Source organism: Ciconia boyciana, chromosome 9 (genome assembly GCF_034638445.1).
Source record: "Ciconia boyciana chromosome 9, ASM3463844v1, whole genome shotgun sequence".
In the NCBI taxonomy this organism is placed as follows: domain Eukaryota; kingdom Metazoa; phylum Chordata; class Aves; order Ciconiiformes; family Ciconiidae; genus Ciconia; species Ciconia boyciana.
Genome location: NC_132942.1, coordinates 3,754,827 through 3,817,884, shown reverse-complemented (window position 1 = coordinate 3,817,884; position 63,058 = coordinate 3,754,827). Strand labels below are relative to the sequence as shown.

Genomic DNA, 63,058 nt, shown 5'->3' with positions numbered 1-63,058 from the left:
GATAAGTTAAAAACGGACTAACAGGGATTCATTTCAAGCCCCTCCGGGCGCCATGCCCGCTCACCCAACGGCAGGGAGGCTTCCTCCAGCCCACCTTGAAGTCCTCGGACAAAACCAAGCATTTATAGGCTGAAAAGTTGCAGGTTGGGTCTCGCAGCAAGATTTCTTTCACCACTCGAGAGGAAAACCCGTTTCATCTTTCCTTGCGTGTAAGGACGGTGCAAGGGGTTGAGTGAACATGCAGCAGGTGGGTCAGCTCTTCTCTTAGTATTTAGCTGATTAGCATTAAAGTTTTTATGCCGAGGATTAAAAATGCATTGCTTTTTGCAGATGTCAGTACACGGTATTTTTGCAATTTATTTGTATTACATTTGGGCATATAAATAGTCAGAACAAGTGTAACTTTTGAGCAAACTCATTATTTACATCTCAACCTTAATGTAAATGACAGCTATTTCAATTTGCTGAAATTCCTAATATAAACAAATTTAAAGCTTCTGAATAAATATTTGTGCTAACGGACCTAAGTCAGAATCTTTTGCAGCCCAGCCCTGGACACCTGTAACATGATACTCACTGTAAAATAATGAGTAAAAACACAAAAATTGTCAAATCACAACATAAACTTCTCATTTTCATGCCAAAACCAAACATGTATCTAACTTAGGGTCAGAAATGCAGTGCTAAAATTATAGCAGGAAGCTTTAACAGAAGAGATTAAGCAGAAAGCAGGGCTATTTACTTTAGAGAGGCATAATCATACACTTTTTCTCCCTAAAAAAGTTTCAGCAGACAAATACCAAGATAATAGGTGTTTCTCTACGCTAAAAAAAGGCATTGGCCTAGATTACCTGAAAGTCCAGATTCTAAAGAGAAAACTACAAGTTGAAAATAATACCAAATTTAGCTTCAATAGAAATTTTCACAGATTATCAGCACTTAAGCTGACTATTTGGAATGACACTTCCTCTCACTGCGCAAAATTCACGTGAGATTGAAAAGAAGAGCATTCGCTAGCTTGCTACTTTATCCAGTGACAGGATTCATCTGTATTTGTCTTCTTTTCACCTATGTGGTGTGGCATCCACACCAAAAAAGTTAACATAAATAGCTCTGCTGAATCAAAGACTGTATGCTGTTGGGTTGTAGTATTACGCAGCAGGAGCAGAACTCCTCCGCAATTAAGATCCTGTTTACATGCAAATGTCTGGTAATAAACAGAGACAAACTGCAGAAATTAATGTCGTATTAAAAGTGGTCTTATGCAATCCTGCAAGGAGCTAGAAAAAAAAAAATACAGTTCCCTTGTAAGTTTTACATATACTAGAGCAAACATTTGATACCTCAGGTTGGTTGCCAAGATGTACAACTTTCCCCTCATGAGGTGAACTGTTAAAGTAAAAAAAAAAAGAAGGCATCAGAACGAAAGCACATGAATGAGCTATGCTAGGATTAGGTTGCTGGAAACTCACAAACAGGCGAGATTACCAATTTTATTTCTTTCTACTTTTTGATTAATGACATTTGTAAGCAACAGGACTTTTTTGTTCTTGGTTTTGCTTAGCTGTTTTGCACTATAATCATCAAATGAAATTAATCACAATCACAACAAATAACGTATAGCAAGGCAAGGATTAGGACAACGAAGTGGCATGTTTCACCAACATTGTCCAGAAGCAGTTACTTGGTTCAGCATTCTGAATTTGAACAACAGAATACAAGGATTTATTTTATTTAGAGCTTTCTTAAAAAAATGGGAACACCACAAAATGAGCAGTTCTTGTTAGCTATAGTCATACGGGAGAGAGAGAGAGAGATATGGTTCTGCTGAAAGGAATTCTCTTCTCTTTGTTCTCACTGAAAACAAAGACAGCTTTGTAAATGTTTATGAAGGAGGCTGAGAAGGGCCTCATAATAATATACCAAACCAAATAAATCATCCACTGACACTTGCATCCTATTCTTCACATTTGTAATAGGCAGACACGGTATTTAAATAAACTGCACCAATACAACTGGCAGTCTGGGACCCCGCTCTTCCTTTCCCAAAATGACTGGATTTAAGGCTCCTTTCAAGCATTCGAACAGGTAAGAATTTTAATGAAGGTTTAAACCTCTCTGCACAGTCAGACGTTAAAGGAATACAGTCCAGAAAGCTTTAGTGTAACTACTGTGTTGAATTCTACAGCCATCATGGTACTTCAGAACCAAAAAACAGAGTAAGTTCATGGCAAAAGATAAAAGTAAAGAAATAGACACAAAGGTCTGTGAAAACGTCTCCCATTTTGCTGTAGGTGTCCATGGAGCGACTAATCACTTCTGCAGGGATTCCAGACAGTAAAAGAGCAGCAGTTAATACTGTCGTTTTCACCTTCTTCTCACACTAAAAGAAAAAAAAAACAACACAGTATTATGTTAGTTCTTCCGTTATAACCCAATTCTGCTTTACACGTCACAAATGTTGTGCCAATTTCACACGCAGCCAGGCACGTTCCAAATTCACCGGTAAGAGCAGTAGGTTTGGACTGATTATCTCCAGACATGCTCCAGGATTCACAACACTTATCCTAGCTACAGATTGATGCTGTGCTGGAGCTGAGTGAGAGGCTTGTTAACAGCAGATAAAATTCATCACAGATATTATGCCTACTTCACGCTGGCACTCCAAGCAGGCTGTGAAGTGGGGCTGTGCAGCAGCTTCTGCATGAGTGGGAAGAGTCCCAGACAAGGGGAACCTGGGTGTAAGAAGCCAAGCCAGGCATCTCCGCTGGCAGAACAGGATTAATCTCATCACACTACTCAGTGAAAGATACTGTTACTTTTCTAACACAGAAAAATTATTTAGAATTGAAAACCAACTGTTCCTTTCTATGTTAGTATGACTCCATTTGACAGTTTTATCCTCTGAACTCAGAAATGCCCCAAAACCCTTTTTAAAGCTGTTCTTCTGTCCTTAAGATGACGAATCCTGAGGATGCAAAGTCTGACAGGCAGGAAAAGGTGACAGTGGCTAAAAATTTTGGTAATTTGATGATACTTGCTGGATATCTTAATTTAATCTAATCTAAATTAAGCTTTCAAGAATCTTTCTAGGTTTCATGAGAGAAAAATGAAGGATAACAAGCTGATTGAGCTTGTCTGGGTATAAGTGCAGTAAAAGCAAGTTCTGGAAATGAACCACATCTTTAAATTCTGAAACTGAAGAGCTGATTTTAAAAACAGCAGAAACAAGATCAAAAAGATCTAGCAGATGAGCTAGTGCAAGTCTAAGGCTAATTCTACTGTTTTGTGTTTTGACACATCAGCTTAGAATGACTACTATGAAGTTTAGTTTTCAATGATACACTTAACTACAAAAGAACCGCTGATTTATTCTGATTTTCTACAGCTAATCTATTATTCCTTTTAAAATGCAAATGTTCCCTTTCAACTACGGATTGAGCATCATTCAATCCCGCTTTGCACTGTAGACCTGACAAAATCATCAACCAAACAACTACTTCAGCACAATTAACTGGTGTAAATATATAAAGCAAGTGATATAGCAAATCTTGCTAATAAGCAGCAAGTTTCACACACAAATAAATGTCTCATTTCAAGCTGCCATTCAAACTGATACTAGCAGTGGAATGCAGAGCCCTTAAAAACCCAAGGACTGTGTCATTTTGTAACAAACATCCTCCCAAATTTTGTCCAGGTTATCACATGCAAAACTGCTACTAACAGAGCAAACAGTAACCAAAGAAGAGCACAGTCTAAGAGAAAAGCAAAAGTTTCCTAAATACATGAAAGAACTACCTGGCTTTCCTGGCCAGATGCTTTTAATTAGCCTACAGCTAAACAAGTTGCTAGTCCACATTTTCATAGCAACTCTAAAAAAGAGTTGGACTAAATCTGGGAAGATTAAAAACTAGTATAAACCATCAGCATTTGGTAACTCCCAATTCTACAGTTTAAAGCAAGGGAAGAATGCTTCACATGCACTGGTCCTAAAACAATACAATCTAAGAACAAGTTTAAATTTAAAACATTTCAAATTAATTTAATTCTGAAAAAAAAAATTTACCTTTGGAAAGTACTTGGACAGTCCCATGTAAGCAAGTTGTAGAGTAAGAAATGGTGCAAATATTGACTGAAGGAACAGAAAAGAAGATATGAAAATTAACTTTGTCACAAGTCATAGCTAAGAAAACACAGAAATTTAATGCTTCCCAAGTCATAAGAGAAAATTAGGTAGGTAAAAAAATAATTTGTGGACAATAGCAACAGTATTCTTGAACACTACAAACCTAAGTAGACAAGTTACATGTCAAAAATAAGGTTCTGCCTTATTTTCTTTGAGCCTAAAAACCTGAAATTGCAGAAGCACGCAGCAGTGTGTAAAATGAGCCCAGTGATCCAGGAGGTGGCAGGCCGTACCAGCCACACACCTCGGTACCATGTACTGGCAGACACCTGGAATATTGAGGGACTACTTTTCTCAGAAGACTGATAAATGAGTAAGATCTGCTTATCTCAGGATGACTATTCTTGTTCTTACTCTATTATTCTTTTGTAGACTCCAAACTAGAAGAGCAGGTGAGTCATGCTCACAAAGATGGGAATAAACTTGCAGGGGGACTTAAGCTGCAACAACTATACCAGTGCTTCTGCTCCTCACACACTGTTTTATACAGTTGTTGGAAATGTAAAGAGTGCCTGACGTTCCCAACTCAGTCACTACTGATAAGATTTCGGCCCTAGATAAAGAGTATTTCACAGTAAGTTTGCAGTAAACTAGCAAAACAGAATAGGATTGTTTGTTTCCCTGAACTCACCAAGTACTTGCACACAAAAGCCCTGACCGCGATGGCAAGCAGAGCACATCCCACCAATCTAAAAATGCGGAAAGAGTCAAACTCCTCCACTGCATTCCCATTCTCTTGGCTTGGCTTCTCATTCATCAGCTGGTTCCTCAGCTTCAGAGCTTCATCAAATCTGGATAAGTACTGTTCTAATCCGTGTCTAGGTGGCCGTGGTGCAGCTTCAGATGGCAGTTCCCCTCTAGTACGGTGACGGAGCTCACTTGTACCCTCATTGACAAGCTCTGGAGTTTTACTGAACAAGTCCTTATCGCCTTTGAGGTCTACCATGCTGCCTGCATGGTCAGCCGTGCCTGCCATATTACAGACAGAATCACCAAGCACAATTCGCTTGGAAACTGAAGGAATGGGAAGGGAGTTTGATTTATCTTGTTCGTGCTGAAGTTTTGATTCTGTGTGACTGTCATCATCTAAAGAAGAGAAACAAAAATAGAGTTATGCACACCGGGTATGTGGACAACACTTTAGTCATACTGGACTGGGGTCCTGGGTTGATGTCTCCGCTTCCAAAGTGAAAACACAGATTTATGATTAATAAATGTGCTAATTATTAATCACAAAGCCATTTGACATACCTGAATACAAGCAATCCCATTTTAAAAAGAAATGGGCTCAGCTGATACACAACCTGCTTGTGTATCAAAGGAAAGGTTTACACTCAGACTTAGGTTACAGATGATGATAACAAAAAGGGAAAAGCACAGCATGGACCAGACTGGAAACGCTCATCAGCTTCACCAAAATTATGTTTTTACACAACTGGACTTGGCACACTCCTGTTTCCCTTCCACCAGCCTACAAAGAACCCTACCTGTACCACATGCTTTGCATTGCAGGGCACTCTTTGGAAATGGCGCAGACACGAGACAGAAAGCCGTGCAACGCAGGTTGGAAGTTGAAGCTGTCAGCCAGCAATGGAAAAATGAAAACATTGGATTTCCTTAAGCAACAAAACTGCATGCACAAGAGGAAAGATGTTGTTCCAAATGCACGGAGCAACATAAAAAAAAGACAAAGATTTACAGAAAGTGAATCACACAGAAGGAGCATTAAAGACTGACAAATGAGCAGGCAATAGGAGAAGTGTACTTTGGCTAGTTCTTCTGCATTGCCAGAAGCAAAGCAGTGTTAACCTGCTCTGTATTAAACTGAAGACCCCATCTTAGAGCGAAAGAGGTGATGCCAGAGAACAAAAACCAAACCGAGAGGCATGCAGAACAGGTCTGGTCCTACCAGAGAGGAAGAACCAACACTTAAAGAGTAGTTTTCAGTATTAAAGCAGACTGATTCATGGCTTATGGGCATCCTTGTAAACTGAAATCTGAGAACTCTTTCCTGACAAGACAGTCAGCCTCCTCGAAGTATGTACAGAAATATAAATGACCTACCTATGAACCTGCAAGAAAATTCTGCGTGCCAACCACAAACATCCAATGACTGGTTATTATCCAAATGCGAGAAAACTTTGATATAAAAACACAGCTATGAAAGCAAGCAGTTACTGAATGAAAACGTGGGGGAGGCTCATGGTTTCTTCAACTAAGAAAAACTACTTGAAGTGAAATGACAGCTTGTCTGCTCGCTATGTAAGAACAGCAACAGGCCCAAGACCCGATCTCGGCACATTTCTGATGACACACGTATTTTATCCGCGCGTCTCTCGAGGACCAGAGAAGGTCGTGCTTCACTTAAGGCATCACTGAAACGAAAGATCGCACTGAGGGGCCAAACAACAGCCGCTGGAAGCCTGCCACTCTTGTCCCACGAGGAGACTGCGGGGAGCGGTTACGGCAGGAGGAGGCCGCAGCCGGACCTCACCGCCAGCCCCGCGGCCGGGAGCCCTCACACCGCCGCCGCAGCCCCCGCCGCCGCCCGCCACAGGGCTCACCCTTGCCCGCCGCAGGCCGGTGGAAGCCCATGATGCGGTTGATCCTCTCCTCCGAGTTCATCAGCAGCTTCCTCCGCCGCAGCTCGGCTCGGCGCTGGGAGGCCGAGAGGCCGGCGGGGGCCCCCAGGGGCGCGGGCGCCGCTCCCACCCCGCCGCCGTCCTCCATCCCCGGCAGAAAAGGCCGCGGCGTTACCTCAGCGCCGCACAATGGGGCCGCCCCGCCTCAGCACGCAGGCGCCAGCGCCGCCCGCCCCAGCCGCTGAAGCAAGCGCCGCCATCTCGCGTAAGGGCAGGAGAACGGGGGGGGGGGGGGGGGCGAGCGGAGAGAGCGTTTCCGGCGCTATGCTCTCTGACGGTATGGCGCCCGCACTAAAGATGGCCGCTCCGGCCTCGGAAGTGACATCACAGCGCGGAAGGCGGGAAGGAGAAGAGGGGCGATGCCGGCGGGGCGGCGCCGGGCCCGCGGGGCTGAGGTGGCGGCGGGGGAAGACGCTACGGACAGAAACCTTCAGCCAGGGTAAGGGTTTTTACACGCCCGTAGGAAAAGCAAACCAGCAGTAACGTGACTTCATGCTCTGAGCGCTAGCGCTGGCCAGGTCCTTCCTTAGTTTGCTTAAAATGCTGGTTTCAGTAAACATGGCAAATGCACCTTGCGTTTGGTAGGGAAAATCCTCTTAACAATGCAATATAAAAACTAGTAGAGGATGGTAACATTTTCTTATCATACAGAGAAGTGAAAGCAGTGTATTTGAAGTATTGAATAATACTCAAAATTATTCTAATACTCAAACTTGAAGTATTAGAATAAGCGAACGTTGATGTTTCTAACCAAAGTAGTATTTACCTAACACTGTAACTAGAAAAACAACAGTTCAAACTGTGACCATACAAAAGCAGCAGAACATCAGAGGTATTCACAAGGCTAAGTTCACAGAGCTATTTGATTTCCAGCACGCAGTGTTTAAACTACAAAGTGTAAGCCCCCCTTTATGCTCCTCACACAGAACAGATCAGCACACAGAGGGGGAGCACAGTGCCGGGTTTTGAGATTTTCTGTCAGAAAAAGCTTTGAGTGCTGCTGTATAGCTGAATTTAGGAAGTTAATTTGTCATCTCTGGGCACGCTCCAACTGAGGGAAGAGAATATGCTGTTTACTGGAGTGCCAGCAAACAGACATTTTTACATGTACATGAAAAGGATACACAACATAGGGAAATGCCTTCTAGGGACTGTTAGGCAGCACAGGTCAGCTTCCCAAATCGTATTCCCAGTGTAGTGTCACTGCTCTGCTGTTAATACAGTAAGCAGCCGAAGGGATTGACTATGCATACTGAGGAAAAAAGCAAGGGAAGAAGGACCTCTCAAGGCTTCCAGGATTACCGCAACAGAGCACATCTGCAGTTATTTCTAGCAAGATACAGTTGGCATAATATTCATATTTATGTACAATAAAAAGTCCATCACACCTCTACTTGTGTGACAAAAAGTGGTAAAACTGGGCCATAGTATTGTTCCTTAGCTGAACATTCACACAGCTAACACACATAGCAAAAGTACCTGAAAGCCAAACCAAATGAAGACAGTGACGTGGATACTTTCCATCAATACTTCAAATAAATTACCTTCAACATCCTTGACACTGAACGACTTGCACACTGTGCCACGGGCAATTCAATTAGAAGCGGGACTCGACTTCAAGATCCTGTACTTGGACTTCCGAAGACCAGTGCTAGGATGGCCGCCTGTTGAATGCCGAGCCACGGCCAGAGTGGTAAAATTCAGCAGCAGCAGGACAGAGATTGTTACACACATTGGGGAAAAACTTTGTGCTGACAAGTCCAATTAATATTTCTACAATACTGATTTAGAGAATGATAGAATTCTGTATTCAAAACCTGTTAAATAGAGAGGTCAAAGTACCAAGCTCATGCATTAACTTATACGTGATGAACCAGAAGCAGCAGTGATGACAGCTCATAAAAAAATTGGCAAGCATAAGATGGAATGACTTTTACAAAAAGGTGTTGAAAAAATAGGATGCTAAATGAAGATACAGGATTACCTACAATAAAATTGATCACCATCTTGGGAACACTGCTGAAGGCTAAATTCCAACCATCAATGTCAGCTGGCTCTTGAGACCAGCTTCCAGCCAGATGGCAGGGTACCACGCGGTGGGGTGCAGCACCCCTGTGGGCTTACTGGAAGGACAAACCCCAAGGTAGGACTGAATAACAATGCTGACTGACAGAGATGCTCTGGAGGGACAGAAAATACCAGTGACAGAGGAAGAGTTTGAGTCAGGTGGAACTAATTTTCTCAAATTCCCTCTCAGTTGTAGCACCTAAATGTTACATTTTAGCTAAAAGTAGAATTTATCACTTGTTGGTACATGGTATTTACCTCGATTGATCAAATACATTATTTTTATTTTTAAGAAAGGACTGATGGACTTGCATGAGTTCTTTCAATTAATTTTATTGAGTAGCCAAATCTGATAAATTAGCACAGATAAAATAAGCATTTGCATGTGTTACAAATGACTTTTTACAGGAATAAAACAGTGAAAATTACAAACTGTAAAAAGGAGGACAAGTAAATCCTGTCTCAAATTCAGAAGGGGCAAGATTTATAACTTCATACTGAAGATCAAATGTTTGAGTTCAGAAAACAAAGATTTAATATTACAATATTATACACGACTTTACAAAATTAAATTTACTATAAGGATTACATCCATAATAGTAAACAGAACCTTAAAATCACATTTAATGGTCCCTTATTTAACAGCCATTCTGCATCTTTGATTAAATTCTGTTAAGAAATTAATTCTAAATAAAAGTGAATCATTCTAGTTATTGCAACACAGTCTATGTGGACTTAGACTCAAATATATTAAATTAAAAACGATAATGAAAGCAAAGTAAAATGGATGGTAATGTTGGCTGAACACTAATGTGTCAAATACAGAAATAGTTTTAAAAAAAAGGTCTTCAACTAGAAAAATAGAGTACATTTGCAGTGGTAGAGTTGTCGTGCTGAGATCTATCTATCAGAGCCACTCTTGCCTATTTTTGTAGTTCATCTTCAGTGTCCTCATTTTTCAATTGTAGGTAAAAATGACACATCATAGGTAGTTTGTGTGTTCATCTGCCCTGTATTGCCCTTACAGCAAAACAAGGTGAACCAGCAGGCTTTTCCCACTGTGAGGGAATAAACTAATGAAGTTCAATACAGAATTTCTTCCAAAGTGAAGAGAACTCCAAGAGGGTTCATCTGATTCTTGTTTATAATGTTTTGCTCTGTAAAACTTAGGGACTCTAATTCAAAGTTGTTAATTGCCACAACAACTGACATCTTTAGCCATTAGTTTGGTGTACATAAAGCAATGAAGCCATCTCCAACATTTATGTTTTTTAAAAAAAATAAGGGCTATAGTAGCAAAATACAGCCATAGTAAGAAACAGACTTTGGGTGGGCTGTTAGATGCAAGGATGATTTTCAACATCTCAGTGATAATATACCCAAAACACAAGTTTTAAGTCATAACCTATGCAAGTGCATAGCTTCAATTGAGGATTTAAATGAAGAGACCCCTTTCCCCTGGAAAAAAAAAAAATCAGACTGTCAAAACTTAAAAAAACCTCTTCACTATGACTAGAAACTGTGCAATTCTCTGAAAAGCTGTTCAAGTAAATATACTCCTGTTTGCTATGGAGACAGCAGACAGGGGAGCTTAAATTGGTTCTATAATAGTCTTTTCATGCTATTTTAGACATTGTTCTGAACTTTAGCTTCTTGTGCTCAAGCGACAAGAACAATTTCCCCAAAGAAACTCCTCCCCTGAAGTAAGGCAACTCCTGACAATCACGTGCAGCTACAGCCTGAAATGGTAGCAAATGGTTACCCTATGATGTCCTTTGACATCTGTATCACAAAATGTAAGTTAACTAGCCTAATCACAGTACATGTTTGACCACTTAGAAGTGTTTTACCTGTTCAAGTTACTTGCCCCAGGATGTCAGTTTTGCAAGACCTTTAAGTTTACCACTATTAAACAAAAAAGCGAACCAAGATTTTTCCATATGAAACACTTTCACGGGCATAGAGATACAGTAACTTAAATACTCTTTATGTTGGTAGCTATCAATGATAGCTTAATCTCCAAAACAGAACAATTATCAATACACTTTTATAAAATGATTTAAATATTTTTGTATATAAATTTTCACTTCAAGTCCAATGTCAATGTAGCTCTGGCAGGGATCCGAGAGTATATTTAAAGCTTTTATTTGATGCACCCTGGCTTTGGATCTAGGCTCATTACACAGCTGCAGTAAAAAAAAAATATTTTGAAAACTTCAAGCATGTCTCAAACCATGAACAACTCTTCAAATGCAATATAATATTTTTGTCTTTGGAAAAATAATTTATTTTCCAATTTTAACGTCAGAATATTCAATGTTGTCTCAAAACATTAGGTTTGAAGTGCCATCATACAAACTCACTTCAGAAACACACTAGATTTTAGGGGCCTCACATTCAGTTAATGTAAACAAGAGCCAAAAGTCTACTAAACTTAAACCAAAAAATCTGAGATAACCTTCCTTGCCCTTCCCCTCCCACACCATTCACAAACAAATTAAAACTATTCCTTTTACTGAAGAAAAACAAAGCTTGCCATCTACCTAAGTCTACTTTTGCTGCTGACTCAGCCACTGACTTTTTAAAATGTGTCTCTGATAGGGCCTGCTCCTCCCCACTCTATTTTTTAATTAGAATACTGACTTATTAAAAGCTTTAACAAATTCAGCCATGTTGTCTGGGTTAAGCTCACCTTTAGTCCTATTAGCCATAATCCAATCCAAGCACTGGATTCTACGCTTCATAAAGTATTTGTTCGTTTCACAATGAACAGTTGTTTCATTGCTACTTTAAGCATTAAGTTGAACACTGAGATGCTCTGTCTGTAATCACTGGATGCACTTAGAAAGAATTTCCCTGCAAATCATGATCAGTATTGTGAGGTTTTATATCTAGCAGCAAAAAAAAAAAAAGCAAAGAGTTACAGAAATATACATTTTGAACAACAAAGAACTCTTTATTTTACAAAATGTATTTCACCTTTTCAGTATTGTCTTTGTAAATGTAATTCATGCCGCAACTACTTACAGTAAAAACATGATTTGCAGCAAATTAAAGGTGCTCAACCAGTTCCAATAGTTTGATTTTTCTTTTAAGGTACAATATTATGTAGTTGCACATTTGATTCTCAGATGTGGTCCTTTATTTGCTTTAGTTTGTTGAAATCACAGTGAGAACTTCTCATCAACTGCCTCAGGCCACAGATTTAATGAAGATATTACAAGCACAATCGTTCTTTACTGCAAAATCTTTCCTTAAAGAAGTGAGCCAAAGGCTAGTGTTTCATTTATTCACTTGCTGCTGTATATGAAGGAGGAATTCATAGTACGATAAGGCTGATTCTGTTCTGTCTTCAATCATATTTTGCAGAAAACTTGATTTCAATGGACTGTCGTCCCTTAAAAATGGAAATATAAGTGTTTGAGTGAAATAAATATTCGCCAACATCTACAGTGCAATGCATTAATGAAGTTACAGGTCAAGTGGCAAGATATTTCAAGAGCTTAAGGACATATGAAAAGACGATCTCAAATAGCCCTTGTGATTAATCCCAACAAGTGCACTTATCAGCATTTATTTCATTTATCTGCCATTTACTAAAGATTGTTCTGTGACATTTAGTCTTTTTTAGTCTGTGGAAATTCTAATTGGAGACAACTCATAACAAGTCATATCTGTTAGGCACAGCATGCACCATTGTTAAAACTTCCATTAAGAAAGTTTGGTATATGATATCCAAATATATATTGTTAAGAGGTTCCTAAAGAAGCACAAAGACTGTTAAAAACCACTTACTTTATTATATATAGTATAGGAAAGAAAGGTCTCTGTTCTCTCAGCCAGGAAATGAAAGCTGTTGTTCTGATGGATTCTGCAGTTTCAAGTTCTGGGAGATGTGTCTAAGAGGCAAAGGGTATCATTAATACATACATGATATTTTTCAGAATAAAACAGAACACTTAAAATAGCCCAACTCTATCCTAATTGGGTATAAAGGAAACCCAGACAGATACATTTTGTGATGTATAGTTTTAGTCTAGTCTCCTTTGAAAGGGCTTGAAACAGTCAAATGCACTAAACTGGTATAAGCAATTGGCTACCAGAATGGTGATGACCAAGCTGTGATCGATAACCTGTTTTGTTGCAGAAACCAAAGGATTTCCCACTAACCCACTGTCCTTACTATTCCCAAGTATTCTCAGTCTGCTCCCACAGTTCTGAGAAACTTAATCATTGCCAGCCTCTTCCTACTGTGCTTTCATGGGAATATCCATAAAGTTTTAGCCTGGAGAAACTCCCAGAGAGGTAACAGAAATTCTTTCTTTCCCTGAGTCTGGATTTATAGTGAATAACAACTAGAGGGCTAATATTTGAATAGTGGTATTTTAGTTCTCGTGAAAATAATATTCTGGTGGCACTGTACAGCTGATGTACAGCAAAGCAAGCACGTACCATGTTCTGTGGTATTGAGCCATAATTTGGAACTCCAAGGACTTGGCTGATAAAGCTCTGCCCACAGTTCTTCCCAATCCACAGAAACAGTACCTGAAAGATACCCAGCAATAACAACATTAATCCAATGCAAAACCAAACCTCAGCAGTCTCCTATGCATTTTGAGTTCTCGGAAAGAACCTGTCGAGTAAATGTGGATACTTCTTAAAATCACCACCACCACACAACTTACAGAGCCAGCGTCCATAAGGTAAGCACCATCCCTACTCAACTTCTCCACTGACAGCTGGAGAATGGGTGGCTGAGGTATTGTTCTATCATTTATGTTAAGAGCTCCCTAAAGGAAAAAGCAGAAAGAAAAACAGTGGTTCACATCTTGATGCATTGAAACAGGCACAACAGAATGTTAAAGAAGAACAGGATGTATTACACCAAATACTGAAGCTGGACCCTTTTCCTCAGTTCAAGTCATACTTCAAGTGCATAATTTACTAATAAAATCTCTTAATGTTTTATTTAGAGAGGGAGTACTTAATCAACTTAATCTCAGTTAATTAGTTCTAGAACTGGAATATCAGATTTGTTATGTACAAAAGATGTGATTTCTAAAATTATTCAGGCTCTTACATAAACATTCTCTCACTGTTCACAGAACTACTTTGACATTTTAAAATAAAGGAAGCTACAGAGGGACAAAAAGTTAAAACATATGTTATACTGTCTTTACGTACATGTGATTTATAGTGCAAGATGACACAAGGCAAAAAGTGAAATAAGTTAGAAAAAAACTTTCCCCATCCATCTATAGCCAGAGCACAGCTTCTCTCCAGAATTCATCAATCCAATCCCAAATAACACATGCATAAATGCAACAAATGGGAAAATATGAAACAGTAAATTTTAGCTACGCAGCTTTAATGTGGAAAACTTGCAAGATTTTTAACACAAATTTATTTTGACATCATAAAAATCTTTGGGACCAAACAGACCATGTAGCAATGCAAATACTCACCTCATCTGTGAGATTATCAACTCTGTACAGACTGGGATGTGTCATAAGCATGAGGTAAACAAGGGGCTGGTTTTTCACTTGACACATGGTAAAAATGCGTTCATCTAAACGTGCGTTCGTCCCAGTTTGAAATGCTTTCTGCAAACAATCAGCATTTAATTTGACCATGAAAGCAAAGTGAGATAAGCTGAATTTAGCACGCCATCTATTGTTTATTTCTAACTTACTTAAAAGTCTTAGAGCTGAGCCATAAGTATTTTCTCAAAATATGGTACTTTACCACTGTTATTTTACTTCTCCATAGTTCTCTTCAGTGTTTCACATACAAATCATACGATTCTCCTTATTCCTATTTCTGGGTTCTAGAACCTACCATGACCGTGCACCATCAATCCTTTCTAGTGAGCACTACAGCCAAGATGAAAACATCTTGAAATATATCTCTTCTAACATACACCTCAAAAATGCTACTTGATGGAATTTAAAAGAGTAAATATTGTAGCAGTTTACAATTGGCTTCAATGTGAATCTTAGGTAATTCTGGATTTACAATAAAGATGGAGTCCTGGCTTGCTGGGACAAAAAACCCAGCTATAACTGAAACAAGGGCTCGCTCCTCCCACTTGATTGGGTCAAATGCTTATACAGTCTTGTACATGAAAAAGCTCAAAGGTCATTATGAACATGCTACTAGCAAAATGCTGGTTAATCCTTATCAAGAGGTACAAATCAGAAAATTCTCTCTAGAACAGAAAGACAGCTTGTCCAACACTTAAAATGACTTCTAGTATAAGTTCAGGGAAATCCAATCAAAAAATACTTACGTTGAGCAAATATTGTGAAATGCTTTAAACCTTTTGCAAGAGCAGCCAGCTCTCTTAATCCACACTGAACTGCTGTGTGGCTCTACATTTCCAGAAATGCACAAAAATTAGATTCTTGAAAAAACACTCTACCAGTACCCTTCCACATTCTCTAGACTAGTCAGTCTTTAATATTTTCCTATTCCCTCGCTTATACCGCTTATACTTTTTGTTTTTATACGCACTTCTAGACTCCTACTTCTCAACTAGATCATTCTCCTTAGTGATATTCTTTAAGCATCTTCTCTATCCCCTGCTCTCCTCTGCAGGCAAGAGCAGAAGGCCCGTCCAATTATTACCGCGATACATTTGCTCCATAAAATTCTCCAAATCCCTCCATTTTTTGTAGCATAACAGACTCCAAGATAAAACACACATGCAGCACATGTAAAATCATGTGTTATCTACCCAGGCCTGAGAAACTATTAAATAGGCTTTGTTCTACATCAACCTTTCAAGTCATCAAGTTCTGGGGTGCAGAGAAATGGAATTGTTATCTTGAGAACTTTATCTTTGCAAGAGGGACCGTTCTCAAATCTGTAAAATATCTCAGTACTCTAATAACAAATTGCAGGAAGGCTGGTTTTATTAAACAATCTAAATCAAGAAACTTCTCAATTTTGAGTCCTACAAAAATACTGAAAGAGAAGATAGATGCTATTTTGTACATCAAAGAAATGTTCTTTTACTTCAGGTTGACATGCCAAACAGACAATCATCCTCTTGCAGGGCTTCCTTTTAACTCTTACCTGTTTTAAGAGTGCCAGTACATAAAGTGGAAAGAGCCGTAGTGAGTAGGGGGCCATGAGACCAGGTTGTTGAATGCTTAGGACTGATGAACGGTAAGCAGATAAAGAATCTATCACTGCATTAACCAAGGCATCCCGAGCATCACTCAAGGTAGCAGAAACGGATCGGTCCACAGCTAAAAAGAGAGTACGAAGCTCAAATAAGAGGCTTTTCCTCCCTTGGTAGAAATACAGTCACATATGTTAACTTTTCTCATTTTAACATATACCTCCATGCACCTTAATAAGCTTTTACTACACTATCGAGGAAGTCAAGCCAAGTGATTCGGAAAAAAAGCCAGGGGCCCATGATGATGCACCAGACTAAGACTAAGTCCAGGTGACTACATACAACTATACTGATACTTTACCTAAGCCAAGCATTAAAAAAAAAAAACCACCTCTTTGGTTTGCAACTTAGAAAGCACTCTTAGAAAGAGAGAATCTTTTCTCCTAATGTTACTTCCCAGAGGATTACTGCTCAGAGCTTTAGGGATATCATCCATACATATCCAAACAAGCTCTTATCACGCTTACCCATATTGGCTAACAGCCCAGTGATGGCTTGTACGTCTGCCCCTAGGTAGACATCACTCAGTGTTGTTACAACAGGTAAGCACATAGTGTGGACACGAATTCGTCTTTCACCTGTAAGAAAAGAAAACTGTAGTCTCCAAACATAACTTTTGTTTTATGAAACAATGCAAGAAATGCCACTGTTTACTCAATAGCAAAAAAATTTTAAGATTTAATCTAATTTATCATACAAGTGGTGAATCAGGCCCTTTCCAGTAGCTTTTAAAAATGGTTAGTTCTCAGTTTCTGGGTTAAGTCTACCTATTTTCAGACCAGAACTAAGTTTCCCAAGAAACTTCTGGATCTGGAAGAAGCAATAACATCAACAACATGCAGTAACACTTCACAGCTGTGACCTTGATATTAGATAAAATAGTTTGTGTAAGTTACTGCAACTGAATTGCAGCTGATAAATGGATACAAAAAGACTCATCTGAATACTGTACTGTTAATGCAGCTAACACTACCTGTGTATCTTACCTTTGCTGGATGTGTACAGGAGAGCTGACTGAAAAGAAACAACTTGCATATCAGTAAGACTCTCTTCTACTGACATTTGCACAGCATATCCCGCATCTGGGTTTACGTTGGGTAATGACAACAAGTCCGTGGATCGTACGAAGAAGTTCCCATGGAAAGTATGAATGGAAAGACCTACAAGATAAGAATTGTATTGAATCAATTTTATTTTTTATAGTCATGAAGTACAGACACCATTTCCACATCTGCCACCACTGTTGGATGGCTCTATATCAGAATGTTAAGATCCTTCTCAATGAAATAAAGTATCTTCAGGAAAGGTAAATATCTGAAACAGACAACTAATCCATTGAATCCACAAAGCGGGAATTTGGAAGTCAAATCAATGCAGAATAGCAGTAAGTCTCCAGACTATAAAAACAGTCCCTTGTTGAAATGGCAGTTGAACAAAATTTCCAGTTTTAACCGTTGTAAAATGGAACTGGGATGCCAGTAAAGATACTGCAAACACAGTCTTTAATAAATGGTCTGATTCCTGGTACTGAATTTTACTTTTCTAATCTTTGTCTTTTAACCATTTAAGCTTACACAACAGCCAAAATGCCAATCAAAATATTCCCAAATAATAGCAAACACCCGCTTCCCCTCCACCCCCAAAAAAATCCAAAAGACTGTGTTCAAACCTTTGGTGCATCTTATCCTCATGACAGCCTCAAACCCAATCTTTCTAGTTAAATACCGTTTCAGTTCCTTTTGCAATTTCTCCACCTGGACAGGGTTGTGTTTATGATGGTAAGACTGGTAGTAATAGACACTACCTGCAGAGTACCTTGATATACAACCTGAAGCAAAAAGAACATACAGTGGCAGAGTGCAGACAGTTGCTGCTATGGTCATTGAATATACCAGTTGAATGCAATATTCCCTTTAATTATGAAACTGTTTACACTTGCAAATAGCTCTGTTACACAGTTACAGACCTGCATACAGAGACATAGATGTAACACAACTATACGTTCAAGTATGTATGTAGTTTCAGGCGTGAAATAATTTTCCATTGGCCTGAAATTACAGGTACTTTGTCACTTGAAAGTTTGGTTAAATGGAGAAAAAAAAAAAATGCTAGTGAAGCTTAGTCTAAAGATGTTTACACTGATGGTTAACAGGCATAAAAGAAGGAAAGTATTTCAGCCACTTATACCAGGATCACAAGAATCCTGACTCACTAAGGGACAATATGAAAACAGCTAGGTTAAGTCAGGAAAGACTGAAAGATTAGATTCTGTTCACTATCACTGCTCATCAAGGATGAATTTGCATCTTGACACACTAGGTTCATTCAAATCAGGTTCGTATACTAAATGTTAATGTAGATTCTATGTATTTGCCAAAAGTACCAGTTACACACCCCCAAACAGCTTAATATGACTTACCTAGAGAAGCCAAGTCAGAATATTGTCCACTAAGAAGAAATAAATCCACTGCAACCTGTTGCCCTGAGCAGTCCAAGGCTAACTTCTTGTAAAAATCAGTCGATGGTGTCAGATGTATGTCCTGTTAATACAATGGAGTATTACAAAATACAAAGGAAATTCAAACAGATTAACACATTTATTGCCTGTTTTCAGGAACACTAATAATTGATACTCCATCACTGATTACAGTGATATCTTAAAAAAAAAATCAGATCATTAATCTGTGTTTATAGTGCTTGGGTTTGTTTTTTTTTTTTATCCTTTCTACTACTTAAACAAAGGAAGGTTAGCTCAACAAGAGAACCACAAAATTAACCCAGAACAGGCAATTCCAGAACCACCTACACATACAGAACAGGGTAGTCAGTTCTCTCAACCTTTTTGCTTTTCTAACCTTTGCGGTTGCTCTTTGGTTTGGCTCTTCTCGTGACTTCAGTGCTCCCATTCCCACAGATGGAAGCTGTGTCTGGAAGACAGAGATTCTACCTCCAGTGGGGGACATCAGTTTAAAGGCAGCCTGTAATGCAGGCCCCAGAGCACTCTGAGTTTCCAGGGACTTGGTAAACATCTGTGGCAAGGTCCTCAACAGATCTTGAATTAGCTACAATTAAGAAAACAAAAGTATTAAGACCAGGTAGTCTTCGGAGTTTTCTTCTTTATAGAGCTGATTGCTGAACATACATAAACACATATTAACACTTCTAATATTAAGGTAGTAAAGAAAAAGCCCTAGCAAAAGTCAAGTACTGTCTTGTTTCAGGTTGGCAGAAGTTTACAATCACACAGATAAATGAAAAGACCTCTTTTTTCTACTTCAAACTTGCCATTTAAACTGTAGGTGTTAAAGAGCATTAAGTAATCCAGAAATTATCAAGCATATCCCAAACTATGTGAATGTCACTAGTTATTTAAGGTAGTTCTTACCTCTTTATTTTCATTTAAATTTACTAATAAGTTTTCTGGCATTGGTATAAATACATCTGGAAGAAAACAAAAAGTATTTATGTTACTTTTTTTAAAAACACATCAGGCTTCCCCCAATTTTATTTGCCAACCATTATATCTATTGAAAAATTTAAACATAATTATGTGGATTTCTTTTTTTTTTCTCATAAGCAGATCTGTGGCTAGAATGCCATGTTAGACTAGCAATTGACAGGGCTGAAGCATAATCAAGACCATTAAGTAAAAACACATAGCGAAGATCTTCTAGAGTTCATTCTGCCCTGCCCTGTAACACACAGGGAAAGGTGACTTGAAATGAAAAGTAGAACAAGCACTGAGCATCAGTCACCACAGAATCTATAGCAAGCTACCAAGCGTCAGTATTTGGGATCATAAGAGAAATCTACATAATTGTACAAATTAAACTAGAAGTTAGGAAGGCTGTCTTCATGTTTTAAGTCATGAACAGCCACAGCATTGCTCAGACATCAGGGGCTTCATAAACAAACAAACATATGCTACTTCTAAAGCCATTACTAGAGAGACTAATGATCTGATCTAGAAACTCCCACCAGATATATCTTATAAAAAGGCTGTCAAAACCAGCAGTCATTAGTAGATCCTAATCATTTATTTCTGCATACCTTCAATATCTGAAACTATAAGCATCTGAGGTTGAGAGAGACCTTCCTGAAGACTGTAGAAATGGATTGTGCTGTCAAATGTTATGAAGCCTATTTTTGTTCTAGTGTTCCCAGGAAGCCTAAAAATGAGACATATGGTGTTCAGCAAGATGAAATTTCTGCAGGTTTTTTTTTTTTAAAAAACATCCACTGCACCTGTCCAAGGTTGTCACCAAGTAGTTAGCTTAGCAGCTACACTGCAACAGATTGACTAAGTCATTTTGGAGGAAAAAACCAAAACAAAACAAAAAAGGAGCTCATAGTAGAGTCACATAGCAGACAAATTTTTTAAGAGGGTAATAAAAAAATGGAAGAAAAGGAGGAAACAAGCTGCAAAATACCAAGCAGCATTTATATAAGTTCAAACAGCATGTATTTTTATACATGTAAAACATGTATAAAACATGTATTTTTTTTATACATGTTAAACAGCATGTAATAAAAATTTATTAGATGTACGCATTCCTTTCAGCAAATACTTATCTAAATTTCAGCTTTTAAAAAATACAGTCTAAAAGACATCATAAACATGATGTTTATTCCTTTTTGGGATTGGTGAAGCAGATAGGAAAGAGCCAGACTGAGAAACAAGCCTTCAAAATTACCTTTTATACCAGTGCAGCTGTGACGGGAAAAAGACTACAGCTTTACACTACATTTTAATACAACATTGGCCATTGCTAGCCACGCTAGGAAATTTCTCTTCTAGACAGGAAGTACTGGCATGTTGATGTCTATCACAAGTTTCATAAGAGGAAAGAAAATAGGAGATTCTAAGAAAAAGGTACTTACAAGTCAAGATTGTCTAACAAGGTCTGGCAGACTGTATTCAAGTATCCTGTCTCTATTGCATTATGAGAGACATCAAACACAAAGAGGTACACAGGTGGTTGAGGTGGACGTAGCTGAGCAAAGAAAAGATTACCTTTAATTTTCACAGTGACATTTATTAGATCGGGTTTATTAATTCCACTGCAAGTTTAAACTCTATTAAAACAGCACAGAGGTGATAGCTAAAACTTCTGAATGGATCTATCTCTTATTGGGTAATTCTAGAATTATAGTTTTCTTCCAGAAGACAAATACCTACATATTCTAAATACAGAAGAACTTCAACATTGTAAATATTTAGAAATGAAGAACTATCTGAAGTTCTTCCCAAGAGTACTCAGATACACCCCTTGAGGCAGCAACTGTTCTACTGAGCCAGAAAGCATCCTCTATATCAAGGTTTTTTCCGACTCCCCCTCTGGAAATAAAACAAAGGAAGAGAACAGCTAAAAGTAAATAAAACCTTACCATGTATTCGGATGGAGCCATAAACTCAATAGTAGCATTCTGGACTTCAGGTCTTTTATGAGGTTCTCCATAAACTCTTGTCACAGGATTATACATGAATTCTTCAGGAACTATGCAGATAAGTTTATATAGTATTACTTCATGCTAGTATTAGCTGTGCTGCATTTTAAAACAAATGCATCAACTCTTTTGTGCCTGTTGGGCAGTGCTTCTTGGAGAACTTACTAGGCAGGGCAGCTACTTTGTCATCTGCTAGGGTACCTTGGGAGACCATGTCAGACTCACTGTGACTTTTTACAAGGGCATGTAGTGATAGGACAAGGGGTAATAGCTTTAAACTGAAAGAGGGTAGATTTAGATTAGATATAAGGAAGAAATTCTTCACTATGAGGGTGGTGAGGCACTGGGACAGGTTGCCCAGACAAGTTGTGGATGCCCCGTCCATGGAAGTGTTCAAGGCCAGGTTGGACAGGACTTTGAGCAACCTAGTCTAGTGGAAGGTGTCCCTGCCCATGGCAGGGGGGTTGGAACTAGATGATCTTTAAGGTCCCTTCCAACCCAAACCATTCTATGATTCTATGATGAGTGACATCACTGTCTTTGCCCACGGGAAACATTTCTCATGTCTCATAGCCCCAGCATGACTGATGACGAACCCTAGTACTGATATGGCCAACAATATTACAGTCTCAAAGGCCAAGGTGGGAAAGGTTAACCTTAACAGTTTAAAGCAATAAGCACATTTTAAACCTACCATCATTCACTCTATAGCACAAATTGCATTTCCATCTCTTTTGGTCTAGAAAGCTGACAAAAGGGTTAATGTATGTCCGGCAGGAACGGCATCTCACAATAGTACTGGAAGTGACCACTGGCAATTGCTGGAAAAGAAAAGCTTCCTGTTTTAAAGTATCACCATGCTACAGCTATCCATCTACAATAACAGCATTATCTACACTGTGCTTCCTGGTTAGGTAGTCAAAGCATACTTGTTGAAGGAAGAAGTATTTCTGCATCCTCACAGCACCCCTACAATTCCTTAATAAGACGACGGGTCAGAACTAAGCTCTAACCTATTTGACTGTGTAGGTTCCCGTTTCAAGCCTCTAAAGTCTTGGATTTTACATTGATGGTTTAAGACCAAGTGCTACACCCAATACAGATCAAAAATCAGAAAAAAACCCCACATCTTTGAAAATTTACTTAAATTGTGAAAAATAACAGTGTTTAAAAGAGGCACTGCTAAATTCACAAAGTCTCCTGGCTATCTGAGGACATCCCAACCCCTTTAACTTTGTAAACTCTTAATTAAGTTTAGAATTAGTACTAGGTTTGGTACAGGAAATCAGTAACTACAACTGATATGTGACAAGATAAAGCTATCTAAGCAATACTGGAATTTAGATGTGTTGCCTTCTGTCACAGTCCGAGTGCTGTGCTGCCTCTAAGCTTCTGGTTTTTTGAGGTTTGGGAGGTTTTTTTGATTAAGAAGTGAGGCTTGAAAGTTTAAAAATGGTAGGGAGAAAAAATTCAGAAAAATTACAATGACCTGTATGGAACAGGGAAATGTCAGTTACCAGGGTAATTCTTCTGGGCCAAGATTAGCCAAAATACTTGACCTTCTTTTATAATTCATTGTCCAGCTCTGGACTTTAATAAAGGCACTGTTGATATTTCAGCATTTAAAGTTTTGAATATTTGTCATACCGATAAGTCTTTGAAAGGATGAAGCAGGAGCCCCAAAGGAAGTTTGGCTTTATTCAATAAGGCCTGAGTTTGAGGAATGTTAGTCAGGGTACAGCGGAACAACCTACATGGAGGACAAAGGGTTATTTTCAGAGGCTTTCAGATAATAAAATGATGATTTCAGTAGTACAGAGCATCCTTTGTATTTTTCTAGAGCTGGTGATGGTGAATTTCCGTTTCCAGATAAAGGATCTTTTCCAACTCTGTCAAATGGTTCTGTTTTAGTCTGAGCTTGACCCACAGTACATACTTGGGAGTTCTTATGTTATTTTATACACATTCTTTATGCAGAACTGAGTGTCACTTTAGCCACTCCAGTAAAAGTTAAGCCTAACAATGTTCAAAGTTGCACCAAATCTTTATATGCTAAGTGTTATTTTGGAATACCATTTTGAGGTGGCCTTATATACAAATCTGAACCAGCGAAGTTCAAGAAGTGGTCTTAAAACTACACAAAAATAGAAAAAACCCCACAGTCATTTCTAGAGACTTCAGAACTCGGTGGTTTCCAAAGTGCAGATGTGCACAGTACTTCTTGCAAATCCAGCCCGGCTTGTTTGTATGAACAACTTCACAAAGACGCTGTTATTTCCTTTGCCTATCATAAAAGGCTCGCAAAGCAGGAGTACCTGGTTATACACAGTTTGGTTGGTCTCCTCAGAGAGATTACTTGAATAACCAACTGCCAGCCTCTTGTTTGACACTCCATTTACTCCATTGTTTTAAATGGTTACTTTCAATACAGAGGTCACTCATGTTTCTGCATTTACAATCTTTTTGGGGTACCTCACTCAAATGAGTTAACTCCTATTTTATATTTTCTCACTCATACTCATTGCCAACTATATTGTAAAGTTTTTGTATTATACCTGTCTATAGCTGCCTTGCAAGCAACGTATTTTTCCTTGTGCTTTCTACACAGATAATTTTCCTCACTTCAAAGCTTAAACCACTTACCGCCTTCATCATAACACAGTGAAGCCTGTTTTCAACGTTTTCTACTCACAAAATTAAGGAAGTATTTTGTGAAAAGTTATGTTTACAAGCAGGAATGTATACTTCTATTTATTTTGATGGATTATAGCAAATGGATAGTCTTACTCAGGATTACAGTTGAGCTTCTGGATGTCTTCATGCAAGTTTGGGACAGGAGCCTTCAAGAGGGTCGTAGGAAGAATATTTCTTTCTTGAAGAAGATTCACAGGTCGTAATCCTTCTTGCTGTAGACTCAGGCCACCCATAGATGCAGTTAAGTGATTAGTGCCCAGGGCAGGCTAGAGTCAAATGAAATTTCAGCAATTAACACCAATTATTTGGATGAAACCCACAGTTAGTTTAAAAAGCAAACATATTTCCCTTTTTCGTTTTGTTTGTGTATTAACTGCCATTGTATTACAATGATATATTTAGAAATACTACTTGTTACATAAACTTGGACTTAGGCATGTAACATAATAGACATAAAAATTAGCATACATTTGCTACAAAGCTCTTGAAATACAGAGGCTCAGCTGGCAAAAGTGTTGGTCAGTTTGCTTTGAAAGTTCACAGAAAAAAAACCCAAATACTTCAGCTAACAATAGCAACCAAGAAAAACATGCCAAAAGCAGCTGAAAGTTTTAACAGAAATATTCTGAACAGATTCGAGGACAGCACACTTCAGAAAGAGCTGGCACACAGCTTTTCCAAACTGTTCTCAAGGCATCAGCAAAAGCATTAATTTCAGGCTACATCTATCATCTTGAACAAATGGCACACCAAACAGGGAACCACAGAAGCAGCACCCCATAGATGCACAACACACACCAATCGTCACTTTTCTTTACCCACACGCACCATGGGTAGTACAGAGATAAAAAACAGACAATCTTTACCTGGTGGAAATGTTTTGATCCATCTGGATATTGCAAAGCAGATGCTTGCATTCCTGGTGCTCCAGGTGGAGAAGTATTTTGGTAGCCTGGAGGTAAGGTAGGGTAAGAATACCCAACACTTCTATTCATCTTAAGATTCGGGGGTGCAGGAGAAGGATGTGGAGTTGCTAGAGGCAGAGTAGACAAATACTTGAAATTAACTGCTGAAGAACTGCAGCTTGCTCAATGCATTAATACAGCAGGAGCACTTTTTGTTGTTGTTTAGTTTCTAAGTGTGAACAACTGACAACTGCTGTTAATTTTGCAAAGTGCTCTTAACTGCTTTACCATACTTACAGGCAAAGACATGCTGATTGTCAATGCTTCAAATTTCATATTTAGTTTCAAGACAGACATGGAACAAGTATGTATGTTTGTACATAAATGCCTAAACTTCTATCTTTCCCAGACTCTTAAAAAAAAGTTACATAACAGTAAACATTTTTAATTCCAAAGCCTTACCTGTGAGGCCACCACCTTCTATGGTATCATAGCTGTTTTGGACCACAGACCCATCACCAGCAGCAGATGTAGCATCACCTATTAAGAAAGACAGTCCCAGTAAAAATTTTCACAAGTTACTAAGAAGTTGTAATGAAGTAACTGCAATGAAATCCTACTTGCTGGATGAATATGAAGATTAGCATAGTTTGGATCTACTTTGTTTCTGTCCCAGGACGAAACTGAACTAGATATACATCTTAGCCTCTTCCTCACACACACTTCCCCTGCTGACATGACCTCAGCAAAGGACATTCGTAAAACCCCACATCTTTTTCAAGGAAAACAAAAGTCCCTACACTTTGGGTTGAATGATCTTTTAAGATCGCTTTGGATTAGGTATTCGCCATAACTTCCAAGCTAATATGCAGTAAAGTGTCAGGGGGCACTTCCTCCTCATCAGAGGAAGGGTCCGTAGGCTAGCTGCAGTTTTCAAAGTACCTTGGAATTAAGCTACCAAGTTCCTTGAAGAACTTTTTCCACTGATAATTCACAGAAACGCCAAATTCCCTTCACTTACACACTTAGTCCAGTACTGTTCACCAAACACCAGCAGTTCTGATATGGTCACATACCAGTCAAGATATAAATTCCAGCGGAGATAAGAAAAACCTTGAAATTGAGAGAGTGCTGCCAAAGGACAGCTTTTTGTAAGCTAACTATGTCTAAACATACAAAACCAATTATCTATTGCTAAGGAGAAGTAGGTACTCAATGTACTTTTTATTATCATTACAATCTTCAAAGATGACCCAATGAAAGGAACTTACATTACACGCTGAATCTTGCTAGTACGCAGCAGTCAACCTACTTCACAGACTAAACATTTCTATCTCTCCAGGGCCCTGGAAATGTTTCTCTTCATTACGAAGAAACGACTTTCTAAGCGAAAGCAGTTTCTAATGCATTTCATATGTTCAAAACTAAGCTAAATCTGAATATACTATTCTTGTACTCACACAGCTACTGCATACAAGAAACTGTCAATCTGAACATGCAAGGAACCAACAGTTTTGACAGAACAAACTATGTATGTAAAAACAAAACTGCTAGCTACCACACGGCCCCATCTAGCATGGGTACTAAATGCCATACAGCTGCAGGTCTGTTTGATACAGAGCCCTGATGAGTTCTTAAACAATGGCATATTTGTGCAGGGCCCACAGGAGACAGAGAAAGTCAGATATCTGTCTTCAACAGCTGACGCTTAACAGTCTCTACTAACAACCTTCAGAAAATGAACAAATCCAAGATAGGCATTTCAGTGATTTTACACAGAGGAGGAGAATAAGGTACAGCTACGTAAACAGGCAAGGAATTGCAGGGTTCACATTTTAGCTCCCCCTGCAGAATAAAACAATACAGGAAGTTATACACAGATTATGTCCTCCACAGCAGTCAAGGATGCAGAGAAATCAGAATTTCAGTATCATTTTAGAACACTAAAAATAAAACAAGAGATGGCAACTATGAGAGACAGGGACATGTTAAACAGCACTTTGACATCTATTTTGAAGTGTTAACCGTTCTTATTTTGTTAAGAACTGTCAACAATAAATATTTTACTTCCTTCCAGGTCCTTACATGCTCCTTTCAGATAAAGTTACGCTGTATTAGTATCAATTTTACTATTTGAGTGTCTAATAGAACAGTGTACTTTAAAGGTTGCATATTGGAGCAAGCTATAATGTTCAAATTCAACAAAAAGAGCAAATTATTTCTTACCTTCTCGATTTGCAGCTGAATTTAGCAGAGGCTGTGTATTAGGTGGTCCTGCTATCAGCGTTGATGGCCTAATTAAAGGTGGACCACCAACTGGTGGAGGTCCTAAAGGTGGCCTTGCAGGAGGGTGGAGTGGAGCTAAAGGCTGAGTCACTGGTGGAGGTGCAGATCCTGTAAAGAGATTAATTTTTAGGAGTTGTTTAACCCAGCTGAAAAAGTCACAAAAGTTTTGTTACAAAACCACACAGATTGAGCTCTAAATATTCCTCTTATTCAAATGATAAACAGCATGAGATACAAATCCTACAATGCGTGTAGAAGGTTTCACAACTTCAGATTGTTTCTGTCATGCTCTTCTCCTGTCACGCTCATACTGGATTCCTGTAGCTATTATCCACAATTTCTTTCAGCTTTTTGTTGCTACTGTTGGTAAGAATTTCAAGAGGTACAGAAAGCATCCCGACTTCGATTACTAAGTCTGGACTTTATATAAAGTTATAGTACAGCCCCATATTACACAGAGAATAATGAAGTAGTAAGAGTCTAAACAGACTCCTGACAGGATGCTCATCTTCCACTTCAATAATCTGATGCAAAACAGCAATGTACAGATTCTATAGCTACTAAAATTACTTGGGAAAAAGATTTCACTTGGGAAAGCATCAGCAATGTGCAGTTTGAATAAACTTGCTCTTTGAGTGTGAGGTGTTTTGCTCTGAAACGTTTAACCCTCCATGTTAAAAGCCACAGGGAAGTTTTTAATTGCTTCTATTTTAAAATTCTAGGACTTTCTCAAGCCAAGACATTTAGAAACCCAATTGCTTTTCTTCGCTTCAAATAATGCCAAATCCTAAGAGCACTTCCACTCCTTTGTTCCCTATTATTCCAGCAGACCAGTATAACTGCCCTTTAACTCCAGGAGGACACCAATGTGTTTTAATACAAAAGTTAGCCTTTCAAAAGATAAGGCCAAATTGTCCAGTATCACCAGGTCTCAACACGGTACAGAAGCCTGTAAGCCATACACAAAAGTACACTGACGAATTCCCCACCACACAAAATATGCCACTTCATGAGCCTGCACAGCATGGTCACTTTCAAGGGAGGAGGGAAAGAAAAAAAGGAAGGGAAAAAAAACCCCAATCACATTCAGTGAAGTTATCTGTTTGTTCACTTAGTGTTCAATACTGCAAAGCTAATTAATAATTGCCATATGCAAGCAACACTGTCACAGAACTTGGAAGAGATTCTGTGTCTGAGAGGCTGTCCGAAGTTAGCCATGCAGGCAGGGAGCTGGCAGACCTTTGTTCTAAGAATGAGCATGATCACCAAATGAGCTAAATTAATTTTAAAAGTGATCACTGTTCTACAAAAAACTACCAGGGAAATTGCTCAGGAGGATTCACCGTTGAATGGATGTAAGAATTCTCTTATTCCAGACATTCGCTCTCATGTCATATGCCACCTTCCAAAATTTCTCAGCATTTTCCTCACTAACTCCAAAGTACTAATTGTTTATTCCAATAAACTGCCAGAAATAGTTTCATAAATTCTGTGAGCTTAAGACAGTTTGCTGTCTTAACAAATAACAAAAAACTAGCATCAAGAAAAATCTCTAATGAGGCTAAAAGCACTTCACAAGAACAAATATTTGCTTTAACATTTAAAATATTTCTGTATGTAACTCCTATTTGCACATTCAGTTAGAAAAACCTCTATAACAGGAAACAGCAGTTTGGCAAAGAGAAACTTGAGTATTAACTTTGTTTCCATAATAACCACAAGTTGCATAACAGAGCTATCTAGTGTTAGAAAAGCTTTTTGCCACTGCGCATACCGGCACACAAGTGGCAGAAACAGAAGTCTCATGCTTTCAGAGTACTTTCTAAAGACTGACAATTATTATTGGATAATGAAAATTACAAGTTTGGAGGAAGGAAGCTTTCCATTGAACTGGGCTCTATTTCAATGGCACAGAAGGCTTTTCAGTTTTCTTTCCAGGCTGTGCTCAAGTTGTTTGCATCAACCTGACTGAGGCTGTTCAGAGAACTACCTGAATCAAGTGATTAACAGAAAGGCTAACAAGTTTTAAACTGCGAAAGACTACCCTCAATAAACAGGACTACAGTTTTCAACCGTGAAGTCCCAAAGTCCCCACTTGACTGAAGCATGCCAATGCTCCAACAGCCACCCCAAGGAATGGTGAAGGTCACAGAAACAGCAGTACCCACAAACAGCTTTCCAAAACAATGAGACACCATTCAGCAGACACCTGCTTCAGCCAGCTGAAATGCCTAACCCGCACGCAGAACTTCCATTTCTAATCCAAAGAAACCATCCCAATATTTGTGACATGCATTTTCTCAAAGTATCTGCTTTGACAAGCTCGTCCCACAAGCAAAATGCCGCTGCAGAGTAAATTCTACATTCTTTTTTTAAAAAGGATGCTGAGAAATGGGCGTTAGCAAAATATCAAAAAGTTATGGTTACCTGGCTTCATATAGCTGTTCTGAAGCGGAGGACCTCCCGGAGAAGCAGCATATTGGTAACTTCCTGGAGGATTTGTATTTCCTGATAACGACGACGGTGGCTGAGCGGACCCTGTCCCCGTCATGTGAGCCAAATGGCTTGTTTGAGACCCAACTGGCTGACCCACAGGAGTCTGGCTGTACTGCCAGTTTGAAAGCACTGGTGGGCTAGCTCCAGGAGGAAAGCTACCAGCAGATGATATAGCAGCTGAGTTTTGCAATGCAGGCAGCAGCACTTGCGGAACAGGACCTGTCTGTTGTACTGGTGACCCAGAGAAAGGTGCCACTGGTGGCCTATTGAGAGTCTGCCCAGGTCCTTGATAACTATTTAATTGGGAAACATTCTGAGAGCCACTATAGTTATACTGTCCAGAAGACTGATGGGGAGGAACCTTCGCCGGCGCTTGATGCGAATACAATCCTGGAACCGAAGGGCTATATCCCTGGCCATCTGATGAATGCATCAGCTGATTTTGAACAGGACCTGCAAGGAAAAAAAAGCAATAAACTCTTTAGAAAGTCAGTGTTGTGTATCACTTCTGAAAATAAGAGATGTTCCTGGGAATCTCTTTCCTTTGGATTTTATTAGTCTCCATGCCTTTTTTTTTTTTAAACCAACGAGGTGTCAGTGACAGAAGTACTGCTGCAGGGGACATGAATTTGGTAGTATTTTGCTATCAACACTTAGATCTTTGTTTTGGTTTTTTTTTTTTTTTTTTTTTTTTTTTTTTACAGTAGCCTCGCAACCACTAGGCATTCCAGTGCCTGAGCACAATCCATCCTCCTGGACCGAAATTCACACATGATACTATTTCTATCTTCAGAAACACCCAAAAGCAAGCCGACCAAAGAGGAGCGCTCTCCCACACAGCTGGCAGCAGTAGAGTGAGCAGACCGAAAGCGGAAACATCCATTACGTAATAACTCAGTTTCACCTGACGACTGACACCAACTTAAACCTTAGCTTATGGCAAAGACACAAACAGCCAGTTTCAGCGTAGGTCACCATGCTAATTCTCAAGTGACAGAGTCATCTATGAAAGCTTCTGCAGTTAATTTTAGTAAGAAAACTATTCATACACATACTGCTCATGTGAGCAGCCAACTGGTCATGAACATGGAAGGAAGGGTAATTTTATCATAAAATAATTCACCAATCAGGAAAATAAAACTTAATAGGTTAATGGTGCTTTTTATATATTTGTTGGTTGGTATAGCTGAACAAAGTTTTACTCATTTGAAGAAAAAAAATTTAAAAGATTAATAACTCTCCAGACACTAAACAACACTGGCAAGAGCATCATCAGATTTCTACTTTACACTGGGACACAGAGACAGAATACTGTGAGATTTCCAGTGCGATAAGAACTCCATCAAGAAAGTTACTACTACGGGTTGTTCATACCATTGCCAGAAAATGGGCATTCTGAAGGGAGACTATAAATTTTCAAGTTAAGTCCTTCTGAGCAGAATACACTAGATGTGACTGGCTGTGGCATGCACTGACTCCTTAAAAATTACTAAAACGCTTTCCAATGCTGTACCATTTATTTTAGCCAGTCACATTGTGGCTCCCCCACCCCCCTAAACACATCGTTTGAATACTGGAGACATTCCACACACACAGTTAAACATCTGAAAGTAGAAAAGATCCTCTTCATGGTTTAGAGTTAAGATTCCATTCTTTGCGACCCTGTACTATTTTCAGATTTCCAGACTTAGTTAAGATTTGGACAATTTTTTTGAACCTAGATAAGCAAAAGCACTTAATTTTCCAGACCAGAAATCACTTAATTTTCAAAAACATGCCAGAGAGATTAGCCTGGAGAGTGGATATATATTTACCATACAAGTACTGGAAACAGCTGCCAGCAGAAAGAAATCACAGCATTTCATTTAACATTAAAACAAAGATGGCTGGTTTCCTATTGAAGCATTCCGGTTAAATTTCAAAAGGTGCGGAAGTTCGCATTTCCAAGTTAAAATGACTTTCAACTCAGGCATTTTTGACAATAAATTAAGCTAAACACAGAATACATTGAAATACTTAGGACAAATACCACACTGATCATTCAGCTCCTCATTCCCTAGAAAGCCTTAGGCTACAGTTCACAGACAGCTGTTACTTCACTGAATATCATACATATCCACGCTAACTACACAGCCAAGGCAGTACTACAGTGCCAGTGACCTCATCCTCACTGCCTCTGTTATTTGTGCATAAAAAGTACATACCATATTATTCTCCACCCATTAATCTCAATATGCTACTTATCGTTCCGTTAGGAAATCCAGTTATACCCTACTGTCCTTACAATGCTGCTCATAAATCTTAGTAATTAATAATTCTCCAAAAGCAATGGTGTCTAAACAAAAAGCCTGCAAACATGAAAATGCTAACAATTATGACTTGCCTTCAAAAATGACCCTGCAGTGTATCAGATGGGTTTTCAACAATCGATTTACAAAATCCATTGTAAATTAAACTTGCTAACTCTAAGAACGATGAATAATTCTTATGCGATGCCAGGCCTCCTGACTGCATCACCATGTACACTGATACAACATTACTATAAGCCGTATGAAAAATACAGAACAAAGACAAATTAATTTCATTACTTGATTATTCACCTCTGAGCATGACTCTGTAGCCCAGGCAGAAATCAGAGTACTTGGATTGCTCTCTTGCACACTGTTTTCCCTGCTTGAGGGACAAGTTTGACGATAAAGCTATGGAAGCGAGGCGAAACCCCAAACTGACCGACCTGATATTTTCTATGGCACTTTGCATTAAAAATCAAATTCACCACAGCACAATGTTCCAAATTTTAATTTTTATTTTTAAAGTCAGAACCACAACGAAAAGTCTCGATAGCCTACGTGCAGTTCATATTTTCAAGACAAGCCTGCGTAAAGCTGCCAACAAAACTAAAGCAACAGGGCTGAGGGGTGCAAACCCTTTCCAAAGGGCTTCACAGTCCACAAAGACTTCTCAGAACTTGCTCTTTTGCTGCTGCCAGGTACCCATCTTGACCTGACCTCCTTACTGAGGCCTGTCGAGAGCATACAGGCTCTCCAGCATTCCCCAAATGCTCCCCTGCTGGTTTCCTGCGCTGTTCTGTGAAGCCAGGAACTGACAAGGAATTCAGCACAGACTGAAGAGCTAGACCACCTGCATGGCAGCAAAACCACTGACACTCAGAGCAGAAATAAGTTAGTAATACCAGAAAGGCCACCTACTTAACAGCGAAAGACACCTCTACAGGAACACAAGGTAATTTAACATTTCTGAGAAATCAGGAACGGCACTAGAATATATATGAAGGTTGCCGCGTAGTTTTATAAAATGAGGGGTCAAAATATTAGCATGGGAGGCTAGGATTCAAGTCATATTTTCTGCCATACAGAATTTCAGCATCACCTACTCTGAGTCAGTTACTTAGTACATCACTTTCACCAGCTGCAACCTTTCCAACCTCCAGGGAGATGCAAGGACAAACACACTGAAAAGCTGCATGGGATCCCAACCGAACTGCCATGGGATCGGTCACCACCAGTGCCCACTTCAGCTGACTTTGACCCACTGGTCTCCAAGCACACGGAGAGCTGACCAAACCCAATAGCTTCTAAAGCATCCTATGACCTCAAAGTGCCATGCTAAGATATCAGATGAGGAAAGCAAAACACTTCTAAAATAATTGTTTCTCCTTCTTGTCTGCACTTCAGATCTATTAACTGGAAAGCAAATAGTAACCTGCAGTTAAATGAATACAGAACACCGATCCTATTAAAAGAAAAACACAAATGAAGCAGAGGAAGGTTGTCACCAAGCAACCCGATGCTCTGTGCTACACAACTTCCCGGGCAGCACACGGTGCTGCTGTGACAACGTACTGCCTTCGCTGGACACGCGAGCTTGGGGAGTTACCTGCAAACAGTAAAGCAAGCAACAAGTTGAGGGGAAGAGCTGAGAGCTATATAACAATTTATCACACTGTTGACAGCTTGCTCTCCTCATAGACCGCTGCAAGTATCACAACAGTACTCTCAGTACGCTCCAGACTGTTTTAAAAATATTTTTACTGTAAAGGTCCAGGATCACAGCACCTTCTCAACATATATTTTAAACAATGCTAAGAATAGTCCACGCTTGAATAATCTAATTTATTCAAAAGGCCAGCAACCCAAACCTTATCTCTAACATACCGTAACAACTGTTTATTTTTATTACCTTGTATTTGCTGAACTCTAAATTTCAGTTCTTTGTTTTTCATACACCTGACAGCCAGGTAGCCTGAAATTCCTCCCCCTCCAACTGCCTCCCCAGAACTTCCACTATGTGCTTAATGTACTACAGAGGAATCAGCAAACATAAAGCGATGCCAGTCTGTAAATCATCCTACTCAATTACTCCGATAGCTAACGTTCTCTTTGTACATTCTCTGCTCAGACCGTAAGCTCTCCAGAATACAGGCTGTCTCTTCAGACTGTATTCATACGCTTCCCACTTTCTTGACCCTATATGCAGCTATACAGTTGTTTGTAAAATGTCATTTTGCAGATGACTTTGAGAAAAAGTAATAAGCACGCTGTGAAGGAGGGGGAAGACAAGTCAAACCATTTAATTACTCATACATAAAGCAGAAAAATCAAAAGATCTCATTATAACTGAATTGCTTATGATGCAGCACAACTACTGAAACACACAAGCGTATAATTAAGGAACCAAGTACGGAGGATGCTGTCTGTATATGCGACATCAGGAAATACTTCCAACAGCACAGATTTCCACACTTGCAAAGAAAACAGATGCAGAGACAAGGCTCACCTTGTATTTCTTTCTTCCTAGCTTAAAAGGCTGGCTAGTAGTTGTTCAGTTTCAGTTTCAATATCTCATTTAAAATATATATATATATTTTGAGGGTAAGAAAGTCACCAAGACTTTCCCAGATCGTAGCACATGCAACAAGATCATATCGGTTTTACACAAATTACAAGATAAAAAAAAAATTCCCGCTGCGGTGCGGCCTGTGCTCAGCCAGCCCCCGCCAGCCACAGCCAGGGTGCCACATGTACAGCTCCGTTCCAAAGGGTCAGAGGCTCAGACCGCTGCCCCGGCTCTGTCACCGTCGGGGCTACGGGCTGAAGTGACGTCCAGAGCGGCTCCGGCCGCACGTTCTACCTAGGGAGCGTGAGCACAGGTCTTCCGAAAGGCGCTTCTGGCAATTTATAAGCCGAGGGCTTATGAACATACACGCACAGATATACTCAGGGATACTTTTGCCATGAAAAAAGGCTGAAGATTTATTTTGCCTGGTAAACGGCTCTGCATTTTCCCCAGCACGGCTTTCGGCAGGACACGCTCCCCCAGCGATCCCCATCGGCCTTCACCTCCCAACCGGGGAGCCGGCCGCCCGCAGCCATCGCTCCACCCGCACCCGTGTCCTCGCACGGACCGGGTGACGCTCCCGCGGGGGGGGTGACAGAAGCAGTCAGTCACCGCTACCTTTTTTTTTTTTTTTTGGTCCCCAATTCAGCTGCGCTTCCCCTCAGGACGCCGCGTGTCCGGGGTGCGGTGAGGGCAACGCTGGAGCCGGGCACAGACCTGTCGTCCCCGGGGCCCCCGCCCGCTCCTACGGGCTTTAACTCAGCGAGCCGAGCAGCTAACACACCGGGAGCACCCGCGGCCGCCGGGTCCCCCGCTCCCGTCACCCCTCCTCCCCGCCGCTGTGCCCGCGGGCACCGGCCCGCTCCCCTGCGCCGCCGGCCGAGGCCTGTCCCGCTAGCACCGCAGCACTGGGGAGAACGGGCGCAGGGCGGCCTAGGCCCGGGGGAAGCGCCGCGGGGCGGGAGCCGCCCCCCCTAGGCCCCCTCCCCGCGGCCGGGCCCCGCGGCCCTCTACCGCCACCGAGGCGGCCCGACGCCGCGCTCACCGTTGCTGTAGGGCTGCTGGCCGGCACCGTTCTGGCTGGGGTAGCCGGCGGGGGGCCTGGCGGGCTGGGCCATGGCGGCGGGCTCGGCTGGGCTCGGCTCGGCTCGGCGGTGCCGCCCGTCTGGCGGCGCCCGGCCCAGCTCGGGGGAGAAGGGGAGGGACGGCCCCGCACCGGAACTACCGGGCGGCGCGCGCAGGCGCACTGCGTACACGTGGCACTTCCGGGAGCGGCGCGCTGCGGCAGTGGGCGGAGCCTGGCGCCTTAAGGGGGCAGGGGCAGGGGCAGGCCGGGCTGCGGGTGGGCCCACGGGGGAAGGCGGTGCCGGGAGGGCCCCGCGGCTGTGGGCCGGGTGGAGCGGCTGCGCTGAACCGAACCGAACCGCACCGCACCGCACCGCACTGAACGGCACCGCACCTCAGTCCCGGTGCGTGCGACGCGGCCGGCCGGGCCCGGAAGGAGACGCGCGGGGGCGGAGCGGGGCGCAGCCGCGGGGTTGCGTATCGGTGCCGGCGGAGCGCCCGCACCTCAGGCTCGGCGGCGGCGGGTGAGCGCGGGGCGCGGGGGGGCGGGCGGGCAGGCAGCGCCTGCTGGGGGCCGCGGCCTCGCCCTCGGTGGCCGGCGGAGGGGCCGGGCGAGCCCCGCAGGCCGCCCTCGTATCCTGCCGGCAGCGGCCTCCGGCCCGCGGCGCCGCGGCTGGGCCTGGCCGGCGGTCCCTGCGCGCCCGGGGAGGCTGCGGCCTGCGTGGGTCCGTGGGCAGCGCGCTGCCAGGTGGGGCTGGGGGAGCGGGCGCGGCTCTGCCCCGCGGCGGGCGCTCCCTTCCGTTCCCTCTCTCCTCATTCGCCCCGGGAGAGCCCTCGGGGCTCGTCGGGCCTCCGGGGCTGGGGGCGCCGGCCCGTGTGCCCCCGCCCGGTGCGTGGACCTTCCGTGGGTGCTCGGCAGTGCCTTCGTAGCCCTGGCTCCACCTCACCTGGGGTCTGTGGTGTTGAGGAGCGCGCTGTAAGCATCGCCCCACAACCTACAGCTGCTCTGCAGCCCTGTGCAGCTGTCTGGCGCGTTGTGCCGAGCTGTCGAGATTTATTCCAAGTATTATTTCTTCAGAAATTATAACTTCTAAGTTTTGGGTTTTTTTATAAGCGACTTGCTGCCCTACCTTGAGGATGTGCTCTATCAACTGTTTTTTGTGAGCCGGGCTACAGCCAAACCGCTGCATTAGGTGCCCTGAGGAGCTAGCGTGTGTGTTGCGGAGCCGTCTTCCCAGAGAAAGTGTTTGCCGTTTCAGATGTGCTTAAGATCTCTGCTAAATTCAAGTAGGCTGTCTCAGACTAAAAAATGCGATATAACTAAATTTAAGTCATCTGCCATGCAATATGTAAGCTTTCTGGTTTTCAACCCAATTAGTAAAGGAGCAGTATGATGATTAATGATTAAGGAGTATGACTCCTTCTGAAACCTCAGAGATGACTGGTATCAAAAACCTGATTAAAACACCCAAAGAAACTCTGTGCCGTTACCTCATTTTCAAACTCTGTCCCTCTCCTCAACTTTTAAAATACTACATCAAAGTGCAGTTTCCTGTCATAGAAAAACTGCACTGTAGAAGGCAGATACCAATTTATTCACTGAGTTTCTTAGGGATTTTGATTTTTATTGTACGATGTTAAAAGGATTATATGTGAAATCATAGCTTTACGTGATCATGTTTAGATCCTACTTGAAAAAATGCAAATACACCCTTACCACCAGACTTTAAGCTCTCGTTGCAAGTTGTGGTTTCAGCCGTAGCGGTGGCTGGGGTGCAGGGTTGGTGCAGTTAGGTTAGAGGGAGGTTTCTTTCCTAGCTCTTGCTGATAGTACCCACCCAGGCACTGCACAGTGTGCTTCCAGTTACTGCAAGAGCTGTTCGGCTTGGGTGTCGCTGGTTTCTGTTTCCTAATTATTCCATAAAGGGATTTAAAACTGCCTTTAAAAGCCTGATATCCTCTCTTATGTAAAGTTTCACAGACTTTGGAAGTAAGTGCTATTCTAACTGGTTCAGCAGTGAAATGATGAATTTTTAGCTAGAAAAATGCAGGTTGAGAGTAGGGGAAAAAATTTCCTGTTTTTCAGAATATAAAAGAAATGTGAGTGAGTTTGCTTGCTAGTCCTTGCTATCAGCAACGTTCCCTTCAGGAGGCTGGCCGAAGATGTTGCCAAAGCCACTGGGTGGGAATTCCATCATCCCCACAGGCAGAAGTGGTCTCCAGTAAGCAAACCCATCTCCTTGGTTTATACAGTGGCTTAGAGGGCTCCACAGGAGTTACCACCAAATGATATTTTGCTGGTGAAACAACATTAGCCGGGGATGTTGGAGACATTTTGAAGTGATAGCCATCTATTGTTGATGTGATGCTAGAAAATTAACTTTCATATTTTTGTTAAGGACGCACGAGTAAGTTGGTGATGTCTGTAAAAATAGTTGGTATCAAAAGATTGTCTTGTGTCCGGTCCAATTTTTCATTAAAAGCTTATGTCTGCTTGCAACTGGTTATTTTCAAGGGAACCCTTGAAGTAACCTTAAAATAGTATTTTTGTCTTCATCATGGCTTGTGAACAGTGATTGCCAGAGTTTTCATTGTTCTGCTTTTATGGTGTTTTTAACGTGAGCCTGAGAGCTTGAGTCCGTGTATATTGAACAGCCACGGCTCTCCCCTTAGTTCGGTGTAGCTCTGCGACTTGGATGTCTCTGCAGCATATAACGGCTCTTGATACCAATGCGGAGCCGCTACGGCTTTTTAATGCTTTGATTTGGCACTGCTGTGGATTATGTAGTTACTTTTCCTGTGTGGTAAGAGTAGATGTAATATCTCTATTCAAATATTACCAGTGTGCCTTTACAATTAGCTATCAATTTTTTTCCCATTTGAAAAGTATTTTTCTTCAAGCGCTGCCAGCTGATACGGCGACTGTTCTGGGTGTGTTTGGATAGCTCTGTTTCTAACACCACTTTTCTTGTCGTGATGGAAATTTAACCTATATTAATGCCACTTCAGCTGTGTTTGCAGAGTAATCTTTTTCTCACTGTAATCATTTGAACCTTGCCCTTAAAGTCTTTTCTGTAATGCATAAGGATTTTGTTTTGTTTTATCCACAAGTTTAATAGATGGAAAAGATTAATATAGCTGAACACTGTGAAGTTATTCTCACCTCAGTAATCTGAGCACTTCTTTTACATCACACTGTTTGCCCTGATTTGCAGGTTATTTGAGTCGATCATTTTTCTAAGCCCCACAGAGGCTTTTCTTGATTGGTATTTTGCTTAAGCAATAAATAAATCTGCTGACGTATATGTTCTGCCGTGTTTGCTTATTCTTGACCTTTGCTTTTTAGCCACGCAAGGGACAGTTTCAGTCGTGACGTTGTGTAACTGGGTGTTTATGCATTGACAAGTGTATTTGATTTGTATTCTTAAAATTTGTGCCTGTTGGAGTCCATCAGTTGTTCAGAGTAACATAGGACGTGAGTAAGGGTTTCGGGGTTAGTCACGGAGAAACCAAAGACTCCTCGCGCTTTGTCATCTTCAACCCGAGAGGCAGATATGGGCTGAAAAGATTTTGTTTCAGTGCAAGCAAACGTAATTGGAATATTCTTTCCTCCCCTTTCCATATTATCTTTCCATGATATACCTGTTGTTGCGTAGTGGAGAAATTCTGTTGGTTGCTGTGAGTGTAACTGCTACGACAGATGCCTGGATTTTGGTCTGGTTCTGACCTGTGTTTCGACTACTGTGTCCTGTGCTCCAGGGTCAGAGCTGCCCTAAAGTCATCTTGTGATCCCCCCAAGGTACCGCTGCAGCATCAAAATGAGTGTGGCAAGACAGCCTGCAGCAGCGTGGAAACTTAGCAGCGCGGTCCAGTTTCTCGAGGGTAGTTGGACTCCAGTGTCCCCTGACGTTAGCAGGGGTTATGCGCTCCAGTAGGAATTAGCTGGCTAAATGCTTCTAAGGATGTTGCCCTTCAGTCTTTCAAGAGGTTTTCACGCTAGATACTAATTCACTGTGTCAAACTGGTGCTTTCAGCGTGATTATCCTCACTTTAGATAATGAGGAAATTAAGATGAAAGCTAAGAAATTAATTGCTCGTGGCTGCGCAGTGAACCTAGTGATGGCTTTATTCTTTCCTCCTCTGTGCTACCTGTTCTCCTGGGCACTCAAGGTGTGCCAAAGCTCCCCCGACACCTCCGCCGTGTCCGCTTCTTCGGAAGCAGCCCTGCCTTTGGTGGCAGAGGGTTTTTTCCTGGGGCAGGAACAACTGAATTTGTCAGTCTGTGCAATCCATCCTGGCCACTTGCTTCTTTCCCAGGGACGAGCACAGCAGCGTTACATTTTTTAACCATACCACGAGGGGGTATTTGTAGAGTAGCAGAGCTTCATCCTGGTAGCAAGGGGTGTCCTGCCTGGGATGGTCGGCTGAAGTTGGCTGATGGTTGTATGGCACAACTAGAGCGTTGGTTATAGTCATCCTGGCTGCTCTCAGCTTGACCTGTACTTGATCTAAGCTGAAGGAATTTGGTGGGAAACATGGTGTTCTAGAGTCATTTTTTAAACACAAGTTTTGCATTTAAGGCTTAAATTGTGGCAGCTTGTACAGGACAGTCCAGGAGATCATGGTCTTTGAATGGCAATTCCAGTGCTTTGTGCTAAGCAGTTGTTTCCCATTACAAGCCAAACAGACAGGTTCTGTGCAGACAATAGGGATTTATTTGGTATGAAACTTCTCTGGATTCAACTTCGCAAAACTTCTTCACCTCTTACCGCCTCTGCTTCAAACTCCAGCAGCACCCAAGAGCGGAGCACTGGCTCTGCACTGACATCCCTCTATTGCCCTCTTAAGTGCCACATTTTCCCATTTGAAAAGTTTATGTGAAGATCCCATTTGAAATCTTCAGTGGAACATCACACACCTCCACCAAACCGTACTTAAGATAAAATTATTTTTACATCGTGCGAAGGCTTCTGTCCACGTAGCATTTTTCCAAAGGGAGGAAAAGGTCTTTGCTGTTGAATCACAATCTGGATTCTGTTTTCCACTTCTACGCTCATTTTTTTAATGTGTTGTGGGGTCACTTAATTGGTCCATGATACAGTTTACCAAAACTAAATTGTTTTTTATTTTTTCACCCAGGACTTTGAGTTACTTTTGTTACCTATAAATATCTTACAGTGTTTAATGTGCTGTTCTGACAGATCTTAAATGCATTATGTTTTCTGTTTATTTCAGACTATAAGATTCAGATATGTCCTTCATATTTGATTGGATTTACAGTGGTTTCAGTAGCGTATTACAGTTTTTAGGTAAGTTTTTATTGTTTGGGGTTTTTCCTTTCTGCTATTCTTGTATAAAATGTCTGTTCACCTGTTATCTTCAAACATAGCCGCTGGTTAAATAATAATATTTGTCTTGGTGTATATTCAGTAACACTCAAACAAAAGTTTCACTTTATCAGTATTGAGTATTTCCAGAGCGTGCTCTCCGCAACTCTTAGGTTAATCCTTTAACCTCTTGAAAAAATTACATTTTCTTTCGTGATCATAATAGGTTTGATTTTTCTAATTGTACCACATTTAAGCTGGTGTAATTCAGTTGACTTTTATGGAGTTTCTCCTGATTTTTCTTCTGCTGTAAAGAACTGAACTCAGTTATTTTAGTTCAGTTATTTTGCACATGAAGATATCACTTGAGAATCCAAATATGAGGGACCATCTACAAAAAATTAGTGCTGGATATTGAAGCTCTTGCTCATGTTCAGCAGCGTGTTATTCTGTGACGGGTGTTGCTGAAATCGGTGTGAAACTTCACTGGCACCTGCTGAAGAGCCTCAGGAAAGTATTCCCTGGCCAAAAGAGTCTGCAATCCATATCAATCCAAGGTGAAATATTAGCTTGTGCAAAACAAGAGGAAAAAAAAAAGGGGGGGAAAAAACCAAAAAAACCCAAAAAAACAGGAGGAACAGGAATGTTAGGATACTAAAAAAAGGAAGAGAAGTTGCAGATCACGTAGGTAAAAGGCACAGTTTACAAGTTCGAAGGATTTTATTGAAGTGGATAAAAAGCATTTGAGATTAAGGAATCACAGCAAGCTGTGCCACCTGCCTTTTATCAGTTGAAAGTTTAAACTTTTTCGCTGAATGTTAGACCCTTGGCCTACTACTGAAATATTAGCCAGTGAAATTTTAACTAAGTTGACTAATCTTTCTTATCTCCTCTTACTTAGCTGAGCAGTGATTACTGCATGCTAGCCCGCTTTCCCATTCCTGTGCATGCAAAGTCTAATTCTGGTGAAAGATACCAGAGCTTGAAGTGAGAAGGAGAATTACTTTGAGTATGTCCTCCTTATTCTAGAAGAAACACTTTTTCTTTTCATTCCCATTTACGTTTACAGTTGAAGAAGGCTGATTATAACATTTGGGAAGCTCCCTGCAGTTCCCTGTGCTGTCCTGTCAGCAGGCTGATAAGATCACTTTATGAAGTACATCTTTGCACACATATACTTTTAGAATGCACAAAGAATCTTTTATATATATATATATACACACACACACATAAACTCTGGTGTTGGTGTAGCTAATAGCTGAAGTTTTGCTGCTTGTTTGTTTTGCGTTTCTATGAAAGATACTTGGGAAGCATGAAATGTTTCAGAGAAAGCAGTGGCACCTGATTTGGGAGCAAAGACTCCTCGCTGTCCAGGCTGAGAGTGGCAAAAATATTATTGTTTCGCTATGGTTTAGTAGCATTTTGCTTAACTCATAAGGTAAGTGTGAACTGGAGTTTCTCCTGTGACAAGTTAATACATGAAAATGTTTGTCCACTCCTTCTTTCTCTGTAAATATCCACTCTGTAGTTTAATAGTTAATATATTTTTGGGCATGTGAGAAGGTAAGTTTGGGAAGTAAGAGTTGTTGTATTTGAAAGAACTGTGAAGACACTCCACAGTACCTGTCGTAATAAAGTTCAGTAATGAAACAAGCTGAGGTATGTGAAAGAATATTCATTCCTGCAAGTTACAAAACATGTCATGCTGAAATGCGATCCCAGAGATTAGCTTAAAGGCAGGGGGAGAGGTGAGCAAACACCAGCAGTGTAAAGGTCGGCCATGCAGATGCACGTATGCTCCTGTAATGCTGCGGCATCAACGGGGCTGTGCGAGTAGCCACCTGTGCAACAGCATCATTTAAAATCCCACCAAATAAAACACATATGAGGGTAACACGTTAGGGAAGAAGAAAAAACAAGGGCTCTGGAAACTGCTGTTACTGGCCCACTCTGCCGCCTGCTAGCCTCCTCATGTAGAGAGACCCAGGGCAGCTGTCAATGGGCTCTTTGGATGGCTACCGGCAGCTCGCCTGTGGCCCCGAGGCATAGCACAGGGTGTTGGATTCATAGTTTGCAGATCAGGAGGGTTGGTTGTGCTTGCAGGAGAGGGTGCATTTAAGTGTAGGGACTGCAGCGATGGGACGGTTGAGCTCTAACAGCAAAATCCATTTGTGTACTTCACAAAATGTTTCTGTATCATCGCAGTTGTGGTAGAATAAACTGTTCTTCAGCATATTGCAACGTACCACAGTACTATGACATTATGTAGTAAAAGATCCTAGTGACTTAACTCCCACATTACAATATTTGGCTGTATTTTGCAGTTCTTTTGCAGAACGAAGAGAGAATTCTGTTAGGAATGTAGCCCAGTTTTGCTTTGAAAGAAATGTAATTTCAGCACATACATATATTTTTCTTTTTCCCCACCCTCTGTTGTAAGTGTTCTGCCCTCTTCAGCACTTGTGAAGGCTGTGGGGTCAGTAGTGGTTCCTAAGGAGATGTGCAGTGCGTAGTATCCAGCCACAGCTCTGTGAAGAGGGAGGGAGTAAGGGAAGATTTTTGTCCTTAAAGTCAAAGCTAAGAGGCTCTTCCTTCAGGAGTTTTTTAGTACAGAGTGTGATGATTTTTTAAAATGAAATTTGTCTTAAAAATGTTTTACTTTGAATGTCAATCAGTTTGAAGCAGTGAAAAATAATCCTGGCAATAGGATGTAGTGTTGGCAAGTTTAAGAGAATCGCTCCTTGATAACCTCAAACTTAAGAAAATAGAGTGTTCATGTTCTACACGTCCTTCCTCTCCTTCACAGCAACTGTTGCATTTACTGGGGTTACAAGTAAAGGGAAGAAAGGGGAAAAGGCATTTTTATAAAGCTGACAATTGGTGAAAATAAAGTTTCTTATTCCTGTTATGAAAGTGTTAGCACATGACAGCAAGTGTGTCAGAATTGCCCTGACAATGCCATTCATGATATATCCATACAGTTTAGCTGGGGGTATGGGTGAATGTTACTTTTTGTCAAAATAACTTATGAACCAACACAAAAGAATTCATACATATACTAATTATGACTATTGACATTGAAATTAATTTCTCTGTAATATACCCATTGAGGTCTGAACTTTCTTTTTGTCTCAGACAAGTTTTTTGTCGTAATTGGAGGTAGCTGAACAAAACACCCTCTGTTCAGGTTCCGGATGGTCTTTATTTTAGAGCCCGCTGTCAGAGCTGTACCCGCATGTCCCCTCTCCATCACCTGTGAGCAAACTGTCCTTTTGCTGGGGCAGAGCAAGCTATGCTGGCAAAATTTAGTCCTGTTTTGTTGTGGTTTTCCTAAGAGAATGTAAATGCAGTGACACGTTTACATCAACTGTGTGCCTCTCCCCCACTAAGCATCCCGTAAGCTGCACGTGCTACACATAGTGCAGCAGACACATGGGCAAGTGTGAACGTAGTTTGTACGAGTAGAACACGGATAAAGGGCATTGATAAAGTGCGCGGCAGGGCTTGGCCGGTCTGTATTTTGTACCATGACTGTAACACTTTGCTCCTGGGAGCAAAATAATCTCTGGTGCTAGAAATTAACTCCTACCAATTTAACTGATTAATCAGTAGGTCCTTCTTTGTTCTAGGACTGTACAAGAAATCGGGCAAACTAGTGTTTCTTGGACTGGACAATGCTGGAAAAACTACGCTGCTGCACATGCTCAAAGATGACAGACTGGGACAACACGTTCCCACGTTACACCCCAGTAAGTTAATATTGCTGGTTCCATAGCTGGAAAGTATTTAAAGTGTTGCAGGAAAAGCAGGATCTGATTATACATCGTAAGACCAACAGTGTAACTAGGGAGAAACAAAGGAGTTTCTGGCATTGCAATCTGTAGGTAGTTCAAGTAACTTTCAGAAAAATGTATATAGGGTAGTTCAATGTGCTATATTTAAAATTGGGAGGGTTAGTAACAAGCAGAATGATGGAGCTGAGAGTCTAGATTACAGAAGCTGTGGGAAATTGGGGCTTGCCATATTTGGGAGCAGCTTCTCTGTGCAGCTGGAAAATTAGCATGTCTGTACACCGTTTTGATTTTTTTTTTTGGCTCAGAGGTTGCTGCGTAATTGTTATCCTAGTAGCCTTGCAGGAGAAAAAGTTCAACACAGGTTATAAACGTGGATTGGTGAAGTCCAGTAAGGAGGTGAGAAACTGGGAAAGGATGTGAAGACGAGAAACCTTGAACAGTATTGTACATGAAATGCCACCGTTGTGGCAAACCAGATGCCAGAACCAACTGTTGTTTGTGTAATGTGTGGGGATAAATAATGTACAAATATTCTCTGCTATTCCTAGCATTGCAGATATTTCACACGTGTTTTAACAACAAAATGCTATTAACCATTAAACAAATGTGTCATTGATTTGTTTCTTGAATAACAAAATACTGAAAAGACCTGAGACAGAAAGTAAAATCTACAGGCTAGAAGGTTAAACTGTTCTAATGCACTGCATAATCTTCACAGAGAACATAATTCTGTGTATTTCTAGCTTCAGAAGAGCTGACAATTGCTGGCATGACTTTCACTACCTTCGATCTGGGTGGACATGCTCAAGGTAAGAGAATATGTTGACTCACTTCACTGAATTGAGTTAGAGTTGTCTACAGTCCATTAGTTTCAGATCAGAAATATGACCATGCTGCAGAGATCGACTTCCCACACCCTTTCTGACAGTATAAAAAACATTCACTGCTGTGTTGTCTGTCTCCACCATTTATCACAAATCCCAAATACAATTTGGCAAGAGCTGCAGTAGAGCATAAATTTTTGATGGATATCTGTATTTTGAAGAGGATTCTGTACTTTGAATTGCTTACATTTACCTTTAAGCTTTATGCTTTAGACTTACCTTTGTTGACGTAATTCTTGGGGAAACACAAAGTTTCAGTACATCAGTGTGCATGCGGGATAGAGGGAGTGGTGATAACGGTAAAGGGAATGATACTTTTGCTCCGTTATTTCAAGGTTTGTAAACCATGAAGTTGCATCCTGAAGACTGGTAACATAAGCTAAGACTTCAGAAAAACCTTGTTGCTTCTTAATTACGGATGTGCATCGCTCTGAATTTTGGGATAATTTCCTTTTGTTTTTAATTCACATCTTCCCTGTAGCTCGCAGAGTGTGGAAAAACTATCTGCCTGCGATTAATGGCATTGTGTTCTTGGTGGACTGTGCAGATCATGAAAGATTGCTTGAATCAAAAGAAGAACTTGATGTAAGTTTAAATAAGTCTTTGAAAGTTTTAACTTTACCTGCTAAGAAGTAGGCTCAAATTCCCAGTATCCAACAGAGCTCTGCTGCCACCTGGACATGAGTAGTAGCAATGTGACCTTCTATATTCTAAATTAATCTCTCCTCCTTTCTCTTTTCCTTTGTAGTCACTAATGACAGATGAAACTATTGCTAATGTGCCTATCCTAATTCTTGGTAACAAGATTGACAGACCTGAAGCTATTAGTGAAGAGAGGTTACGAGAGATGTTTGGTCTGTATGGCCAGACAACAGGAAAGGTAATGCTCCTTTTTTTTTTGTGGCTTTGGGTTTTTTTTTGTTAGGGAGTTTGCCTTATTTGTGTGTTGACTCCAGTTCACTCCAGCTACACAAAATAAGAGGGTTTTAATTTATAAAGTACTTAGTACATAATAACTGTACATGGAATGAGTGAATTGTGGAATCTTTTTTGTGTGTGTTAGATGCATCTCTACTACAACTTTTTTACATCATATTTAATGCCACATTTTTTCAGAGAAAACTTAATTGTACTTAGCATAATTTTTAGTACTTCAGCTTTCCTATGCAGTACTTCAAAAGCATGAGCAAGTTTTCAGAGGCTGTAGTTCTAGTGACAACTATAAGAGAAAACTGGATAAAGTCTTACAGTAAGTGACTTTTCTCATTTAAAGTGCAGACTTAGTACAATTTCTTACTTAATATGTTTACCTAAAGCTTAGAAATAGATTTACACTATTGTAGAAGTCTGTAGGTTGTGAGGGGAAAAAATAAGTTCTTCCTGGCATCGGTAGCAACAAGGCAGACTTATTATGGATCTTTGTGATACTTCAACTCTTCTTAATTTAAAGTAAATACAGTGTACTACTTGTAGGAGACATTTGGATACAGGGCACTAGAAACAAGTTGCTCCGTTGTCCTTTGCCCTTGGAAAGACACCTCTCTGCAGCCGACAAAGCTGTCCCAGAGCGGCTTCCGTCCCAGCTCCCATTAGATGACCAGCAGTGTGGCCCTGCTGAGGAGGGCACCTGGTCTTGTAATTCCTCTCTTCCTGTAAGAGTATTTACTCTTAGAGTATTTTTAGAGTATTTAAGAGTAAAGAGTAAAGTCTTAAGTAAGACTCTAATACTTAGAGTATTTACTCTAAGAGTGTTTACTCTTAGATGCTTCCCTTAAAGTTCAGTGCCAGTCAGAGTTCAGGTTGAGTGGGAACAAGTCTTTACCTTCTTGTTTTCCATATGGAAGAGAATTGTACAGGTTAGTTTTAGAATAGGTATAATGGGCTATAAACAGTTACTACTAACTTTTTTTTTAATCTTGCCCTGGTTTTTACAACACTGCACGTAGTCTATGAAGTATGAGTACTGTTGTCAGTCTCCAGTTGAGCAACAGCTTTATCGCACTGTGCTGATCTTGGCAAGCAAGCAACTTGCACTCTTGCTGTGGTCAGTCCTACAATTGGTAGCAAATGTTCTTTTTAATCTGGTTGGAAAGGTATTAGAAACAGAGCAGAGAACTGTGGCTGAAAGCTGAGTAGAAGCTCTCAAATTCTCTGTGCACATGCTTGCTGTTGCTTTGTGGTTTCAGGTGCTTCACCCTCTCCCACTGTGGATGCACATGAAAACATGCTCAGTGTATTTCTCAGGTGACCCTAATCTTATAACAGGCACAAGTTTTAGATTATTTTCTAAAATTCCAGTATCCAACACAAGTTAAATAATGGCATTCTATAGAAACAAATGTCCATGTAAAGTAGCCATCTTTTTATAATGATACTGTAACTTGGAACACTTCTGTCTCTCTGCAGGGCAGTATACCATTGAAAGAATTGAACGCAAGGCCGCTAGAAGTGTTTATGTGCAGCGTGCTAAAGAGGCAAGGCTATGGAGAAGGCTTCCGTTGGATGGCACAGTACATTGATTAATGCCAAAATCGCACCAGTACATTCTGTCCCATGTCCAAATATTAAGTCTGCTCCTTATTTGATCACTCAGTGTACGTAACTTGAATTCATTTGACTGTTTAGTTATAACAATATACATTTTTAGCTAATTATATCACGTATGCTAAATTGTAAGTGTGAGGATTGAAAAATTATTTCAAGCAAGTTTGTAAGTTTAAGTACCACAACCTGTGAGCTTTCTAATCCCATGCAACATTCTTTTGCAGCTTTTAATTTAACAAGTCTCCGGCATCATTTTTGGTCAGAGCAACTTTCCAGTACAGTATGTTTGAATGCACTTTTTAACAGCTAAAAACTATGAACATGTGAAAAATATTTAATGCTTATGTGAAATTTTTTTATGTACTTTTTTGAAACTGGTTTTATAACTTTAGAGTATATAACCATCTTTCAAGGAATAATAAATAATTAGCTGATGGATAATTGCATGATGCCTTACGGTTTTCAATAATATACTTTCTTATGCAACGTCATGCAATAAATTTAAATCCAGTTTTTGGCAACTTTAATGGAAAATGTTTCATTTTAATGTGTCTTAACTAGTGAGGCTGCCTGATGATCCGAATATGTGGGATATTTTCCTGAAACACAGAAGGCCACAAAGTAGTTTCATTGTGTGTTAGAGTAAGGTCGTTTTTTCTCAGGCTACCAAATTGCATTTATTTTAGGATTTTGGGTTAGTAAAAGAAAAATCTAATCCGATGCCCTTATAACCACCATCTTTAAAAAGTACGAATAATGTAAAGCAACTATGCCAACGTGAATCTTGAACTAATGTCAAAAGTAGTCTTACTCTACTGGTCTCTTGAATTAAACCCCTGAAGTGACACAAGAAATTTTTTTTTTCTGAAGAAATTAACAATACCATTGCACTAAATATTCTGTTCCTAACTTAATTAGATTTGGGGTCTGCCAGAAGATTTGCCTGTGAAATCATCGGGGGGAAAAAAAATGTTGCCATTGCTGCTTGTGAAAATTTATCAGCCCACACCCAATTGGCCTATTTTATTTTTGGTGTTTTGAACTGGGACAAGATGGATTGTCTTCTGTGGTTTTGCCCTGAAACCTAGCCAGTGTGGCAGCTACTGTCTGCCCAGGTGGCTTATTTCTGGGGTAAAATTTGGTTATCTGCAGTCCTTGTTTCCAGACTTCTAACTCTTTTTTTTCCCCCATCTTTGAGTGCATTACTTCCCCAAGGAGAAAGCAGGTTATTTTTGAAGAGGGGGTGTTGAAGCACATGTGTCTGTCAGTGTCTTGATGCTGGCTGACACTGCCATGGAGCTGTGGTTGGTGTTTCTGTGTGCTGGGCATGTTTTACTCTAATCTGTCGAATGCAGGTAGGGTTTCAGCCCTGGAGTCACCGTTTCACCGTGAGAGGTTTGAGTTTTGCTGTGTAGTTTGTTTCCCCCTCATAAGAGTACAAACTGCTGCAAGTGTTTTTACTGAATCCCTTTTACTCACTATTGTAGGTCTTCTCCAAAATACTTAAGGCCTTATGTTTCCCATATCCATGGCAGCAAATGTATTTCTGACTGGTTTGATTTCATAAATAACTTTCTCTCTTGACCTGCTGGGCTTGAATCTCAGATTTAAAGCCTATAGGCTCATAGCAAATAAATGAGACTTACTCCTTGCCCAGACCTGAACTTGTATGACTGAATATTGATGATCAGTTCCCCACAGTCCTAGATTGTGCATCTGAATAAGAATAATAATTCAGAACGTAACTAATGTAAACTGTAACTGAAGTTTATTACTGCACAATCATATGCGAAGTATTAAGCCTAGTTTGTGCATGGTGAAGTTCAGAGTGATGGTATCAGATAGCTTTTCCAAATGACCAGCATAAGAGAATTCTGCATTTAAACTAGTGCTCGGCTGTAGAGTAGTGTCTCTGTTGCATAAATCAAAACTGGAGGTAAGAAATGGCCTCTTGCCAGTGTGGGGACAATATGTGAGTCTTTACTACCTACAGCTGCTACGTAGGGGACCCGCCTCTCTTTTTTTTTTTCCTCTAGATTTTTCTGATGATGGTTATAATGCAGAGGACAACAGCTAAATCAGTAGATGGTGTAAATATTAAAAATACTACTTGCATTCACACTGTGGTGTTGATGTGGGAGACCTGGGACTGTGTTGCCTGTGCTTATGGAAATGAAGCTGGAGGTGTTCTGCTGCAGACCACTTCCACAGGCTGAGCCATTACGTGGGCACTGAGAGGTCCTCTTCACCTGCTCTTCCAGCCAACTATGAATAACATTAGCAGTTAAGGAAAGGGATGATAGTATTAAGAATTAAAAAAGAAGGGTGATACTGCTTTAGAAGTGAGTGTTAAGAGTAATTCTTAGTATTATGGAAATACCCAGATTTCATGTTTCCTCCTGTAGGATGGTAGTTTAAGCGTGGTTGTAATAAGGGCACGAAGAAATCTGGACCTTGTGTTTATCCACCTGGGTGTTGTAATGGTTCCTGTTGTGAGAATTGCTGATCAACGCTCAGTTACATACACGAATAATCTTGCTCTGTTTCATTTCATTCAGCAGAGGAAGTATCTTTCTTCTGTAGTTTACGTTCTGTTGTGCACATGAATGTGAATGGGTGTTGTGTGTCTTTGTGTGAAGACTTCATTAATAGACAGATATACTGATGAGAGGTTTTCTGGTGGTTTTCATCCCCACCCCCTCCACACCTCCCCAGTCATTTATTTCTGGAGGTTGCTCATTCCTATGATTGTGACCAGTCTTACTTAACTTAAAAAAAGCAACATTCACATTTGGGTCCGACTTCTATGATTCCCCCCCACTCTTGACTATGCAGATTTCAATTAAACATCACTTTAAAGAATGTGAAAAAGAAAACTCATTAATAAAGATGTTATTTATGAAGTGTCTCATTTTGTTTTTACATCGCAACAGTTCTTTAAGAGAAACGAATGCAGATTTCTAAGATACTAATAACTACTTGTGACAAAGTGGCCTGTATTTCACTGCACGGACCCCATACGCTAGCATCTATGGGTTGAATAAGATTTACTTTGCTTGGATTTAATTAAACTTGGGTTTTAGTACGTATTGTGTAACTGAGAGGCATTGCTGCATTTCAGTCTTGGTTTAATAAATTTTTCAGCAACAATTACTGGCATTGGGGATGGGAAGGATCTTTGAGCTTTCTCATTTATCCTCTTGCCAGATCAAGATTATTTCATTAATATTTCTGTATTCAGTGTTCAGGTACTGTCTATGATGTGCCAAAGATGACCTGTGGCATTCACTGGAATACAATGCCTGCATGCATGTGAGCTTTATTGTATTTTAATAATGGGAATTGAATGTGAAATAGAACATTTGGCATCCACTTATTTATAACTAAAGTCAGGTCAGAAAAATGATGGTGGTGATCTCCAATCCCAGTGAATTCACAGGTCTGCTTGAAGTCGAATTGTTCTTCTCTTGTTTGTACTGTCAGAGTATTTGGTTGTTACCAACCAAAGTCCAGTATTTCTATTGACTACAACATGCTCAGATTTAGCGTAGGTAATGTCATTGTTAGTTACGGACTTAGGAGTTACATTAAAACCAGCCTAATCCACTGGCTGTCAGCGGGATGTGTAACTTATTTGCACTTAGATAAACCACTCTTTGCACTAGTATCTCAGTGTGGAACTAAACATCTTCTGTTTTGAAATGTGAGTGCTCTAAATGTTTACAAGCATAATTTATATAATAAACTGCAGAAGAAAAGCTAAAGTTGAAAGTGTTCTTAAACATGTTCTTAATGTGGTGTGTGTTGTTATGTTATCCCATCCCATGCTTGAAATTTAAGTATTGGGAATAGAAAATAAAATTCTGACTGGGAATTTGAAGAAAAGGAGTTTTAAACAGGTAGTTCTTGTCAAATTATCAAAACCAGGAAAAAAGTGTGCTGATTTAGTACATGGTCTAGTAGTGAGTTTGGGTTTTTTCACCTGGGTATAATAATAATTCAGTCTCTTCTTTGCTAGGGTTTCTGTTCATGGGTGCATGGAAGCAAATCCTCTACTCGGAAAACTCTTTGAGCATGGAAAAAAATGATGTTTCCTTTGTTGCAATTTTAAAGTGAGATGGAAGGATCTGATCTTACAGGCGAATGATACTGTCTTAGAATCCAGCTGCCCTCTAGGATTCGCGGGGCTGTATTGAGTGGGCACTGCCACTGAGTTTAGGTGCTTATCAGAGTCGACCCAGCCCTGTTTGACACAGCCCACGGGCGAAGTGTATTAACATACTGTGACAGAGAACTCTTTTCCAATCCTAAGTATAAGTTCTCCTTAGTTTACATTTTTTCAAATAATTTCTTACTTGACTGCTTTTGAACTAGAATTGGAAATTTGTTTGGTGGTGAGCAGTTGCGGTAAAATAATGATGAATAAACCATATCCCTTGTTTTTCTTATGACCCCATTTCTTATGGCACGTGTCCCATCACAGTAAGAAATTTATAATAATATTTTAGAGCCTTTGATGCCTGTCATTCCAGGATCTCGAAGCTTTCTACCTGTTAATGCTGCCTCAACATCCTTGCGAGGCAGAGGGGTTTTGTTATCCTTGTCTAGCCTGTGAAGAAGGTGAGGTCCGGAGGGATTAGGTCGTACTTGGTCACTGCCCGAATAAGAAGAGCAACACAGCAACCACCAGCAAGGTCGAATGAAGCAATGCTTCCCTTAACCTGGGCACTGTTGGTCAGCGTCCTGGAGAAGACAGGAGCCTTCATCACGTGCAGGCTACTGAAGAAACTGCACAGACCGTGTGTAAATCAATGGCATTTTGGGGTCACCTCCTCGTATGCCTGTGTTCATAGCAGAAAAGCTGCTCTAAGCGTGTACCATTCCCTGTCAAGCGTGTTGCCCCCAACTATGACAATATTTAGTAGAGAAGTTAACAGCACAAAGACTTGCAGTGTGTAGAGTGGGTGCAAAGCTTGGAGCTACTTCTAATTTCTGATTCTTTCTTAAATGTGCCATGTAAATAAACAACCTTTGTAAAAGGAGAAAACTTTAAGGCACACTTTAGTATTTGGGTCCAAATGCCTGCTTTTGGCACAGGCAAATAAGAATTTATATTGTTCCGTTAGATTTTTCTCCCCGCAAAGGTGGTACTTTACTGTCAGAGTGGTTTGATTAACTTCCAGGGGCAGCACTAGCTGGAGCAAACCCTTGGCAGTAGCTTGGGGCAGAGATGAGCTGTTGGAGACCCGATCTTAGCAATTTAATGATACTTGAGTACCCAAACCCAGGAGTAGATAGAGCAGCTTTGTTGACAAGGGGTGTACCGTGACAAGCTGCGGGTCTGGAAAGGGACCGGACTGGCACTTGCAGTACTATGTGCAGATGGGGAAGCTGAGCTAAGGAGGGGAACCTGATCTTACCCTGTCGAGAGGATCTGAAGTTGTTCAGGTTTTGTAGCACACGGGGTTTCTGAGCAAAGGAAGCTGCTTTTCGGTGAGAAGGGGGCTCTTGAGAGGAAGGTGGGAATTTGTTTTAAGTTAGTGTTTGTTAAAATCTTTGTTAAAAGGTTTGTTGAAACCCAAAAGCTTTGCTAGGGACAGGAAATCAGGCAGCGAGCAGGCTGGAGAGGGAGGGCGTCAGCGTTGGGGACCATGGCGCAGGGTCTGCCCTAGGGATTACACGACCATCTGTAGGAAATACTTGATTAAGTTCCTGGCTGTGCAGTGGAGGAAGGGAAAAATTAATTGGGTTGAAAAATGTCCTCTTGCCAGCGAGGTAAGAGGGAGAACACTTATGAACAGAGCTCCTACCGCTGCTCTGCCACAGCTTGTTTGTGGGCTGACCCCGGGGCTGGTATTTGGAAACGCTGGTGCTTGTGAAAGCAAAGGGGAGAGAGACAAATTAGCTAGCAATAGGAGCTGTATTTCAATCAGTCTGTGCATGCTATGGTAATGCCAGTGTTTGTCAGGTTGTTTTGAAATCTGTCCAGTATCCTACAATTAAGCTGGGTTTTGCTAAGTCAGTGAAAACTGCTGGTCCTTGGTTGACTGTTCCCCAAGGACAAAGCTGAGGCCTCTTGTTTAATGCACTTGACTTCTGACCGGAGATAAGCACGAGCTGCAAAACTTAAAACCATATTTTAAGCTCTCTCATGCCTCTTGGCACTCGGAGCTGGATTTTGAGATCAGCCTAGGCTATTGGCTCCAGCCCTAGTGCCCAAATGCCATTTTCTCTCCTGCTTTGTTAGAGCAGGATTTTGGTTTACGTTCAAATAAATTGGAATTGTAAAAGGAAGACTCCTGTATGTGCCACTTAGCAAGGAATAGAAGAGTTATGTGTATGTATGCAATATATATAATATGTAAATATATATATGCTTATCTATACACAAGAGGTTTAAAACAAATCTGCTCAAAATATTGTTACTGAGATGCATTAGCATGAAATTGCAGAGGACATCTAGTGAAAGTCTGCTCGTACTAGGTTTTAAAGGCTAAAAAATTCAGGAGGAGTTTGCAGTACAGAAAATTAAAAGCTTTTGCTTTACTGATGAATAAATAATTACAGGAGATGCTGTGGGAGAAATTCAGATGTGCAGCTACAGTAGGGAGAGCAGCTGGAGTTCTGGGCGCTGCCTGGAGAAACAGCGTTTAGGCAGAACAGGAGGAGGCAGAGCTAATAATATAGCTTGCCTTTTTTTAGAGCTTATGCTTTGTTACTGGCATCTGAGACACTTTTAGCATTGGTGTAAAGAAGTTTGGGTGTTCCTACAAAATGAGATGTTTACTTGAGCAATTTTTAGAAAACGCGTCCCATCCGCTTGTTCCTACTCACTGCTCTCTGCTTGTGGCGGCTGGATCTGAAGAGCTCCGATGAACATCCCCAGAAGAAGGTTACGTCGATTTGACGTTTGTACCTGAAAATTTCTCTGTAAAGAGGACTTTTCTGATTTATAGTCTTTTTTTTTTTTTTTTTAGTTCTCCACAAGGCCTCTCGTCTGCTATTACCATTTCTGTAATATCCTTTTGTTTTCTAATCTGTAATTTGAATTGCCTCCTAGATTTAAAAAACAATATGACTTCTTTTTCCCCAGGCTGTTTTGGGAAGAGCTTTTCTTCAACACTTTGTTTAAAATCCTGGGGAAGAAATTGTAACGGGGCCCTCTATCAAAGAAGAAATTCTTGTGTTTTCAGAGCCGTTATCAGGCAGAATGCAAGAGAGAATCAGTAAAATATTCACGCATGTTGTTTGCCATTATTATTTTCGGAGAAACGAGGAAAACCAAAGAAGTTACAGTCACCGTGGTTAGTTGACGTTCACAGAGCTGCTGCAAGTCTGACTGCAGCAAAGAATGTGTAACGGATCCTCACGCATGTGACTGTGGGACAGAGTCTATTTATGGCTCCGTAAACATGAAATTATGAAATACACGCCGTGGAGATGGTGCTGGTGAAGTCCTTGTCTGACCTGGTCGACTATCGTTGGACTTGCACCTCTCTGGGAGTACAAAGTGAATTGGAACTTCTTGCAGAACATCGTACTGCTGGAAGATGTTTATTGAAAGGGAAGTAGGCCAAGCAATAAAGCAAAGAAACCATCCAGTATGTTACCAGGTAAGAGGGAAGGTGCTGTGAGTTTGTGTAATAATATCTTACACACCTTGTGGACGTAAGAGCACTTCACGAAGACAGCGTCTAGATTAAAAAAAAAATCACAAAAACCCCCCATGTTTTCTTTTGTACAGTCCAAAGTTGAAATAAATTCTTCTTAAAACAGATGGGTGGCTGAGACTTGGATCCTTTCTGCAAAATTACAAAAGTGTGCCTCAAGATTGCAAAAGAAGGAAAAAAAGATGTGTGAGAAATGGCTCATGTACACTTTGCTTTTGTACTCATTAAGTGGTACCGATGATGATCTGCAGGGTACAAGGCTGTGGTGGGGAAGGAGTTGGTCCTGCCCCGAGTCTTCTGCTGGAGCCTGCCTCGGCTGTGCCCTCCCCTGCTGCTGCTCCTCTCCAGGGGCTGTGTCCCACCTGCACTGCCTGGGACCATCCCTGGCACCTCTGCTCAGGCCCCAGTGCTGAGCCTTGCATCCCAGGTGCAAAGGTCAGTGATGTTCCCCCCCCAGATGCTTAATTCCTCCCCTGATAGTCGAGGGCGGCTGTCAGTCTGCCCTAGGATAGCATTGCCATGGCCGGCACCCGTATTTGGTGTAGCTCGCCGCTGTACGGAGGCTCAGGCAGCTTCCTTGGGATCCAGAGCGGGGTGAGCAGGCAGGGAGCGGGCTGTGCGCTGGGTTGCACCGGGCAGGAGCTTGTTGGGACAAGCGGCAGCCTGCCTGCCTGTGCAGACAGATGAGTGCTGGTAGGTGAGAGGAAAACCAGAGCCTACCCTGGGGACTGGGTGAAAAAGTTGTGCAAGGAGGGAGAGCAAAAACACGGAGGAAAAAAAGACCAGTGGGATCCGGGATTTACTTCATTCCTGGTTTTCTCATTTCACAGAAGAGGCAATCGAACTCCCGCCTCATTGCAGCAAGTGCCTGAGCAGACAGTCCTTTCAAAAACAGATGGTGGCCCTCCATCCACACACTACATCCCCAAACCTCCTGGAGCAGCATGTGCCTTCATCTGTCTCCTGTGTAACGTAGCCTATAGGGCGTGCGTTGCAACCCTGCGCCTGCTCCCTTTAGTCTCTATTTCTATATCTCCCCAGGGAATAATCTGCTCCCAGTCCTGGTCTTTGGGAAGCTTGTGGTTTTTTGTGCTAAGGCTAAAAAATTAGGTGAAGTGGAAGGAGCAGCTTTCCCCCACAAGCCTTCTACAGTACAGGAAAGGTCCTTGGTGGAAAGCTGTGCCCGACGAGGAGGTTTCAATCAGGAGCCCAGGCTGTCACGTTACTGCTGCTCAAGAGCCAAAGAAAACCCCCCAGCCCCAAATTCAGCTCATTCCCCCAGGAAAATACAGTCGTGCCCCATATTGCATGGCTGGGCAGCTCTGTCAGCAGTGAAGTGTTGGTGGCTGCTGTAGAAAGTTTGACTAGAGATTACTTTCAAATGGTTTTCCTATTAGCCTTCTAAAGGTAAACAAAGAAAGGATTGGCATAGAAGAGTAGGAAGGCAAGAAAAACTAAACTCTGTAAAATTTCATCAATAAGCTATTTGCTGTTAGAGAAGACAGGAATTTATGTCCCATGTTAAGCTGATCATGGTGTGCAACCCACTTCTGGGATACTTAACAGAAATCATCATAGTCATAGGTCTGGACATTCTTTTTGTTCTCCCCACTGGTTTTCAAGTGATGTTCTTGCACTTTTCTCTGCCTCAGACACAACTGTTAGCGTTAAGGCTGCTCTGTGCCTTGTGCAATCCTCCTGCCCTCGAGACGAATCTCAACCCAACTGAACCATGGCAAGAGTTTGCTGGAGCAGCGCGCTGCCCGAGCTTGCAGCGGGCTCTCGGCAAATACGGCTCCATCTGCCTCCGGTCGGCACTATGGCTGCAGGAGATTTGAGCTGTGATTTATGTCCCACAAGAAAGTGCAGCATCATATATTTAGGGTACGGTGCTGAGTATCATTCGGTCTTGACAACCGTGGGATTCAGAAGAAATAATGCATCCAAACTCCTTAGTTTCTTTCGTTTTATTGATGCTTATTCAGTAGCAGAAGTACACAAGGAAAATTGCTGAGGTCTAGGTGCATAAGAAAAGCAGGATCAAGCCTTTCGTTTTGCACCTTTAAAGGCTCGGTTTTGCTCATGCGAAATTCTTTCGTCCCTCGCACACTGCTGCTGGCCCTGGGTTTGCTGGGCAGGGGTGATGTACCTCTGGGTGGCAGAGGGGAGTCTAGCTCCAAAAGAGCTCCTTTTGACTTGGATTTCAAGAAGATACAGTTACAATCTGCTAAGGGCTTCAATGAGGTGGATAATTTGGATGGTGGCCTCCTTTCCCCCATGAATTCTAGTGTATGAGGTATGCCTCAGTAACAAGCAGTTGTGTTTTCTGCCTCATGGCAGGCTGGCTTCTGGAAACTTGATATTTCCAGGTATTTCAGCACTAGCATTTAGATACTTGTCTCTCCTTACAAGTTTTTGTATTTGTATTTAAACAGCAGACAGACTGTCAGTAAGACGTGGTTCGTGTGAACGCTCTTCGTAAAAGACGATTACAAAAGCAAACAGAACGATCGCTCGGGGTTCACAGTTGGGAAGTAGGAACAAAATGAGGCTTAAATAGCGATGAGTCAATGCAGCGATGAAGTGCCTATTTATTGGTAAATAAAGGCTGGCTGCCATTGCCTGCTTCGAAGCCCGCGTGCCCCTGAGGGGTTTGGAAAGCGGTGATGCAAACTGATGAGTCACAGTTTAGAACAATAGTTTCTTCATGCGAAATGACTCAGGATAAAAGAAAAACAGGTTTTTCAAGGAGCCGAAGCCTATGAAATTACAAAAAGGGATAAAATAATAGGACATCTTTAACCCTGTGTTGAAAATATTAAATCTTTTTCTAAAGATTAATGCAGTGGTTGCAGGGGATGCCTGAGACCAGCGGATTAGACAGTGCCTGTTTTCAGTTAGCTTTCCCCTCTCGGAGCGTGCATGCAGATAACCAGAGCAAAAAAAAAAAGATGAATACCGTGTGTATGAGCATTAAATATGATATATATGACAGCATCTCGTATAACATTGGATTCCAGTCATTTGTCTGCATCATCCTCCCTATCCTCTTTGTCCCATGTAAGGTAAAAGGTTGGTCGGGCTCACAGGCGGGATGCTCTCGGGGTGGGAGCTGTCTCAGTCCGTGCGTGGTTGTACGTGGCTGGAATTCCTGTCCCACACCTGCAGAAAATACTGCCTGACCTCTCCCCTTACCCTGCCATGGACCAAATAGCCTCTTCCAGGAACTAAAAGCTCTGCTAGGTATGATGCTATACAAATAACACGTCCTCTTTATTGTAGATCACCCTTGCTGGGGGAAACGGGGTTAAATATGCCGCTCCGTAGTTCCTGTGGCCCCACAAACATCCATTTTAGGTATTCTGTAGAGTTTTAGTGCAGAAATTATCACCTTAGCAATCCGAATGCAAATACGTACAATTTTTTTAAGGATTTAATTACATCAGAACAATTAGGCAAAGGGGAGGGCAAGCTACGGTCTGTCAATAAAAACACCGTAACCAGATTAATCCAGCAAGCCAAAAAAAAGGCTTATTTCCTTTCTTCTACTACATGTGTTCACATCATGGGTAGCAAATTTCCCAATATTCTCCCTCAGCCCTCTGTGTCCTGCACCTTTTTGTCTGAAGAAGGAGGAAGCTCGGGTCTTGCCCAGGGCTGGTGGCATCCCCCCACTACCAATGGTTTTTATTCGGAGTTCAAGTCCCCATTTCAGCCAGCCGTGCCCCCGGGAGGTTTCCTGTTCTCACTGCTTTCTATCCATAGGTGGCAGCAGGCTTTAAAATCTTTAACCTCTCCACACTGATGTGTTTTAGGAACTCGGGGAGTTGTGCAATGATCTCTAGAACTTTGGCGCATGGAGCGGGTGTAAGAGGAGTGAATTGTTTTCAAGGAGCGAAGGAACCTTTGCAGTTGTTCACTTCATTGCTCTATGAAGACAAATAGAAAGTCAAACTCAGGGGTAAAAAAGGGCAGATGAGCACCTATTTCGGGCCAACACACCTTTGCAAAGAGCAGCGATCTTGTCCAACCCAGGAAAAATAACGTGGTTACCAGCTTTCCCTTGAAAAAGCACATGGATGCAAAAATTGGCGCTTGTGATGCAGATTTAAGCTTCTTTGCTCCAATTTGCTTTTGCATTTTCTCTCTGTCTCTCTGCATTTGGGGATCTCTCCTCTCTCCCCCGTGGTGATGCCTGGCTGCTGTCTGGGTCAGCCTCAGGTGGCATCACCCAGGGAGCAGGCTCAGCTCGGTGGGGACACGGGGACGGCTCGGGGCAGGGTTGGCTGCTCGTGCTCCAGCAGCACGTGGAGTATGACCTGCTCTGTGCGGACGTAGCCCCACGGTGACGATAACCCCAGCTGTAAGGGGTGCTCAGGATCTCTGGCACTCGGGACCTCCATCCCGGTGCCTCCACCTCCAGCGGCATCAAGCCACGGTTGCCCCGGGCTCGGCAGTGCCGTGAGCCAGCCCTCCTTCAGCCTCCCATCCCCAAACCCCTTCCGAGGATGGAGCAGATAAAAGATGAAGGTCAGCATCAAGCTGTCTCTACTCACAGCAGTTTTAGGTTGCCTCCCGTGCTTGCAGATCCCCCCTAGCACTGCTCGGCGCGTCCCGGGGAGCACGGAGCCACATGCCGAGCACGCTGCGGTGACTCTCTCCGCTTTGCCTTTTATTTTCCTGTGTGCCGTGCCAGGTTCACCCAAACAAATCGGACCGTGTTGACAAGGAACAGCCAAAAGCCCTGTCAGCTGCAGGCAGGGCTAAGAGGTCAGCGGGCTCCTTGCGAGGCAGGGTGAGGAAGGCACTTGTTTGGAGGAGGCAATGAGTCACGGCTGCCTCCCAGGGTGATTAATCAGGAATTTGTTAAAGCATGGCTGGGCCATGGGTGAGAAAGAAAAGCTCGGGTGGCGGGTGCCCGCTGCTGCGCTGGAGCAGCACCGGCCAAGGGTGAGGGAAACCCGCCGTATAAGTCATTATAATTCTCCTGCAACAATTAATCATTGCTTTCATTGAATGAGATATTCTTTTCCACCTGCCCGTTAGCTAACGGGGTATTGCTGGAGCAATGGTAATGACTCCCTCGGAAACCGCAAAGGTGGCAGCATTTTTGACAGGCAGCAGAGCAATCCTAAATGAAACCTTGCAAGCTGTACACAGTGCTTGTGAAAATTAAATAATAATAAAATGGTAGTTACAGTAGTGCGTGTATGAACGGTGAGCTCCGTGACTCGGCCAGGAGGGGAGGCAGCCGAAGGGGAAGGAGAAAGCCTGGGTTTATGTCTAGACGTCCTGGGGCTGTCGGCTCTCCCGGGAGAGGGGGGACAATACAGAGTGTTCGGTGCAGCCGCGGCAGATGCAGCGAGGGAGCAGGATCAGGCCTGGTGAGCAGAGGAGCTGGGAGAGGACGTGGTCCCCTCGCTGTCTCCTCCGGCAGAGCCTGTCCAGCTCTCCGCATGTGCCGGAGTGGATGCCATGCTCAGCTGCACCTCGGGGAATTGTATCTTCTTCTGGGTGAACAGTAAATGAAGCCACGTTTCCTTCCTCAGCCTTCATTTTCTGATCCTGTAGGGAAAAGTACGTGTCGATTTATATTTAACTTTTCCTAATGACATGCTTAAATACATATGTTTTACACAGCTTGCTCGCACAAGGCAAGGGGGTGATTTCACTTGATGGGGGTGCGATGCCGGTGCCACGGCTGGGACGTGGGGACCCTGCGACGGGGACCGAGGCTGCCGCGCTGCCTGCGCTGCCCTGGGGTGTTATCCCACGCTGCTGGCGAGCGGGACGTCTCCATCCCCGTGGCCTCTGCTCCATGGCAGAGCTCTGAAGTGAAGCACGATCGCTTGTTTACAGCCGTTAACTGGCATTGCAGGCAAAATTACCCCTATTTTGACACCTCTCATAAGCTAGCAGCGATGAGTGACGGCTTTTCCAGAGGAGCAGCAGCTCCGCTCAGACTGCCGTTGACAGTTGCAGATGACAGGAATATGAGGGCTTAATTATTATATAATTAAGTTGAAATGATCATCTTATGTCTGTTTAGTGTCTAACATAAAATGAGCTGGTGACCTCAGTCTAGTTTGCAGTGGCCTCTGGTTAGAAACCACCAGCGTGCAGGATGCGGAGGGGTGCTGGCATCCCGGGGAGAAAACGGGGTCGGGGAGAGGGGTCCTGTCTGGGTGGTGGAGGCTCCACCAGAGACTGGGCTTCTGCGTGTTCTGCCTGGATTTGGGTGGCTTTTTCCCTTCCCCACTCCAGCAAATTCCCAATGAATAATTTTCATGTTGGATGGCTGTGAGAACAGCGGTTCTTCATCCGTTGTAGCATAAAATGCAGATTTGTGCAGGACACAGGGGTGTCGCCGTGCAGGCAGCGGCTGTCCTTGGAGCCGGGCTCCCTGCGCTCCTGCCTGGCCCGAGGTGGGAAGGTGGGGAAGCCCTCAGCCTCCATCACCCTCGCTGGTCCCGAGCACCCAGCAGGAGGGCTCCCAGCACCCAGGAACACCAGCAAAAAGCAAAAATAGTTGCAAAAAGCTACTATTCAAACCACCAATGTATACCCCAGCTTCTTGGTAGCCCTCCAAAATTGTATGTCCTTCGAAGCAGAGTTCAGGGGATGGTCCCTGTCCAGGACAAGCACCCACCACAGGGGTGCAGGGACCCCACTGAGCCTTGGCGATGGCCGCTGCCACGTGTAAAGGACATGAGTCAAGGCGTCTCTCTCTTCCCATGTGGAACTGGATTTTTCAACCTTAAATTCTATGAATATAGTTTTTCCTATAAGACATCCAATGTAGTTGTACCTATAAGATAGTCTTATAAGGCTAAAAATCCCTTTCAGGTAAATGTGGATGCTGGCACTGGTGGGATGCTCAGCTGTAATGCCTGAAAAGCTTCTGTGCCCGCAGGTGGGAGCTGTGTAAGGAGATGCTCTTTAATCTGGCAGCTTCACCACAGTTTTGCTTTTCGGTGGTTGTTGATGCCATCCGGCCTTGTTTTATT

At 41.8% G+C, this 63,058-nt stretch overlaps 3 protein-coding genes across 4 annotated transcripts; 1 reads left to right on the top strand and 2 right to left on the bottom strand.

Annotated features, from left to right (window-relative positions):
- Window positions 1-774: 774 nt before the first annotated feature.
- CAMLG (calcium modulating ligand) lies at window positions 775-7,045 on the bottom strand. The gene is made up of 4 exons (XM_072871941.1): window positions 6,751-7,045; window positions 4,818-5,272; window positions 4,067-4,132; window positions 775-2,383 (listed from the first exon to the last, which is right to left on the bottom strand). The coding sequence occupies exons 1-4, from the start codon at window positions 6,914-6,916 to the stop codon at window positions 2,192-2,194; spliced, it is 879 nt and encodes a 292-aa protein (XP_072728042.1). The 5' UTR covers window positions 6,917-7,045; the 3' UTR covers window positions 775-2,191.
- Window positions 7,046-9,212: 2,167 nt separating this feature from the next.
- SEC24A (SEC24 homolog A, COPII coat complex component) lies at window positions 9,213-35,994 on the bottom strand. The gene is made up of 23 exons (XM_072872032.1): window positions 35,813-35,994; window positions 29,842-30,363; window positions 27,355-27,522; window positions 25,591-25,668; window positions 25,090-25,256; window positions 24,317-24,489; window positions 23,177-23,279; window positions 22,224-22,350; window positions 21,470-21,579; window positions 20,963-21,075; window positions 20,132-20,250; window positions 19,467-19,522; window positions 18,937-19,143; window positions 18,501-18,621; window positions 17,751-17,909; window positions 17,068-17,241; window positions 16,549-16,659; window positions 15,973-16,148; window positions 14,361-14,498; window positions 13,581-13,685; window positions 13,348-13,440; window positions 12,691-12,794; window positions 9,213-12,292 (listed from the first exon to the last, which is right to left on the bottom strand). Exons 1-23 carry the CDS (start codon window positions 35,883-35,885, stop codon window positions 12,178-12,180), a joined length of 3,312 nt encoding a protein of 1,103 aa, XP_072728133.1. The 5' UTR covers window positions 35,886-35,994; the 3' UTR covers window positions 9,213-12,177.
- A 182-nt stretch (window positions 35,995-36,176) lies between these two features.
- Window positions 36,177-52,133, top strand: SAR1B (secretion associated Ras related GTPase 1B). 2 transcript variants are annotated; one of them, XM_072872484.1, is made up of 7 exons: window positions 36,177-36,356; window positions 41,068-41,141; window positions 44,789-44,908; window positions 45,697-45,762; window positions 46,319-46,422; window positions 46,586-46,717; window positions 48,244-52,132. In XM_072872484.1, exons 2-7 carry the CDS (start codon window positions 41,084-41,086, stop codon window positions 48,358-48,360), a joined length of 597 nt encoding a protein of 198 aa, XP_072728585.1. In that variant the 5' UTR covers window positions 36,177-36,356; window positions 41,068-41,083; the 3' UTR covers window positions 48,361-52,132. The 2 variants fall into 2 exon arrangements, with proteins under 2 accessions (XP_072728585.1, XP_072728586.1); XM_072872485.1 differs by having other exon boundaries at window positions 36,217-36,236; window positions 48,244-52,133.
- Window positions 52,134-63,058: the final 10,925 nt, after the last annotated feature.

Coding starts and splice junctions, on each gene's coding strand:
- CAMLG (XM_072871941.1), bottom strand. CDS start 6,916: ATGGAGGACGGCGGCGGGGTGGGAGCGGCGCCCGCGCCCCTGGGGGCC. Junction 5,273..6,750: donor CCGGCCTGCGGCGGGCAAGG/GTGAGCCCTGTG, acceptor TCTCTTCTTTAG/ATGATGACAGTCACACAGAA. Junction 4,133..4,817: donor CTTTTGTGTGCAAGTACTTG/GTGAGTTCAGGG, acceptor CTGTTCCTTCAG/TCAATATTTGCACCATTTCT.
- SEC24A (XM_072872032.1), bottom strand. CDS start 35,885: ATGGCCCAGCCCGCCAGGCCCCCCGCCGGCTACCCCAGCCAGAACGGT. Junction 20,251..20,962: donor TTGTTAGACAATCTTGACTT/GTAAGTACCTTT, acceptor TCTCATTTTTAG/GCTTCCTGGGAACACTAGAA. Junction 14,499..15,972: donor TACTGGCACTCTTAAAACAG/GTAAGAGTTAAA, acceptor GATTGTTTGCAG/AAAGCATTTCAAACTGGGAC.
- SAR1B (XM_072872485.1), top strand. CDS start 41,084: ATGTCCTTCATATTTGATTGGATTTACAGTGGTTTCAGTAGCGTATTA. Junction 46,423..46,585: donor AATCAAAAGAAGAACTTGAT/GTAAGTTTAAAT, acceptor TTTCCTTTGTAG/TCACTAATGACAGATGAAAC. Junction 46,718..48,243: donor ATGGCCAGACAACAGGAAAG/GTAATGCTCCTT, acceptor GTCTCTCTGCAG/GGCAGTATACCATTGAAAGA.